At 40.0% G+C, this 72,089-nt stretch overlaps 1 protein-coding gene and 1 non-coding gene across 2 annotated transcripts; both read right to left on the reverse strand.

Annotated features, from left to right (window-relative positions):
* Positions 1 to 23,961: 23,961 nt before the first annotated feature.
* On the reverse strand, positions 23,962 to 24,068 carry LOC140876794 (small nucleolar RNA R71). Its single transcript, XR_012149027.1, has one exon. It is a non-coding gene; the product is annotated as a small nucleolar RNA R71 (small nucleolar RNA).
* Positions 24,069 to 51,738: 27,670 nt separating this feature from the next.
* Positions 51,739 to 53,616, reverse strand: LOC140874521 (uncharacterized). The gene is made up of 2 exons (XM_073277820.1): positions 52,543 to 53,616; positions 51,739 to 52,449 (listed from the first exon to the last, which is right to left on the reverse strand). The coding sequence occupies exons 1-2, from the start codon at positions 53,614 to 53,616 to the stop codon at positions 51,739 to 51,741; spliced, it is 1,785 nt and encodes a 594-aa protein (XP_073133921.1).
* Positions 53,617 to 72,089: the final 18,473 nt, after the last annotated feature.

Here is a 72,089-nt window from a genome sequence, read left to right on the forward strand (position 1 = left end):
GACTGATACTTATAGATGTTATGACGTAATGAAATCCAACCTCATGTCATCGGTCTCATCCAACACAACACTCTTAAGGCAGATATCACTCGATGCCATAAGAAACCTCTATGCGGTTGGGGAGTTGCTCCTAAAATTTGAGGGTCTTTATCCGAGATTCGAATCCAACATGAGCCCAAAACTTCTATTTCAGAGTAAACCTGAAACCAGACAAAGCGTGTTAGAAGGTGCCGAGAGGATATCTCTGCATAGTCCCCCTGACGCTCACGTAAAGAGATGAGCTAGGCATCCCTTAAAATAAAAGTAATAGTTTGCAAATGAAATGAGTAAACATGGTATTTATAGGGAGAGACGTAGGGGACCACGTGCATGTAACTCACACTCTCTTCATCCGAGGCTCGCCCTCATAAGGCGATTCAAGGTGTGGCCTCGCCTTTGAGTAGAGGCTTAAAGAAAGGGACCTCACCCTTGAGGCAAGGCTAAGGCTGAGGGCTCACCCACCTTGGGTAGGCTCTGCCCTAGCTACTCTTCTCCACCCTTTTCATCTTGAATTCTTTGGCTTATTTAGCACAACTCCAACTACAACATGTCTTTCCTCAACGGAAAAATCCTACGTATGGCCTCGCCCTTAAGGTGAGGCTGAAGTTAATGACCTTACCTTTGAGGCGAGGCTGAGGCTAAGGCTAAGGCTAAGGCTCGCCACCTCGGGCAAGCTCTAATGTAGCTACTCTTATCCTTCATCTTCATCCTCTTTCACTTCTTAGTTATTTAATTCAGCTCTCAAATCCTTGGCTCATGCTAGGGACCCTCATGGTTAGGGTCCAAATTGTTGAGGCTGAGCCTCATGCTTCGGGAAACTAGTGCATCTTCTCTCTACCACTTCTAACTCCAACTCCAACTACTTCTCCCATGAGCCTCAACATCACTCTTTGTCAAATATATTAACCTTAGCCTCTATCTCCCCTCTCATGGCTCGCACTTACTTAACCAACCTCTCTCCTTCCATCACCTAATATCATGGGATGACTTTACCACTTAGAGGTGGACCCTAGCCCTGATTCTTGGCTATGGGCTTGAACTAGACCTAAGAGTGTGATGTTATTCGCTAATATGTTATATACAAACTAATTTTTCATGTATTTTCATTATTAAAATCAAAAGTTTTAACATTTCTCTTCGAAAAATTATTTATTATAAACAATATATATTAGTTTTTGAATTAAATAACTCTTCAGTTTATGAAATAATCGGCTTGCATGCAAATGAGTTCAAAAATATTATTCGGAGAGAAAGATTGTATAATTTAACTGTAACTATAGTAACTCGGTTCTATTTTATACGAATTAATTTTCTAATCATGTTTAGATTAAATAAATCATGATTAAGGAATATATATATATATATATATACTATCAAACGGACCAAGAAATCAGATCCAGAACATCCAAAAGTGGTAAATGGCCTTATTTGGGCCTGGAAAAGTTCGAAAGATCCAAACTAGGATCAGAAGGTCCGAACAGATCAGAACAAGCGAAACAAGTACAAAAGCAACGGTACGATCGGAACGTCCGAAGAGGAATCGACACTTTCGATCTATGGTGTCCTATACGTGGCAATGATACTTGAGCACGTAGCTGCATGCAAGAGATTGGAGCTTCCGATCGTAGCCGTTCCGAACGTGGCATGCATGCAAGGATCGGAACTTCCGATCAGGAGATCGGAGCTTCCGATCATAATCTATAAATAGGGGCGTGAGGGGCTCATTTTGAAATGTTCAAAATCCTCTCCTCTCACATAATGACTCAATTTTAAGGGCTTTTAGACTTTTTATAAAGAGTTGGAGTAGGTAGTAGTATTTTTATAGATAGCGGACAATGTTCATATTAATAGCCAAGCAGCGGAGCTTTGGCGAGGTGTCCTAAGGTCGTAGCAGAGCTGTGCCCTAGATTTGGGGCATTCGACATCAGCGGGCTGACGACGGACGAAGTTATAGCTCTAGCTCCTTATAGAAAATATAGAGTATGATGTAGTTTTATTAAGGCTTTTAGAGCATGTTAGATTATGCATGGTTACTTTGCCTTGTAGTATTGCTTGGTAGGCTTGGAACCTATATGAGTGCTTCTAGGACTACCTTAGTAAGGTACGTAAGTACTGACTGAGATAGCCAGCGGGTTGCATGCTTATGTGTTGCATGCATAATATTTGACATGACATATATTACTTCTTTGAGTTATTATGCTACATGTGCATTTCATATTGAGCTTGGATCTCCTTCGAGATAAGCCAGTGTTATAGGGTTCTTAGCCCTTGTTAGGATATTTTGACACTGAAAGTCACTATGACCGACGGGTCTGTCGGAATCTAGTGATCTAAGTGACATCCTGGTCCACGTCCAGTTAGGAATGAGTGGTCGGACCCAGTAGTTTGATTCCCCGAGATAACAGCTCATGTCTTAGGCGTCATTCTGAGCAGATTGATACAGTATACCCAGATATGTTATCCACCCATTACATTACATGCATCATATTTGTATGTTTACCCATACTAGTGTACTGAGCTTTAGCATTCACGCCCAGTTATTTTCTGTTGTCTGGACACCTCATTCGATGGGGCAGTTGCAGGTAGTTCTTCCAGGGACTTGGATATTAGGTGGTGACCAAGATAGGATTGCAAGATTAGCTACTAAGTTCAATCTTACTGGCATTAAGTTATTTTAGTTTCCGCATTTACTCTAATTATGATCACTTATTGTTTAAATTGCATGCTTAAGTCTCTTATTAGTAGGTGATCTAGGATGAGGTCACTACATTTATGGTATCACAGCATGCAATAAGATTATTTGGGACATAATATTGATATTTGGGTTATACTTGTAGATTACAAGTTGGATACAATGACGATAGCAGTAACAGGAGTTGGAATATATAGCAGGGTACTTAGGCTTTTCCAAGATCGGCATTGCCAAGATTGGCATCGGAGATTTGCCTTATGTGGATCCCAACAATTTAGAGATGGAAGAGAAGATCCATATTTGCACTCCAGGTACTTATCGGGATCTATTGGAGCATGGGAAGATGTGAACGTCTAGATTCCCTGTAGTCCACAAATACCCCTGAAGACTCTCCACAAGTATTTGGAGAGATTGTCAGAAGATCCTGCCAAGAGAATGACTCATGAAGCTTTGGGCATCTCTAGTAGGATAAAATATTTTAGATCTTGGGAAGAAGAAGTCTGCTGACATGTTTGTATTGATGCTTTCATGTGTGTCGTAGACGAGAACACTTCACGTTCAAGATCAATAGTCAGGTTGTAATATTTTCGTTGTATTTGGGTTTTAAATACTGTATTAAGATTTTTTATAAACAGTATTTCAGTTGTAAGCATTTGAATCAAATGTATTAATGATTCCAGACATTTTGATGTATCAGTCATATCATTTTACATATTTTGGTGTGATGTAATACTTGACTATTTTGATTACATGGGATTGTAATAAAAAGATTGTTTAGAAGCTGGAGGCTACTTTAGCCTGGTGGTTCTAAAACAGTCACAGGGGTATTCTGTCAGTTGAGTACTTTTATAAGGAATAAGTATCGTCTGACTACATCAGATATATAATTTAAGATTTTATGTTGTCAGAATAAGTTTGGAATTGATATTCCTTGACAGGTGATCATTCTGAAACATATAGGATATGCATATTTCCAATTGATAAATTCTAGAATGATCTAATGAGTTGATTGACTTCGAGTAGTTCCAAGAATGACGTGTCCATCAGGGAACTTGGTAATACCATTTTATATTAAGATTGACTAGGCAGTTTTCTTAGACCAGTAGATGTTGACTTGAACTTGTTTAGTTATTGTCAAATGATGACGGATCTAATTAAGATATGATGGTGAGTTATACTGAGTGTTGTGGACTGTGTTGATATGTGTCTAGACGTTGAGGATGTGCGATCCCATGTCAGAATGTATTCTGGAAGCCTTTCGTGCTTCAGAAATGACTTACAAGAGAGGCAAAACTCAGTCTTGACATTTTATACAGTCACATAAGGAGTATAGTTACGCGACATGTGAAATTATTTTGTAAGAAATGGAATTTGATGAAGAGTATAAAGGAAATTAGTTATCGTCCGACTTCGTCAAAGATACAGAGTAAGATTTTCTGCTGTCAGGATAGTCTTGGTAAGAGTATTCCTTGACTAGTGATCATTATTAATAGATAGTTGATGCAGTCGGTATTGGAAGATATCACTAGATGGATTGATCTAGTAAGAGGGCAAATTATTTATTAACGATCATTGAATTATTGTCTAACTTCGTTAGAATTATGGAATAAGATCCTCTGGTAACGGAAATTGTTCAGAATAGAGAATGATCATTTGATTGAAATTGGTCCAAGGAGTATTTATTTTTGTATCTATGTTACCTGGACAAGAAACAGTTTTGTAGTAGATCAGGATTTGCGTCAGTGACTACCCTTGATTATCGCCTGACCTCATCAGAAATAAGGTAAGTAAAATTAGTATGGGAATTTGGTTATTCCATGTGTTTTGGGTTCAAATAATTTCTTGATAAGTAGAACCATAGAGGTCATAGTTGTTGATCTACAGAGTAAGATTCTAATAAATCGAGAATGGATGAGAAAATTGACTTAATTGATTGATCATTTCAGGCTTAAACTCAGAGGATCAGTATGAGCTGCAGTGGATCAAATATGATTGATACAGTCATTAAAGAATAATCAAAATTGATTTAAGTTATTAATGACAAAGAGGTAATTAAATCAGTACTGCTGTAAGCTTGCAGGCTTAAGAATTTAGTCTGAGAAATGTACTTAGAATTTCTCACATGATCGGAAATTTTTGTAAATGTATTAGTTCGGAATTTGGATATTCTTCTGTTATGAAGAACTGATAAGAAACAATACTTGTGACATTGAGAGCCAATTTAATATTATTTTTGAAATTGTTTGTGGTAGATATAGATGATGTAACCCAGTAATGGGGGAGCTGGAATGTCTTTTTTTTTATAGAAAAAAACAACTAAAATTTTTGGGTATTATTTGATGAATAGAAATCATTAACTAAATTTCCAAGACTGAATTAAGCTGTTATTTCTGATTAATCTTAGAATTATCAGTTTTGGAAAACTGATAAAACAGATACTATGTTCAGATATTTTCTATAATATTCTGAGGATGTCATCATCAGATTATGATCTAGCAAGCATTTGCATTTCAATGTGTACCAACAGGAAAGCATCAAGTGTTTATACGGAGAGAAAGGATGGCATCTGAGATCTATATTCATCAGGTCTAGCGGGATTGTTGTCACTAATTTCCATGGATGTATTTTAGATGCATGGGATCATTGATGTACTTGATTTGATATAATCAAGTCAAGAGTCAGCTAGATTATATTGGCTCGGAGACTTCGCAAATTTTGGGTGAACTATTTCCTGTTCATCTAAGTATAAGCAAGTTGGGATCGAGTAAAAACTTATTATTATCTGTGGCAGGATAACCAGTTTATTGTTATCTCAAGATATGAGATAGATCTCACCATTCGACTCAGATTATTAGTACAAGGGATACTACTAATTGACTTTAGAGTCAGCAGAATAATATTGGTTAACCAACATGAGAATCTGAAAGGTTCAAGAAAATAAGGAATTGTCGACAACGACGTTGTAGCGCCTAAAATATAATCTACTAAATCTTGCATTAAAGAAAATAAATTGTAATGCCCCAAATTTATCTTAATTGAGTTTATTTGAGTTAATCGGAGATTATAGAATTCGAGAGCCGATTTGATTTTGATCAGAGTCTATTTTCCACTTTTCCTAATTTTCAGGGTCTAGAATGCAAAATTGGAATTTGTTATAATATATTAACTTGGAAGTTGACTTGGTCATTCTTTCCTCTTTACTTCTTCTCCTCCAAGCCGCCTCCCCTCCATTGAAGAAGCCAACGTGAGCTCCAAGCTTTTGATCTTTGGTTTTCGGGCGATCCGTCCGGTAGAATTTAAATCCGAAGTTAGTTTTGCGATCCTGGCATCGAGAGCTTTGTTCTATCGTAAGTATTTCTCCTATCAGTTATATTTCATTTTTCGGATGTCGTTGGAATTCAATTCTTTTTTAGTATGATGTTCTTGAGCTAGATCTTATCGTTTATTCTCAGTCGGATCAGAAAAAGAACGTTGTTCGGAATTGCTATGATTTTTGAGGCATATTTCAAAAATGGGGATTTGGAGATTTGATGTTTTGAGTTGTTTTTGTTGTTATTGAGATCGTTAAGAGCTGGTTGAAATGTATTACTGATGTTTGTGATTTTCGGTTGATCAGAATATAGCCGTTATGCCGCCGGTTTGAGTTTTGGGTTATCGTTTGATTTGAATTGATTGAACCGTGTTAGTTTGGGGTTTTATTGTCGTTGTTGATCCTCTACTGCCTCCGTACAGATTGGTTTAAAGTTTGTTGAGCCCAGAGTTAACAAAAGTCGATCATCGAAGAGTTAGACGAAGAGCGGTAAAGAGTTTTACCTTGAGCGTTTGTTTTATTGGTTGTATAGATTTTGATATAATCTCTTATTGTAGCTTATCCGGACTTGGAGCTATTGAATCGAGAAAGGTACAAGCAGACATCATTTAAGCAGGATAGAACACTCAAGACAGATGGTTCTTGAAGTTCCCCTAATTCACATACTAGCATCAATACTTGTTCTAGAGTGGGGAACTTGTATTTTCTTGATTGAACTTTTGTTGTTATTTGAAATATAGTTTAATTCTTTGCGTTTTCTATATGCATTCATCTCGAGCCTAAATCTTTGATTTCAGCGGGCTGAACGACCCTTTTTTTTTATACGTTTTGGGGGCTATATTTGAGTGGCCTGGGTTGTAGAAGTTCACCTAGTGTCAACATACTCCTTATAGTCGCACCAAATTCTAAAGGATGGAGATACTTGACACCACCTCAATCGGGAGAGTCGGTGAGTTGTTACGTGATCTTATCCTCGGGATTCAAAAAGAATAGAAGAAATTCCTTGATTATCAGAGTTGATATCCCGGTTTTAAAGACATGCATTCCATTCGTATTAACATTGAATATGTTGTCTTTATATCATGTTATTGATATATTACTTGTTATTGCATGTTATGTTGCTTTTACTGGGAATATCATTCTCACCAAAGTTATCCGGTTGTTTCTTTGTTTTGTATGTGTACTTGGCAACAGGTGGGGCAGGATCGAGTCAGAGGAGACTTGGTTTGCATCAAGATCAAGAAATAGAAGTGGGACTCGATTTAGAAGTCAAACAACATGTCAATGTAGTTTATGTTTTGAAGCATGTTGAGAACTCGAACTTTGTTGATTTATGTTGTATCGATTATGCGAGTATTGAGATTTTTATGTTGTTGTTGCATGTATTTATACCTCATTATATATTGAATGGATTTATAGTTGAAGCATTGGATGAGTTTTTAAATTTCTGGTTCAGAGCAGTTCCCGCTCGAGTGGAGAATTATCAAGCGAGAGGCCTCTTTTTTTTTGAGGCAGAGTTTTGCTCGCTCAAGCGGGTGTGTTTCACCGCTCGAGCGAGAGATCTTCATGATGCGGACAGAGTTTTGCTCGCTCGAGCGGGCGATTTCCACCGCTCGAGCGAGGCACTGTTAAAATGAATTTTTTTTATTTTCTCTTTTTAAATCTTGGATCTTGTATGCTTATTGATTGTTTTATCCGAGAATAGATGTTTAGAATCGAGGTTTCCCATTAAGTGGTATCAGAGCGATAAGTTCATTGTTTTGAACTAGAAGTGAGCAGGTTAGATCGAGTCCGCTTGTATTGGCTTCTCGCATGTGATTGAGTTATTTATTGATTATTTGAATTCCATGCGAGCATGATTTATTATTGAGAATTATTGAATTACATGAGTATGTGTTTTAATTTATAAAGCATGAACTACTTGAGATATAACTGTATTTGTTTATCTACTTGAATCCAAATTCCTAAGAGGTTGAAGGGAACCGAATTGTAGAGATTGAGATATCTTGTGTCCTAACCATTTGATTAACATATGGGTCCTCTTCGAGTAATTAACAGAAACCCACTGCCAGTTACTCCTCCGAACGAACAGGCTAGTACCAAAACTGATCATATGGATGTCACAGCAATGCCTATGGAAACCTTACTAAAGTGGTTTCAGTCATTCAAACCGTCAACCTTGAAGGGTTCTGAGAATGCTATTGACTGTGAGAGTTGGCTGGAGGACATTGATCAGTTGTTCGATTCTCTTGACTATTCAGATGACCGCCGAATCAGGTTAGTAATTCATCAGCTGCAGGGTGTTGCTAAGAGCTGGTGGGTTTCGATGAAAAAGGCTCTTGAGAATCGAGGTACAGTTGTCACTTGGAGTTTTTTTAAGACTGAATTCGATAAGCGTTTCTTTCCAGTGTCTTATAGAAAGGACAAAGGTGCTGAATTTGCCACTCTGAAGCAAGGGAACATGAATATTGAGGAGTATGTGTCTATGTCTGATAGTTTGCTAAAGTTTGCACCGCACTTTGCCGATAACAAAGAAGCAAAAGCCGACCAGTTCATTAATGGCTTGAACCCCCACGTTGGTGAACACTACTAGGCCTGATAATTTTGCGGATGCTATGAATCATGCAAAGGGAGCTGAAGCCGGTTTGATGAGACAGAGAGGAGCTCAGCATGTGCCTCAGCAGCCGAGACAGTCTCAGAGTGAACCATCTCAGTATTAGAACCAACCGTCTCAATATCAGAACCAACCACCGAGGTATGAAGGAGGAAGCAGTAGCGGTAACAAAAGGGATCATTTTAGAACAAAGGGGAAACAGTTCAAGAAGTCAGAGAGCAGTTCTTCTAGCTCCAATGGCTCCAAGCAGTTCGGTTCAGGACAGAGTGCTGGGTTTTCATCTATGTTTTGAAACAAGTGTGGAGGTAGACACTCCCAAGAGCAGTGAAAAGGATTTTTCGGGAACTGCAATATCTGTCAGCAGCCAGGACACTTTTCTAAGCTGTCTTCTCAATGAGGTAATGAATGAGCTCATAGTAGGAGTTTTTCTAGACCTACAGCTCAGCCTGAGAGGCAGATTTATGTGGTTCACTCCTTCCATCCATAGCAACAGAATATACAGGGAGGTAACCCGAATACGAACTAGCCTCCGAGAAAGCAGGCATGAGTTTTTGCTCCGACTGAGGATCAGGCTTAGGCAGCACCTGACGATGTTATAGCAGGTAACTGTTCGATTTTTTTGGTTATTGTGCTCATCTATTGTAAGGCCCGGGATTATTTAATTTTAATCCGATAATATTTAATTTGGGAATATTTAGAGTTTAGAATTAAATTCTAATATTCTTAAATGAATAAGGATTGAAATTGAATTAAATTGCTTTTTCGGGGATTGAATTGCAAATAGCCAAAAGTTCAGGGACTAAACTGCAATTTGGCTAATATTTATCTACACTTATACCTTATTCAGACAATTTACACGTGAATGAGCAGAAAAGAAAAGGAAGAACGGCTAAAACCCCAAAACTCCATTTTTGGTCTCTTAAAAAGCTTCGATACCTCGCGCTCCGGTTGTCAGAAATTCCAGATAAATATATATCTGCGATCACCTCTCCGAGACCTTCGTTTTGGTACAAATTTTATTGAGTTTTCTTATACTTTATTTTTATGTTGAAGATGGGTTGATATTCTTTTTGACTATATTTGTGATGGAGCTAGTATCGGTTGTGAATTCGCAGACGGTTTGGAAAAAGACTATCGTTCGGATTTTATACGATTTTAGCAAGCAAAATTCGAACCCTATCATATCTGATTATGATGATTTTCGAGTTATGTGTGATGATATGTTAGAGATAATGAGTTATATGGATTTTTGATCGATTGTGATATTGTTTGGACTGCCGGTTTGTAGCAGTTACACCGCCGATTCGCCAATTGTCAAGACTTTGATATTATTGATTAAAAGGAGCATGGTTTGAGTTGCATCTGATCTTGTTAGTTCATTTGAAGATTGACGATTCGAGAATCCCGATTTGAACCGAGAAAGAGTTGAAGCAAGGTTTGCTAGCATTGTATTTGAAATGAAGTTGAGAAGCTGAGCAGATTTTGACATGTTGTTGTTGATTTTATTTACAGATTTGAAGTACTTTCAGACTCGACATCGAAAGGTATAAATGACAGCGAATCCAGATGGGATAGAACACTCTAAATAGCTATTGTTTCGAGTATTCCCTTGTTAATCACATACTTGGTTAATTATGTATTTTATGTGAGTAAATTCTTTGATTGCTTTACATGTTTATGTGATTAGTTGTTCAAGATGTTTTATAGCATTTAATGCATACAGAACATGTTGCATTCATCTTGAACTCCAGCCAGAAAAGCACAGAGGGTTGAAAATCCTAGAGTGCATATGACGTTTGGAGGGTTGTAGTTGAGTTGCACGGATTGTAGACTTACTTCCAGAGCCAGAAAACTCACTATAGTTGCACCAAAGTCAGAGGAAATAAGGTATTTAACTTCACCTCGATTGGGTGAGTTGGTGTTCGTTAAAGATTTTATTTCCTCGGGATCCCAAAAAACTTATATTCGATTGATATCAGCTTGATAGCCTCTTTTGCCATATGCATTGCATTCACGTTTATTATCTCATGTTTTATGTTGTTTATACTGGGATTTTATTCTCACCGGAGGTATCCGGCTATTGCTTTGTTTTGTATGTGTGCATGGCAATAGGTGGGGCAGGAGCTGGTCAAAAAAGACAGGGATAGCTCGAGATAGAGTCTTAGCATGTGAGGATACGGGTTGTAGCAGTAAGACATGTACTTTGAGTGGATAAACATGTTAGAAAAGAAATACAAGAATGTTGTATAAGTTGTTAACTACATGTGTAACTTGTGTAGGAAAGCTTATCAGATGTTATTAGATTGCATGTTTATTATTTTGGAGCTTGTATCAAATTATGTGGATGTATGTTTCAAGTTTGACAACAAAAATCTTTCCTGCATTTTCTGGAAAATGTAGCCCGCTCGATCGATAGAAGTTCGCCGATCGAGCGAGGCCCTTATTTTGCAAGGCAGAGAAATCGAGTTTTGTTGCCTGCTCGATCGGTAGAAATTCACCGATCGAGCGAGGCCAAGAATCCCTGGAACCGAGAGCTTTTAGTTTGAGCTCGCTCGATCGGGCAACTTTCGCCGATCGAGCGAGACACTGTAGCTTTAAAAAAAAAAAATTATTTTTTTTAGCTCTTGGTTCTTTATATCCTTTATGTACTTGATTAATTGTTAATTCTAATAAATTGCCCTAAAATAAAATTAGCAACCCGGGTCCCCACAACAGGTGGTATCAGAGCATAAGTTTCTGGATTTAGATAAAAGTTAATGAGCGGGGTAGATTGAGTCTGTCTGATTGTTTGATATCACATGAGATTACATGTTGTATCTGATTATGTGCACTATATGCTAGCATGCTTTATATTGCAAGATTTATAAGATTGCATGATTATGTGCTTTCATTGCTACTGCATGCTATATATGCAATTGTATTCCAGATTATCCTCAGTCAGAACCTGAATTCTCATGAGAATGCTTATCAGAGAAGGATGGAATAACTTGCTGCATATGATATTGTTTATGTACTAATCTGTTTGACAATCAGATATGCCTCCCCGTAAAGCACCGGCCATTAGACAGCCATTAGTGGTTCCTCCAGCTGAACCAGCACCAGTACCACCGCCAGTTGTTGAAACTCAGAATGCACAGGGTAGTACATCTGCTGACCCTATTGATCCTACTGCTACTCCAATGGAGACTTTGTTGAAGCGATTTCAGTCATTCAAACCGCCAAAATTGAAAGGAACAGAAAACTCAGTTGATTGTGAAAATTGGCTTGAAGATATAGAACAGTTGTTTGAATCACTCGACTATACCGATGATCTTCGTATCCGACTGGTAATACATCAACTTCATGATGTTGCCAAAAGTTGGTGGATTACTACAAAACGGGCATTGGAACAACGAGGTACGATTATCACCTGGACTGTCTTTAAAACTGAGTTCTATCAATGTTTCTTTCCAGTCTCCTACAGGAAGGATAAGGGTGCTGAATTTGCCAATCTAAGGCAAGGTAATTTGAATATTGAAGAGTATGTGGCCAAATTTTCAAGTCTTTTGAAGTTTGCACCACATATAGCAGCTACTCATGAAGCAATGACAGATCAGTTTATCAATGGCCTTAATCCCGATGTGTTTACTTTGGTGAATAGTGGAAGACCTAATACCTTTGCTGATGCTTTGAACAAAGCTAAAGGAGCAGAAGCCGATATATTACGACAACGAGGAAAACCGTTCATTCCCCAGCCATTTCCACAGCTTGTATCAGCATCAGTTCCACAGAATCTGCCACAGTTTCAGCAACCATCTCCCAGATTTGAGGGAGGAAGCAGTGGCAGAAAGGATTCTCGTTTCAAGCCTAAAGGGAAACAGTTTAAGCGGGCAGGTAGTAGTTCTTCCAGTTCTAGTGGATAGAGACTGTTTAGTACAGGTCAGAGAACTGGTGAATCAGGAGTGTTTTGTGGTAAGTGTGGTGGACGACATGCTATCGATCAGTGCAAAGGTGTGTCAGGTAATTGCAATATTTGTCGCCAACCAGGTCACTATGCCAAAGTATGTCCTCAACGAGCTATGGGTGAAAGTGCTTCTTGACTAGCACCGCAGGCAAAAAGGCAATCAGTGCATTCATTCCAGCCTCAGCAACATACCAGAGCAGGAGGAAGCCAGACTGTTACTCAACCTTCTAGACAATAGGCTCGAGTCTTTGCACTTACTGAGGAACAGGCTCAGGCAGCACCTGACGATGTCATAGCAGGTAACTGCTCTATTTATGGTTATCCTGCCTATGCTTTGATAGATACAGGTGCATCACATACATTCATCTCTGAAAAATTTGTTATGATGCATTCTTTATCGTCTGAGCCATTACCTACTGTTGTTTCTATTTCTTCACCTTTGGGTGAAGGTATTATCTTTGTTCGAATGATTCGAAATTGTGCATTGCAATATGACGGGAATGTGATTGATATAGATTGTATAGTACTTGGATTATCAGAGTTTTGATTGTATTGTTGGTATAGACATGTTAACCAAGTACAGGGCAACTATAGATTGTTTCCAGAAAGTGGTTCGATTTAGACCAGAAATGGCATGTGAATGGAAATTCTACGGTAAGGGTTCTCGAGCCAAGATCCCTTTTATATCTGTGTTATCTATGACCCATTTATTGCAGAGAGGGGCGGAAGTATTTCTGATTTATGTAGTCGATGTATTGAAATCCAGTCCAGCAGTAACAGATATTCCAGTTGTGCATGAATTTGCTGATGTATTTCCTGATGAAATTCCTGGTTTACCTCCAGTCCGAGAGATAGATTTCAGTATTGATTTAATGCCAGGTACGCAACCAATATCCAAAGCTCCTTACAGAATGACACCTATTGAATTGAAGGAGTTGAAGGTCAACTGGAAGATTTGTTGGCTAAGGGGTACATTAGGCCAAGCGTTTCACCTTGGGGCACTCCGGTACTGTTTGTACGAAAGAAAGATAGTTCCATGCGTTTATGCATTGATTATCGGCAATTGAACAAGGTAACCATCAAAAATAAATATCCATTGCCTAGAATAGATGATTTGTTTGACCAGCTACAGGGTTCAACTATCTATTCTAAGATTGATTTACGATCCGGATATCATCAACTGAGAGTACGAGATGAAGATATTCCTAAAACTGCTTTCAGAACAAGGTATGGACATTATGAATTTATTGTCATGCCTTTTGGTTTAACCAATGCTCCTGCAGTATTTATGGGATTGATGAATCGGGTATTTCATAAATACTTGGATGACTTTGTCATTATTTTTATCGATGATATCTTGATCTATTCCAAGAATGTACATGAGCATGCTGAATATCTCAGAATCATTTTACAGACGTTGAGAAATGAGAAATTATATGCCAAGTTATCGAAATGTGAATTTTGGTTGCAGAAAGTTGTGTTTCTAGGGCATATTATTTTAGGTGATGGGATTTCAGTGAATCCAAGCAAGGTTGAGGCTGTCTTGAATTGGCCTAGAACTACATCAGTGCCAGAAATACGGAGTTTTATGGGCTTGTAAGGTTATTATAGATGCTTTATCAGAGATTTTTCCAGCATTGCAAAGCCTATTACGCAATTGACTCAGAAAAATAAGCCGTATGTCTGGACTGAAGCCTGTGAAACTAGTTTCTTGGAATTAAAGAAGAGGCTTACAAGTGCACCTGTCTTGACGATTCCATCAGGTACGGGTGATTTTGTTGTATACTGTGATGCTTCTCACAAGGGTTTGGGTTGTGTGCTTATACAGCGAGGGCATGTTATTGCTTATGCTTCGAGACAGTTAAAGCCACACGAGACTCGATATCCTATCCATGATTTGGAGGTTGCCGCTATTGTCTTTGCATTGAAGATATGGCAACATTATTTATATGGTGAGAAGTTTGAAAACTTTTCGGATCACAAAAGTTTGAAATATCTGTTGATAGGAGTCGTTTTTGTGCGTTAATTTTGCTTGTTTTGTGTTTGTTTTGCATTAGTTTCGTTTTCGTTGTGTCTGTTTTTACCATTCTTGTTTCGTTTATTGTTTTAAAGTTTTTTTTGTAGTCACTCATCTGATTTATTTATTTTTATTGCAGGAAATCACCAAGAAATGCTGATACTTGGTGAGAAGGTGATGCACAATTGAGGCGGTGAGGATAGCGCAAGAAGAATAGCACATTTCTGGAAAAAGACGAGGTGCCCGCGCGGCAATTTTCTACTGCGCGGGCGCACTCATCATTTGTAAAACAGTAGCTGGCAGAAAGGCATGGCACCCGCATGGAAATTTTCTACCGCGCGGGCGCAACCACAAACTTGGGAAACAGGAGTAGCCAAATTTTCAGGCGCCCGCGCGGTAATTTTCTACCGCTCGGGCGTGATGCGCTGACGTGAAATTTTATTTTTTTTAGAGAGTTTATTTCGGGAAGGATTCTTGGGGACTTTAAATACAATTCTTTCCTTAGTTTTTGAGGGGAGAGACGGACGCACATTAGGAGGTAGACGACGGCTGAGCAATTCAAGATTTCTCTTCTTCATTGGGAGTTTTTCTTTTCTTCTCTTCTGAATTTTTATGTTAATCACTTTTGAGATTGAATTTTTGTAATGAATTTCAGTAGCTAAGTTTTTATTTTGTTGGAATCGAGGGGATCCTAACCCCGAAACACTGTAGTGTGATTGAATCACCGGACGTATTGAGATTTGATTTATGTTTATAATTGATTTTATCATGTTTTTCTTTCTATGTTGATGATTAGCTACCCTTAACATAGATTTGTAAATTGTGAATTGCTATCGAGAGATAGGTTCCTAATTAGGACGAATGATAGAATCCATGAACTTAAAATATGCATAGAGATATGGTATTTAGTACATGTTGATACCCATAGACCACCAGGTTGAAAGTTGTAGAATTCATAGAATGCAAAGCAATCAATCATGATAAATAATTAAAGAGATTTAATTATTTCACTGATTTGATTAGTTTGACATCACCTCGAGAGAGAGTGTCAATGTTACAGGAATTTTTGTCAAATTTATAAGAATAAATTAAATTCCAATCGTCCAGTTCAATTAGGGGAAAGGTGAACCGAAATTCCAACAAAATCATTTTGAATTGGTGTTCTTCAGTCTGAGAATTGATTGTTTGGTTGTGAAATCCACTTTTATTTACGTTGAGTTCTTAATTAATTTTAAATGTTAGATAATTCCAAAATCAAATTTGAGATACTTTGTGTAGTTGAAAATCAACGAGACAAATTTCTATTGTTAGTCCCTGAGGACGATACTTGTAGTGACCCTTACCCGGATCACCTACTAAACAGAACTTATGCATGCAATTAACTTAATTAAACAGATATCAGAATAAAACTGCGGAATCCAATAACATTATACAATCCCAAGTAAAGGAATCTGTAATTATCCAATATTATACAACCAAATCGAATAGCTGTATAAACCCAAAAAACAGTAATAAAACCTAAGCGAAGCTCCAGCTGGCCAACCACTGACTAGCTCCTCCTGGATCCACCCTCCTCGTCCAATCGCAAACCTGCCCCATGGAATAGGGTGTCCAGAAAATACAGAGTACGAGACGTGAGCGTAAAACGCTCAGTGCGAGAGTATGAGTATACATGCATGCAAAGTGAACTCCCTATAGACTCGAGGTCAAGGATCAGATAACAGAGACAGACCGGGCCCTGGTATGTAGCACGCTGTGCCGTCGCTTCAGGAGGTGGCTCCCATACCGAGATAACCGTGGAAACGCCGGACCCAAATCGATGGAAGTCCATCCACTAACAGGATAGGGTACAACCCTACTAACAGACATCTCGAAGGAGATACAGAAAGATGCAAATGAATGCAGCATAATATCATGGCATATAAATCATGCGGTCACATAATACATGCATACTCAGTCAGGATATCTCGAACAGTACTTTCGTACCTCAATACAGTGCAAGCTCTACCAACTCTAGGTCCACGCCTATAGTCTGCTCTACACTGCCAAATGATACTACTATAATTAAAGTGCTCTAAAAGCCTTAACTAAGCTATTGCATACTCCTAAATATTTATAGGAAGCAAAAGCTATACCTTCGTCCGTCGTTAGCCCTTTGATGTCGATGCCTCCAGAACTTGGGCACAACTCCGCTACGACTACCGAACGCCTCTCCGACCTCCGGACCAAGCCTAAGAAGACTAGAACAGCTCCAAAAGGACTAGAAAGGAAAGGAGAACTCGGAATTGGCAAATGAAAGTGAAGTCTCGGCCTTCTATTTATAGACAACGATCGGAACTTCCGATCCTTGATCGGAACGTCCGAACCTTGATCGGAACGTCCGATCCTGCCATCGGAGCTTCCGAAGATCCTGATCTGCCACGTGTCAAAATATCACTTGATGACTCCGGATAGGGGTGATCGAAGCTTCCGGTCCTGATCGGAGCTTCCGATCCAACCACACGTCATGCCTGACGTAATAACATCGGTGCCTCCGATCGCTCATCGGAGCTTCCGATCCTGTTCGGAGCTTCCGATCGTGCCTTCGGAGCTTTCGATCCGTCCAATACCCAATTCAATTAATTAGCATTAATCCTTTAATTACTCAATTAGGGCACGGGCTACTACATTCTCCCCCACTTAAGATATTTCGTCCTCGAAATCAGATCTTAAGTACCGAATGCAAATACAGAAATCAGAAACTTTCTTTATTCAAATCAAACGTTTACAGAGTTTGCAACTGAATACAACTTAAAGAATGAAATCAAAACAACTCAGGATGGTCTTTACGCATCCTGTCCTTAAGCTCCCAAGTAGCTTCCTCAGTGCCTCGGCGCTGCCACTGAACTAAAACCAAAGGAATGACTTTGTTCCGTAAAACCTTATCCTTATAATCAAGGATGCGAAGAGGTTTCTCAACATAAGTCAAATACTTGTCTACCTGAACCTCAGATCGCTGCAGAATATGAGATTCATCCGCCACATACCGTCGCAACAGAGATACGTGGAATACGTCGTGAATGCTGGATAGATGCGGTGGCAATGCTAGTCGATAAGCCAAATCGCCAATACTCTCCAAGATCTCAAACGGACCGATAAATCTGGGAGACAACTTGCCCTTAAGGCCAAATCTGAGAATCTTGCGGAAAGGTGACACTCTCAGAAACACTTTCTCCCCGACCTCGAACTGCAAAGGCCTACGCTTGATATTAGCATAACTGGCCTGACGATCCTGTGCAGTCTTAATCCGTTTCTTGATCTGATCAACAATGTCTATCGCCTGCTGGATAAACTCCGGTCCTTCAGCCTGTCTCTCCCCCACTTCTTCCCAGAAGAGTGGAGTACGACAACGTCGCCCATACAACGCTTCAAAAGGTGCCATCCCAATACTAGTGTGATAGCTGTTGTTGTAAGAGAACTCGATCAACGGCAAATGATCCTGCCAGGCTGAACCAAAATCCATGACGCATGCTCTAAGCATATCCTCTAACGTACGGATAGTGCGCTCTGACTGACCATCAGTCTCCGGATGATAGGCTGTACTCAAACTGAGAGTAGTACCCATCGCACGCTGAACATTCCCCCAGAATCTAGAAGTAAACCTGGGGTCCCGATCGCTGACAATGCTCACAGGCACTCCATGAAGTCGGACGATCTCCTGAATGTACATCCGTGTCATGCGATCCACAGAGTACTCTCGGCTATAGGCAATGAAATGCGCTGACTTGGTGAGTCGGTCCACCACCACCCAGATAGCATCACAGTTCCTCGGGGATACGGGCAAATGGGTCACAAAGTCCATAGTGATAAACTCCCATTTCCATTCAGGAATAGGCAGACTGTGAAGCAATCCTCCAGGTCGTCGGTGCTCTGCCTTGACCTGTTGACACACCAAACATCTCAAAACAAACTGATAAACACTGCGTTTCATTCCCTTCCACCAGAAACGAGTACGTAGATCCTTGTACATCTTGTTGCTCCCAGGATGAATACTCAACTTAGTGCGATGTGCCTGAGACAAAATCTCCTCTCGCAACTCTTCATCCTGTGGAATCACAAGCCTACCAGACAAACACAGAAAGCCATCTGACTGATAATGAAATCCAGACGAGCTACCCTCGTTAGCTAGACGAGCTAAACGCTGGGTCTTCGAATCAGACATCTGAGCATCTCGGATCCGCGAGTACAAAGCTGGCTCAGATAATATCGCAAACATCTGGATACTCTGCATACCTTTCTTATGCTTGAAGGTATAACCTGAAGTACAACAGTCACTGATCGCACTAGACATCGAACAAGTCTGAAGTGTGGATAGTCGCACCTTGCGACTCAAAGCATCAGCGGTGAGATTAGCAGCTCCCGGATGGTACTTAATCTCGCAATCATAGTCCTTAAGCAAATCCATCCAACGTCTCTGCCTCATGTTCAACTCCGCCTGCGTGAACAAATATTTATAGACTCTTATGGTCGGTGAAGATCTCAAATTTCTCGCCATACAGATAATGACGCCAGATCTTCAAAGCGAACACAATGGCTGCTAACTCCAAATCATGGACTGGGTAGTTGTCCTCGTGAAGCTTCAGTTGTCTAGAAGCGTATGCGATCACATGCCCATTCTGAGTCAGGACACAACCTAACCCCTGAAGAGAAGCATCCATGTAAACCACATACCCTCCAGATCCTGACGGTAATGCCAACACCGGCGCAGAAGTCAACCGCCGTCGAAGCTCACGGAAATTCTCCTCGCACTCGGAGGACCATTCGAAATCCACACCCTTGCGGGTAAGCTGCGTCAACGGTCGAGCTAACTGAGAGAAGTTCAGAATGAAGCGACGATAATACCCTGCTAGACCCAGAAAACTACGGATCTCAGCAACTGTCGTCGGACGCGACCAATTAAGTACCGCTTCAATCTTGCTTGGATCAACAGAAATCCCCTCCCTGGATATGATATGGCCAAGAAAAACCACTCTATCCATCCAGAACTCACACTTGCTTAGCTTGGCGTACAATTGCTCATCTCGAAGAGTCTGCAGTACCAACCGCAAGTGAGAAACATGCTCTTCTGTATTACGCGAATAAACCAGGATGTCGTCAATGAAGACCACGACAAACTTGTCCAAATACTCCATGAAGACACGGTTCATCAGATCCATGAATATAGCCGGCGCATTAGTCAAACCAAATGGCATCACTAGGAACTCTTAATGCCCATAGCGAGTACGGAATGCAGTCTTGGCTACGTCCTGATCACGGACTCTCAACTGATGATACCCACATCTCAAGTCAATCTTGGAGTAAATTGATGTGCCCTGCATCTGGTCAAACAAGTCATCAACACGAGGCAACGGATACTTGTTCTTCACAGTCACTCGATTCAGCTGCCGATAGTCAATGCACAGCCGCATCGACCCATCCTTCTTCTTCACGAAGAGAACAGGAGCTCCCCAAGGAGATACACTAGGACGAATATACCCCTTGTCCAAAAGATCCTGTAGCTGATTCTTTAACTCACGCATCTCTGATGGAGCCAGACGATACGGTGCTCTAGAAATAGGCGAAGTACCCGGCATCAACTCTATGCCAAACTCGACTTCCCTAGCAGGAGGAAAACCCGGAATCTCATCAGGAAACACATCTGAAAATTCATCCACAACAGGGATTCTCTCTATCCCAATACTCTCAGCGGACAAATCAACTGTATAGATAAGGTAGCCTTCCCCGCCAGACTCAGGAGCTCGACAGGCTCTCAAAGCTGATACCAAAGGCATCGGGGGTCGCGCTCCCTCACCATAGAAAAACCAACTCTCACTCCCTTCCGGATGAAAGCGTACTAATCTCTGATAGCAGTCCACTGAAGCATGATAGGTAGTCAACACATCTATTCCCAGAATGCAATCAAAGTCGTCCATCGCCAGGACCATGAGATTCGCTAACAGAATGTTCCCTTCGAACTCTAAAGGGCAACCCATCACTAGACGCTTAGCCAAAGCAGATTGGCCCGTCGGAGTAGAAACAGACATCACTACGTCTAGTGCAATGCATGGTAACTTATGCCTCTTAACAAAACGTGCAGAAATGAAGGAATGAGATGCACCAGTGTCAATAAGTACAAGAGCAGGTATACCATAAAGCATAAATGTACCTGCGATGACTTTCTCATTCTCTTCCACAGCCTGATCATGTCTCAGGGCAAACACCTGGCCAGAAGATCGTGGCCTCAAATGAGAACTCCCAGCAGACTGTCCCTGCGACCTCTGCTGTACGGTAGCCTGAGAACCCGATCCTGTACCAGAACCAGAACCACCTCCCCCAGACATTGGACAATCTCTCCGGATATGACCAGTCTCTCCACAACGGAAACAAGCTCCAGAAGCCCTACGACACTTGTCGGATGGATGGTTCTTCCCACATTGATCACACTTCTCCTTCTTACCATAACGGACAACACCTCCAGAACCAGAGGAAGAAGAAGATCCAGACTTCTTGAAAGTTTGGGCACGGGGACCCAAAGAACTAGCAGGCCTCGACTGAGGGAAAGACCTATTCCGCCGAATGTTGTCCTCCGCCTGGTGACAATGGCTCACCAAGCCCTCATAGGACATGTCGTCGCCAACCGCCACACGGTCATGGATCTCAGGGTTAAGGCCCTGAAGGAACAGATTATACTTCATCTCTGAGCTATCAGAAATCTCGGGGCAATAGGATAACAGATCAAAGAACCTCTGCTGATACTCATCGATAGACATGGCTCCCTGTCGCAGACTCAGTAGCTCGCCTGCCTTCGACTGACGGAGTGCAGGAGGAAAATACCGCTTTTGGAAAGCTGTGCGGAACTCGGCCCAGGTGGCCACTCCTCTCGCCGCAACAAAAGGTGTAGAAGTAAACCTCCACCACCTGCGCGCACGCCCATCCAGAAGATAGCCAAGGGTCTCCACCTTCTGCTCATCGGTGCATTGGAAAGTCTGAAAAGTCGTCTCCATGCGGTCTAACCAGTTCTCCGCATCCTCCGGAGACTCACCTCCAACTAAGGGCTTAGGACCCATAGCTAAGAATCGACGCACAGTGAAACGCTCGTCGTCATGGTGACGATGACGCCGTTCTCGACGAGGCTCCCGGTCGGCATCACCCCAACGCCCACCAACACTGCCATGAGAACTTTGGTCGTCACGATTTGACATCTACAAAAATACCTCAAGATGAGACTAAATCCCAAGAAATTTTTTGCATGCTCTGATACCATAAATGTAGTGACCCTTACCCGGATCACCTACTAAACAGAACTTATGCATGCAATTAACTTAATTAAACAGATATCAGAATAAAACTGCGGAATCCAATAACATTATAGAATCCCAAGTAAAGGAATCTGTAATTATCCAATATTATACAACCAAATCGAATAGCTGTATAAACCCAAACAACAGTAATAAAACCTAAGCGAAGCTCCAGCTGGCCAACCACTGACTAGCTCCTCCTGGATCCACCCTCCTCGTCCAATCGCAAACCTGCCCCATGGAATAGGGTGTCCAGAAAATACAGAGTACGAGACGTGAGCATAAAACGCTCAGTGCAAGAGTATGAGTATACATGCATGCAAAGTGAACTCCCTATAGACTCGAGGTCAAGGATCAGATAACAAAGACAGACCGGGCCCTGGTATGTAGCACGCTGTGCCGTCGCTTCAGGAGGTGGCTCCCATACCGAGATAACCGTGGAAACGCCGGACCCAAATCGATGGAAGTCCATCCACTAACAGGATAGGGTACAACCCTACTAACAGAAATCTCGAAGGAGATACAGCAAGATGCAAATGAATGCAGCATAATATCATGGCATATAAATCATGCGGTCACATAATACATGCATACTCAGTCAGGATATCTCGAACAGTACTTTCGTACCTCAATACAGTGCAAGCTCTACCAATTCTAGGTCCACGCCTATAGTCTGCTCTACACTGCCAAATGATACTACTATCATTAAAGTGCTCTAAAAGCCTTAACTAAGCTATTGCATACTCCTAAATATTTATAGGAAGCAAAAGCTATACCTTCGTCCGTCGTTAGCCCTTTGATGTCGATGCCTCCAGAACTTGGGCACAACTCCGCTACGACTACCGAACGCCTCTCCGACCTCCGGACCAAGCCTAAGAAGACTAGAACAGCTCCAAAAGGACTAGAAAGGAAAGGAGAACTCGGAATTGGCAAATGAAAGTGAAGTCTCGGCCTTCTATTTATAGACAACGATCGGAACTTCCGATCCTTGATCGGAACATCCGAACCTCGATCGGAACGTCCGATCCTGCCATCGGAGCTTCCGAAGATCCTGATCTGCCACGTGTCAAAATATCACTTGATGACTCCGGATAGGGGTGATCGGAGCTTCCGGTCCTGATCGGAGCTTCCGATCCAACCACACGTCATGCCTGACGTAATAACATCGGTGCCTCCGATCGCTCATCGGAGCTTCCGATCCTGTTCGGAGCTTCCGATCGTGCCTTCAGAGCTTCCGATCCGTCCAATACCCAATTCAATTAATTAGCATTAATCCTTTAATTACTCAATTAGGGCACGGGCTACTATAATACTCGTACTCAGTACATTTTATTATAACTTGAATCGTGCACTTGCGATTATTATCGACTGGATTGAGAGATTTTTAAAGAAAATTTAAGTGTTAGTATTCCGTCGATCAAGTTTTTGGCGCCGTTGTCGGGGAATAAATAGATTATAATTTGTTTTATTTGATTTTTCTCTATTACATTTTTAATCACTCATTTCCATCTGTGGATTGCAGGATTCTCTTGCAGTACATGCAACACTCACCTGAGGAACTATTGCCTTTTGATTCAGAAATCGAGAGAACTTTTCATAGGAGAAAAAGGCAACAACAACAACAAGAAATGGAAGAAGAACATGAACAGGAACAACCAGTTTACAGATCCATGATGGATCTTGCCTTGCCAAACATTGAAGGTGCTAGACCAAGCATCATCCGGCCAACTGTAGCAGCTAATCACTTTGAGATAAAGCCGGCCATTCTTCAAATGATTCAGAACACACTTCAATTTGGTGGGAGTGTCATTGATGAACCATATGTACACATCACAAATTTTCTGGAAATTTGTGATACATTCAAGATACAGGGAGTTTCTGATGACGCTATTCGGTTGCGTTTATTCCCTTTTTCACTGCGAGACAAGGCGAAAGCATGGCTAACGAATTTACCTGCAGGTTCCATCACAACTTGGGATGATTTGGCGATGTCTTTCCTCGCCAAATACTTTCCACCATCTAAGTCAATGAAGCTGAGAGATGATATCACAACTTTTTCCCAAGGAGAACAGGAAATGTTTTACGAAGCATGGGAGCGCTACAAGGATCTACTGCGGAGATGTCCACACCACCAATTACCAGAGGGTCTTGTGGTACAAACTTTTTATTATGGTCTTTCTCACTCAAATCGTACCATGTTAGATGCAGCTGCAGGTGGAAATCTTCTGCGAAAATCATCAGAGGATGTCTTTGAATTAATCGAGGAAATGGCATCTAGTAGCTATCATCCTCAATTTGAAAGGGGTGCAGCCCGGAAATCTACTGGAATTCATCAAATTGATGCATTCACATCAGTGGATGCTCAACTTGAAGTCATGAACAAAAGGATTGAGGAACTAAGAGTGGGAAACTCTGTGATGCGAGTACAAGAAGTGTGGTGTGAAAAATGTGGTGCAGAGCATTTCACGAAAGACTGTCAAACATTTTCTCAACCGGAGGGAGTTATGGCAAGTCACATGGGAAATCAAAATCGCCCAAGGAATGACCCATTTTCGAATTCATACAATCCAGGGTGGAGACAACATCCAAATTTCTCGTGGGCTGGACAGAATAATAAAGCATATGGGAATCAGAACTACAACAGGCAGCCTCAAGAGGAGAAATCAAGCTTGGAGCAGATGATGCAGAAGTTTATATCATCTACTGAAACCCGCATGCACAATCAAGATGCATCGATAAAGAATCAGGAGAATCAAATAGGGCAATTGGCCAAATCAATTTCCAGCAGAGATCAGGGTACTTTGCCAAGTGACACTGAGAAGAATCCGAAGGAACAGGTGAAAGCAATTGAATTAAGGAGCGGAAAGACGGTCGAGCCTGAACCAAAAAGCGAGAAAGAGCCAGAAACAGTTACATCAGAAAAAACTTCAGGCAAGTCGTCTATCTTAACACCCCCACCCACTTCACAATCAAAAATTGTTGTGCCACCACCTTTTCCTGCAGCTCTTAAGAAGGCCAAGCTAGACTCTCAGTTTGGTAAATTCTTAGAAGTGTTTAAGAAATTGAATATCAATATACCCTTCGCTGATGCACTGATGCAAATGCCAAGTTATGCGAAATTCTTGAAGGAGATCCTCTCTAACAAGAGGAAATTGGAGGAGCATGCGATGATAAGTCTGACGGAAAACTGCTCGGCACTGGTGCAGAATAAAATCCCACTAAAGCAAAAGGATCCAGGGAGTTTCTCTATACCTTGTGTAATTAATGATGTTCAATTTCATAAGGCTTTGTGTGATTTGGGTGCAAGTATAAATCTAATGCCTTACTCTGTGTTTAGGAAATTGAGCTTGGGAGAACCAAAGTCCACCAAAATGTCGTTACAACTGGCGGACAGGTCCATCAAATATCCACGGGGTATAATCGAGGACGTACTTGTAAAAGTGGACAAATTCATCTTCCCCGTGGACTTCGTAGTGTTAGATATGGAAGAGGATTTGGACATGCCACTCATTTTGGGTAGACCTTTCCTGGCGACAGGAAAGGCACTAATAGATGTCCAGAAGGAAGAGTTGCTTTTGACAGTGGGAGAAGAGAAAATTTCGTTTGATGTTTTTAATGCTTTAAAATTTTCTCAGAATAATGAAGAATGTTTTCAACTAGATGTAGTGGATTCACTGTTATTTGATTATGTGCAGGATACTTTTCAGGAAACATTAGAAACTGCATTTATATCTGAGCATGTGGACGATTTCAGTGATGAAATTGAAGGGATGACTGCATATTTGAATGACAACCAGTCATGGAGAAGAGGTGGAAAGCTTAGACTTGAAGATCTTGGCAACCGAAAGGATTTAGTCCTTCAGAAACCATGCATTGATGAACCACCCACTTTGGAATTGAAACCATTGCCTACCCATCTCAAATATGTATTTTTAGGTGAGAATGATAATTTACCTGTCATAATTTCTTCTTCTTTGACAGGTGAGATAGAGGCCAGACTAATGGATGTGCTCAAGAATCACAAGAGTGTATTTGCTTGGAAAGTGGCAGATATCAAAGGAATAAATCCGTCCATATGCATGCACAAGATCTTAATGGAAGAGAGCATCAACCCATTAGTCCAACCACAGAGGAGACTAAACCCGAAGATGCAGGAAGTTGTAAAAGCTGAGACGATCAAACTGTTGGACGCAGGTATCATTTATCCTATTTCTGATAGTCCATGGGTGAGTCCAGTGCAGTGTGTACCAAAGAAAGGGGGGATAACTGTCATAAACAATGAGAATAATGAATTAATACCTACTAGGATAGTTACAGGTTGGCGTGTGTGCATAGACTATAGAAAATTAAATGACACGACCTGTAAGGATCATTTTTCTCTCCCGTTCATTGATCAAATGCTAGAGAGATTGGCTGGGTATGAGTTTTACTGTTTTTTAGATGGGTACTCAGGATACAATCAAATACCGATTGCACCTGAAGACCAGGATAAAATGACTTTCACTTGCCCATATGGTACGTTTGCCTATAGACGTATGTCTTTCGGATTGTGTAACGCTCCTGCTACTTTTCAGAGATGCATGACTGCCATTTTTCATGATATGGTCGAAAATTTTTTAGAAATTTTCATGGATGATTTCTCTATTTTTGGTCAATCTTTTGATGCATGTCTGCATAACTTGAATTCTGTTTTAATGAGATGCGAGGAGACAAATTTGGTGCTGAACTGGGAGAAGTGTCATTTCATGGTAACAGAAGGTATAGTTTTGGGTCACCGAATTTCTGAACAGGGGATTGAGGTGGACAGGGCCAAGGTGCACGTTATTCAAAATTTTCCGCCACACACGACAGTCAAGGGAGTTAGAAGTTTCTTAGGACATGCTGGTTTTTATCGGTGATTTATTAAGGACTTTTTAAAAATTGCCAAACCTCTGTCTTCTTTGCTAATGAAAGATGCCCTTTTTGATTTTGATTCAAATTGTTTGCAGGCCTTTGAGGTGTTGAGAGAAATGAAAGAGTGGGTGCCCGGTGAGCCAACTTGTGGCTAAGGGCTTTGATGACTCTTTGTATGAAAATCTTTTGTTTAATATTATTTACACTTTTATTAATGGCAATGACTTTGTCTTTCTTCATATTGTGATATTGTGATATACTATTGTTGTTTTGATAAAGACCTTGAATATACTATAGTGTATGTAAGATGTGGTAGAACATGGAGATGTCTATCATGAAACACATCTTATAGTCACTGTATATTCTAAACTGTTCCTAGTCGATTGAGCCGTCCGATAATAAGGATAAGGATCGCTCGAGTTTGAGACTAGCATTTGCGATGCAGAGTACCACGTTTCATTGGTAAGGAACATAGAGATGTTCGAAGCATGCAAATGGATATTCATATGATGAATGATCGAACTACCCTATCCGGACTTTCCAAGTGGTTATCACTTATCGAGTGGATAAAGTCCGCGGTTTTGGTTGTACACCATTAGTCCTTACTACTTGAGACATCATTGAGACTCTATATGCTAGTACTGTGCTTTGACTCGTTTACCGACTCTATTGGGGTCATCAGGTGTCGGGATTGGGTACAGTTACAACACATATAGGAGTCGATGCTTTGTTGTCAAGGATTCACCACATACTTGCGAGTGTGGATATCCTATGCGATCTGAGGAGATATTAGTGTGACGAATCTCTGGCCAGAGTACATGATGTTATTTAAGAAATGGTTTCTTAGTAGCACATGCGATGTCACTATTTGATCTTCAAGATGTATTGCATAGTTATCGAATCTCGAGCGACTCTCGATATACCAATGGTTGTTGATTCGATCGGGATATTTGGATGAAGGGACCGTACTGTACGCTAACCAAAATCTACTGGTTCTTGTAGGCACTATCAGTGATACCTAGGGAATCATGGGGCGATGTTGCTAGGCGCTCATACCATGATTCGATGGGCAAGTCGGAAATTGTTGTTCCGAGTCACAAGGAGTTGTGAGCCCACGGCTAGCTGTATCCCTGAACCATTGAGGGTCACACAGTGTAATGGATTTTTAATCCCCGTTGAGATAGTTAAATTTAAAGAGTTAAATTTAATGAACGAAGAAGTTGGACTTCTTATTTAAGAGTAGAGGAGTAAGATTTCCTAAAATGACATAGGGATGGCCATTTTTGGAAATCACTGAATTCGGATTCAGAAAAATTTATCTTGACTTTAAAAGGTGCAGAAATGGTTTCTGTGCACATTGGTGAAATTGGTTTATCAATCGGAGTCACGATGAATTTTATATTAATTTCTGAACATGCGGGCTTTGCTTGTCGGGCTTGAACTTATGACTAATGGGCCCTAAGCTGTTAGTGGCCTACATTATAAATAAGTTATTGCAGTACAGAAATTACACACAACAAGGTCACAATTTTCGAAAACCCTAAGTATTTTTCAAAAAGGTGGCCGCCCCCTCCCTCTCTCTGTCAGAAAAAGCCTGTGATTTTGAATTACAGTCTGGTTTAACGGATCAAATTCGTTAATCTCTTCGTAGAAAACTTCTGATAGATTTTCTAGTGCAATCTATCAGAGGGATTAAATCTCTGTTCGTGGACCTGATTGAAGAACAGTTCGTCCATCAGTTCCAGGGATATACAACGAGAGCAGAGAAATCTGTAGGTGTCCAAAATCTCGATTCGAGATTAAAGGTAAAAATTTTATAATTGTTATTTAATTTTTACACACACAATTTAATCGTAAGGTTGATACCCAATATGGAATCGTTCCATACAAAATTTTAAACTTCGGCTGCACCGGGTATCAATCATAATTGATCGGATCGACGAGTTCTCCAACAGTGGTATCAAAGCCAGGTTGCTCAGATCAATCGATTGTACAAAATATATATATTTTTTTTTAGGCCTCGGTTTTTGAAACAAAATAAATATTTTAAAAATAAAAATATTTTTTCGGGCAAAAACCCGGGCAGCGATTGGATCGCTCCCCGGGGCAGGGGCAGCGATCGTCGCTGCCCTAGGGGCAGCCGGGCTGCCCGGCCCGAGCCCTACGGGGCGCGGGCAGCCCGGGAATGTCCCGGGCGGCCCGCGGGAAAAATTATTTTTAATTTTTTAAAATTAAATTTTAATATGTTAAAATTCTATTTTTGGTCCGATCGAAAATTGTTTTGATTGGTCCACGAGGCATCGGATCGAATTGTTCGAGTCCGAAAATTTTAAAATTGATTTTTGGATAAATTTGAATTTTTGGAAAATTTTAATATTTTATCCTTTAATTGAATTTTGAAATTAATTATTTTTGGTACAATTGATGATAAGATATGATCTTAAGGATATATTGAGTAAAATATGATTTTATGTATAAAATTGGATTTTATAGATAAAATATGATTTTATTTGATAAAAAGATAAAATATGATTTTGTATTAAAATAAGATTTTATGTATGAAATATGATTTTATCCTTTTAAATTTAAATTGCCATTGCATGTTATCCAATAAATTAATTTTGAATTAAATGTTATTGGATAAGGATGATCGATTGCCATGACCAATTTTGTAGGTGTATGTTAGGAATTTACATTTGTTTTTATTGTTGTTGGTTTTATTAATGGGCCTGGTTTATGGCCCAATATGAATGTCATATGTAATAAAAGTGGGCTTGGTTTATGGCCCGTTCCCACCCCTTAAAAATGTATCCCCTACTTGTCATTGTTATTTATTGTAAATACATTAGATTTAGTGGGAGATCAAGATTTGAAGATGGAGGTGGGCCCAGCAGACAATAAAGACAGAAGAAATGTAAATTGGAAGCAAATGTAATAGGATTGCATTGCATACTGCATATTACCTAGGATTGGACTAAGACTCGTGATTGGCAACCACAGGTCGATTAGAAATGGAATCGATCATCCTATATAATATGTGATATTATAGTTGTATGCATGTTTTAGACATAATTGTGTGAATCCGACAAGCATACAAAATTTTAAAAATGATGAGACAAATTTTTATAATTAAAAATCCCTCATTTTAAATATGATTTAAAATTGATATCAAGATAAATAAAGGAAATTTAAATTTGTTTAAATGTTCCTACCTTCCATCAACGATCAATGTATGAGATGCTACCCGCGGATATGGTCCGGCTCATATTATTGGGGGGGCCCGTTCGTCGGAAAGCTGTACATTGGATCGACACATGTTGTAAGTTGGGTGGAACTCCCATGGGATCGGCTCATATTATTGGGGGATCCACATGGCGACCGTCCATCACAACTTAATATTGATGGGTCATCTTGACATGTCACAATAATCGGCGTCATATTATTGGGCCCTTATTGGACATGAGGTAAAAACGTGGAGGTTGCTTTGGAAGCAATTGGGCTCTACCTTTTGAAAATTATGGTTGGCTGATATTATTCGGGACTATAAGTTTGTCAATTGGACTCCATGTTCTCACTAAGGAAAACAGTTTCCCGTTTTCACTAGAGGGTAGTGAAATCGTTAAAATAGTGGGAGTGAGATTCATAAAATAAATTTCGCCTATTTTATGTCTTAGTAAATTGCTTAAACAATCACTGATATTTGTCTGTTTCTTTTCAGTATTTCATACGATGAATTCGCGTAATCCACTTTTCTCGATCCTCGAACAAAATAAGTTGACTGGCGCAAACTATACGGAATGGTTCCGTAAGTTGAAGATTGTCTTGACTTCGGAGAAGATGCTCTACGTGTTAGAAAAATCTCCTCCGAAGGAAGCACCAGCTGACGTAAGTCCGGAGGAGTTAGCCAAGCTTGATACATGGTGGGACCATGATATCAAGACCAAATGCTATATGCAAGCCTCGATGTCTGATGAACTCCAGAGGCGATTTGAGGACACCGTGAATGTTGCTGACATTGACGTTCAACTCAAGGAACTTTTTGGGGCTCAATCGAGGGCTGAAAGGTTCGCTACTGTAAAGGAGCTAATGACGTGTTGCATGCGTGAAGGGACTTCGGTCCGTGATCATGGGGTACGAGTGATTTGGCTCATACAGAAGTTGGTAACCCTTGATTTGGTGTTGGAGCATGAACTCAACGTGGACTTACTACTTCTGTCTCTTCCTTCTTCGTTTGACGGATTTGTGGTAAATTTCAATATGAACAAGATAGAGGCCTCCCTTGAAGAGATCGTCAATATGCTTGTGACATATGAATCCACATTAAAGAAGGATAAACCGGCTTTCTTGGTGGGCTCCTCTTCTTCTGCTAAGAAGGGGCCAAGTACAAAGGGTAAGAAACGTTCTGCCCCACCCAAGAAAATCGAACCCGAGAAGAAGTACAAGACAAAGGCTTCAAACATGGAAAAATCCAAGGATGTTTGCCATTACTGCAAGAAGCCCGGTCATTGGAAGCGTAACTGCAAGGAATATCTAGAGCAGTTGCGAACTGCGAAGGGTATGTTCTATATTGAAATAAATGTTTCACTTAATACTACTTCTTGGGTATTGGATACCGGATGTGGATCTCACATTTGCAATGATTTGCAGGTGATGACAAGAAGTCGCAGGCTTAGGATGGGTGAAACCCAGCTGAGGCTCGGAAATTGTTCCAGAGTTGAAGCAAAAGCCGTGGGAGATGTTTATTTAATTTTGCAGAATGGTTTTAAGTTACTTTTAAGAGATGTTTTATTTGTTCCGGATTTGATTAAAAACATTATTTCTGTTTCTATACTTGATAGAGATGGTTATTCTTGCAATTTTGTGAATGGGATTTGCAATATTTACAAGAATGAATGTTTAATTGGAAATGGACAACTTGAAAACGATCTATACAACTTAAAACTAAAAGACGTTCCAATAAATTATGTTGATAAACCGGCAACAACAAACAAAAGGAAAATCGATAGCCAAAACCCGGCAAACCTTTGGCACGCTAGGCTAGGTCATATTTCCTCAAGGAGGATGAACAAGCTAGTGGGAGAGGGCATGTTTGATATGTCTGATATTAACTCTCTACCTACTTGTGAATCCTGCCTAAAAGGAAAAATGACTAAATCTCCTTTTAAGGGGAAACCTGAACGTAGTCAAAATCTGTTGGATTTGATCCATACAGATGTTTGTGGTCCATTTAGAGTTGGGACTCAATATGGCCACACCTACTTCATTACCTTTACTGATGATTATTCAAGGTATGGGTATTTATATTTAATGAAATATAAGTCTGAAGCATTTGAAAAGTTCAAAGAATTCAAGGCTGAAGTAGAAAACAAACTAGGTAAAAGTATTAAAGCACTTCGATCGGATCGAGGTGGAGAATACTTGAGTACCGAGTTTTTGGACTATCTAAAAGAGAATGGGATTCTCTCTCAGTGGACTCCTCCTATGACACCACAGCTTAATGGTTTATCGGAGCGTCGTAATCGAACTTTGTTGGACATGGTTCGGTCCATGATGAGCTTCACTGAGCTTCCACCTTCGTTTTGGGGCTATGCGCTTGAAACGGCGGTATTGTTGTTGAACAACATCCACACTAAAGCAGTGGACAAAACACCATACGAGTTATGGAATGGCAAAGCTCCTAAGTATTCGTACTTGAGGATTTGGGGATGTCCTGCTTACGTGAAGCGGACAGTGGGAGATAAGTTGGATAGTCGATCCAGCTTATGTTATTTTGTAGGGTATCCGAAGAATTCAATCGGATATTATTTCTATTATCCTGCTGAAACAAAAGTGTTTGTTTCAAGGAATGCCACCTTCTTGGAGAAGGAGTTCTTATTGGATAAGAAAGGCGAGATGATGGAACTCGAAGAAATTCGAGAAGAACCCAAAATACAAAATAACGATCCTACACCTCAGGAACCATTGCTGGACACGCCTATACCTAGAAGATCCGAGAGGACTTCTAGACCTCCTATTCGATATGGTCTTCTTCTTGAAGGGGATCAAGATGAACCCGATGTTGGATGTGATCCAAGAAACTTCAAGGAAGCAATTTCTGATGCGGATTCAAATTTATGGCTTGAAGCTATGCAGTCGGAAATAGATTCGATGCATACAAACCAAGTTTGGTCTCTAGTAGATCCTCCCGATGGAATTGTTCCAATAGGGTGTAAATGGATCTACAAGAGAAAGCTTGGGCCTGATGGTAAGGTATTGACCTACAAGGCGCGATTGGTGGCAAAAGGTTATACTCAAAGACAAGGAGTTGACTATGATGAAACCTTTTCACCAGTTGCAATGTTCAAGTCCATAAGAATCCTTATTGCCATAGCTGCATGGTATGACTATGAGATATGGCAAATGGATGTGAAGACTGCTTTTCTTAATGGAGACATTAAGGAAGAAATCTATATGAAGCAGCCTGAGGGGTACACATCCATGGGAAGCGAGCATAAGGTATGCAAGCTTCAGAGATTAATTTATGGTCTAAAACAAGCATCAAGAAGTTGGAACCAGAAATTTGATGAAACAATAAAAGATTTTGGTTTCATCAAGAACCCGGAGGAACCATGCGTGTACAAGAAAGTAGTTAAGGATGCTGTGACATTCTTAGTAATTTATGTTGATGACATCTTACTCATTGGGAATGATGTAGGGATGTTGCAGTCAACAAAGATATGGTTATCAGGTAGATTCTCGATGAAGGATTTGGGTGAGGCATCCTATATTATTGGGATACAGATCTATAGAGATAGATCTAAGAGAATGATAGGACTCACTCAGTCAACCTACATCGACACCATATTGAAACGGTTTTCAATGGATGGGTCCAAGAGAGGACATCTACCCATGTGTCATGGAGTTTCTCTATCCAAGTCTATGTGTCCCAAGACTGATGAAGAGATAGAGAAAATGACACATGTACCATATGCGTCAGCCATAGGTAGTATCATGTATGGGATGATATCTACCAGACCGGATGTAGCATTTGCTCTGAGTGTCACGAGCAGATATCAAGCTAATCCCGGTCAAATGCATTGGAAAGCCGTGAAGGACATTCTTAAGTACTTACGAAGGACTAAGAATATGTTCATGGTATATGGAGGAAGAGAACTAAAATTGGAAGGCTATACCGACTCTAGCTTCCAAAGTGACGTGGATGACTCGAAGTCAACCTCTGGATTTGTGTTCATGCTCAATGGCGGTGCTGTCTCTTGGAAGAGTTCCAAGCAGGACACCACAGCGGATTCCACCACTGAAGCAGAATACATTGCAGCATCAGCTGCTGCTAAAGAGGCTGTTTGGATGAGGAATTTCGTCCAAGAGTTGGGCGTCATTCCTGAAGTTGTTGGTCCAGTCCCGGTGTACTGTGACAACACGGGTGCCATTGCTCAGGCAAAGGAACCAAGGTCTCATCAAAGATCCAAACACGTACTGAGGAAATACCACATCATCCGGGAGATCGTGGAAAGAGGAGACATCACTGTCGAAAGAGTGGCCTCTGCAGACAATATCGCTGATCCACTTACTAAGCCCTTGCCAGGACCATTATTTGACAAACATCGCGAAGAAATGGGTCTACGTAGTATGACTAGTTGACTATAGGGCAAGTGGGAGATTGAAAGAGTGGGTGCCCGGTGAGCCAACTTGTGGCTAAGGGCTTTGATGACTCTTTGTATAAACAATCTTTTGTTTAATATTATTTACACTTTTATTAATGGCAATGACTTTGTCTTTCTTCATATTGTGATATTGTGATATACTATTATTGTTTTGATAAAGACCTTGAATATACTATAGTGTATGTAAGATGTGGTAGAACATAGAGATGTCTATCATGAAACACATCTTATAGTCACTGTATATTCTAAACTGTTCCTAGTCGATTGAGCCGTCCGATAATAAGGATAAGGATCGCTCGAGTTTGAGACTAGCATTTGCGATGCAGAGTACCACGTTTCATTGGTAAGGAACATAGAGATGTTCGAAGCATGCAAATGGATATTCATATGATGAATGATCGAACTACCCTATCCGGACTTTCCAAGTGGTTATCACTTATCGAGTGGATAAAGTCCGCGGTTTTGGTTGTACACCATTAGTCCTTACTACTTGAGACATCATTGAGACTCTATATGCTAGTACTGTTCTTTGACTCATTTACCGACTCTATTGGGGTCATCAGGTGTCGGGATTGGGTACAGTTACAACACATATAGGAGTCGATGCTTTGTTGTCAAGGATTCACCACATACTTGCGAGTGTGGATATCCTATGCGATCTGAGGAGATATTAGTGTGACGAATCTCTGGCCAGAGTACATGATGTGATTTAAGAAATGGTTTCTTAGTAGCACATGCGATGTCACTATTTGATCTTCAAGATGTATTGCATAGTTATCGAATCTCGAGCGACTCTCGATATACCAATGGTTGTTGATTTGATCGGGATATTTGGATGAAGGGACCGTACTGTACGCTAACCAAAATCTACTGGTTCTTGTAGGCACTATCAGTGATACCTAGGGAATCATGGGGCGATGTTGCTAGGCGCTCATACCATGATTCGATGGGCAAGTCGGAAATTGTTGTTCCGAGTCACAAGGAGTTGTGAGCCCACGGCTAGCTGTATCCCTGAACCATTGAGGGTCACACAGTGTAATGGATTTTTAATCCCCGTTGAGATAGTTAAATTTAAAGAGTTAAATTTAATGAACGAAGAAGTTGGACTTCTTATTTAAGAGTAGAGGAGTAAGATTTCCTAAAATGACATAGGGATGGCCATTTTTGGAAATCACTGAATTCGGATTCAGAAAAATTTATCTTGACTTTAAAAGGTGCAGAAATGGTTTCTGTGCACATTGGTGAAATCGGTTTATCAATCGGAGTCACGATGAATTTTATATTAATTTCTGAACATGCGGGCTTTGCTTGTCGGGCTTGAACTTATGACTAATGGGCCCTAAGCTGTTAGTGGCCTACATTATAAATAAGTTATTGCAGTACAGAAATTACACACAACAAGGTCACAATTTTCGAAAACCCTAAGTATTTTTCAAAAAGGTGGCCGCCCCCCTCCCTCTCTCTGTCAGAAAAAGCCTGTGATTTTGAATTACAGTCTGGTTTAACGGATCAAATTCGTTAATCTCTTCGTAGAAAACTTCTGATAGATTTTCTAGTGCAATCTATCAGAGGGATTAAATCTCTGTTCATGGACCTGATTGAAGAACAGTTCATCCATCAGTTCCAGGGATATACAACGAGAGCAGAGAAATCTGTTGGTGTCCAAAATCTCGATTCGAGATTAAAGGTAAAAATTTTATAATTGTTATTTAATTTTTACACACACAATTTAATCGTAAGGTTGATACCCAATATGGAATCGTTTCATACAAAATTTTAAACTTCCGCTGCACCGGGTATCAATCATAATTGATCTGATCGACGAGTTCTCCAACAAGAAAGACTGGTGACTGCGCCAGTACTGACATCGCCAAACTAGGATCTTCCATTTGAGGTAATGTGCAATGCCAGTGACTCTGCTTTTGGTGCGGTACTCGGCCAACGAATAGACAAGGTATTCCGAACTATCTACTATGCTAGTAAGACTCTTAATGAAGCTCAGCTAAATTATGCCACCACTAAAAAGGAGTTGTTAGCTGTAGTATTTGCACTGGAAAAATTTCATTCGTACCTTGTACTTTCAAAAATCACAGTTTACACAGATCACTCTGCTATTAAGCACTTGTTGGCAAAGAAAGATGCAAAACCTAGACTGATTAGGTGGATCTTACTTTTGCAAGAATTTGATTTAGAGATCAGGGATAAGAAAGGTGTTGAAAACGTAGTAGCTGATCATCTATCTAGATTAGAATGCATTCCTGATGATGCACAAAACGAATTAGAGGACATAGATGATTGGTTCCCTGATGAAAAACTTTTCACCATAGAGAGTTCACCATGGTATGCACATTTTTCTAATTTTCTGGCCACAAGCACACTCCCTCATAATCTATCTTTCCATCAGAAGAAGAAATTTTTATAGGATGTCAAGCACTACTTTTGGGAGGAACCATTTTTGTTTAAAATATGTGCTGACTCAATGATTCGGAGAGGTGTGGCGGAAGGAGAAATGCAAAGCATCCTCAGTCATTGTCATGATCATGAGGTAGGTGGCCATGCTGGGCCAATCAAGACTGCAGCAAAGGTACTTGAATGTGGGTTCTATTGGCCCAACCTTTTTAAGGATGCGCGCTTGTTTGTCTTAGCTTGTGATAGATATCAGCGGACAGGTAATATCTCTAACCGAAATGAAATGCCTTTACATAATATCATTGAGTGTGTGATATTTGATGTTTGGGGAATCGACTTTATTGGACCATTTCCACTTTTTTTGACAAAAAAATACATTTTGGTCGCAGTCGATTATGTTTCAAAATGGGTAGAGGTCGAAGCTTTTGCAACAAATGATGCACAGGTTGTACTGAAATTTTTGAAGAAAAACATTTTTAATCGGTTTGGTACACCCCGTGCAATAATTAGTGATGGTGGCACCCACTTTTGCAATAAAATTTTTGACAAACTCTTAAAGAAATATGGTGTCAAGCATAAAGTCTCTACCCCATATCATCTCCAGACCAGTGGCCAAGTGGAAGTATCAAATCGAGAGATCAAGCAGTTTTTGGAGAAAAGTGTGAGTACTAATCGGAAGGATTGGGCACTTCGACTTGATGATGCCTTATGGGCCTATAGGACAGTATTTAAAACACCTATAGGCACCTCCCCTTATAGATTGTTGTTTGGAAAGACATGCCATTTACCTGTTGAATTAGAGCATAGAGCATATTGGGCTATTAAGACTCTAAACTACGAATTTGCTGCTGCAGGTGAAAAAAGATTGCTAGAGCTTAATCAACTGGAGGAATTCCGCGATAGTGCATATGACATGGCGGTTTCGTACAAGGAACGAACCAAGAGAATACATGACAGGCGCATTCGACAGCGGGACATCAAGGAAGGAGATGTTGTGTTGCTGTTTAACTCTCGGTTAAGACTATTTCCCAAAAAACTGAAGTCTAGATGGTCTGGGCCCTATAAAATCACAAGGGTGTACCCATCGGGGGCCATAGAGATCAAAGATGCCCGTAACGAGTCGTTCATGGTCAATGCTCAAAGGTTAAAACACTATGTGGGGGGTGATGTGGATTCTATGCCAGTCATCACCACATTGACTAACCAAGACTAGTTTGGGGAGGATGAAAAGTCAAGCTCTCGACTTTAAATTGAGAACTACATTCTACTTTTTTTTTAATTTTATTTATATGCATTTTTGTTGATTTTAGTAAGTGTTAGAACTTTTTAAGTTAATTCCTTTTATTTCTCGAGTTTGAGTACTGTCTCTGAAAAATTTTCAAAACGAGGGGGTGAGCTCGCGCGGCAGTTTTCTGCCGCCCGCGCACCCAAAGCCACCCGCAAAATTTTTGAAAGAGGGGGTGCACTCGCGCGGCAGTTTTCTGACGCCCGCGCACCCAAACCCACTGTCTCAAAATTTTTAAAAAAAGGGGTGTGCGCCCGCGCGACACTTTCCTACTGCGCGGGCGCATCGCGCAGACTCAGATTTTAAATGCCCGATCCCCTTCTTTCTTTCTTTACTTCCCCTTCCCTTTTTCCTTCTAACCCTAATCCCTCCGGCCGCCATCTCTCTCTCTCATTCTATTACTATATTTCTTCTCTCAATTTCAGAGGTTCAGCACTCAATTTCTCATCTTTATTGACATGGCACCCAAGAAACAGAAGTTTGCTACCTCTAGGGCCAACCCATCCAAAATCATAGAGGAAAAATTTATTTCGGAAGAAGCCAGGGCGAGGTATGAGGAGGCCAAGGGTGCAAGGAATCCAATTGAAGAGAGGGGAATCGATCTCTCTGAAAGCCGCACCTCCTCCCTTAGCATCGTGGCTCGAGGATGGGCCAAGTTTTGCCGCCAAACTCTCGCGGCATTAGTCCCGCTGGTCCGTGAATTTTATGCCAACGCCGCCGAGCGTACCGATAGCACAGCTTTCGTGTGGGGTAAGATGGTTTCCTTTAGTCCCGCTGCTATTAATGAATTATTGAAAACTCCGGATGTAGATGATAGCCAATTTCAGGCATTTAAGGCTAACCCGGATTATAATGAAATCTCGAATGTCCTGTGCTATGATGGCAATGTGTGGAAGGATTCGGTAAAATTTATATCTTTTAAGGAAAAATATTTACGGCTGGAACCGGTCTTGTGGTATGCTTTTCTGACTCACAGGTTGATGCCGGTGTCCCACACCCATGTTGTCACAATGAGCAGGGCGGTGCTTCTTTATGCCCTGCACAAGCAATGGCCGCTTAATTTTGGATGAATTATCAACCGAGAGTTGTACACGTCCATTCGCACATCCAACATTTCAATTTTCTTTCCTACCATTGTTTCTTTACTGTGTGTGCAAGATGGTGTCCCATACAGGGACGACGAAGAATGGTTGCACCCAATGCAGGCAGTGGATAACACAATTTTGAAAGCAAAACATTCATTCCGCCTCCGAGAGTTTCAACCTCCTAGCCAGGCCAGCTCTGGACCCGGTCAATCATCAAGGAATGTGCTTAAGCCACCCCCTGCTCGCCGCACCACAAATGACACATTAAGCGAGATTTTGGCTTGGGTGCAACACATAGAAAAATGCCAAGAGGTGAACGCCGCCCACAATGAATCCACCAACGCCATGATGCGAGGACTGCTCGCAAATGCTGGGATGGACCCTGCCGCTTATCCAGTACCACCGCCATATCCTCCACCGTTCCAATTCCAATATGCTCCATTGATTCGGGATCTGCCCGAAGATCTTGATGAGGAAGAGTCTGATTAGTACCAGGGGAGTTTTTAGTGCTTTTTGTTTTTACTTTTCTTTTGTTTGTTTTTTAGGTGTGGTGGTGTTAAGTAGCATTGGGGACAATGACCGTCTTTAGTTTGGGGAGGTTGTGTTGTCTTTTGTGTTTTCATTTTGTGTTCTTATTTTTGTTCGTTCGAGTCATTTGTACTGTGGTTGCAAGTGTTGTGAATGAAAATCAAAAAAGCCAATGATGAAGAAAAAATTATATTACCGTTTTTTCCTTAAGTCCATGACTTTCTTCTTTGTTTGACAAATCGTCTTGAGCTAGTATAACCAAGTCGATGAATAGGTCTCAAAAAACTCTGTGAGGTGTACTTCAATCTGAATTCGAAACATACAAACTTGGATATGTTTGAGGCAATTTATTTGATCTTTGGGCTTAAATTTTTTTTTTTCGTGAATTACCCTAGATGCCAAGTTGAACCTTCACGTTTACATGAGCACGAAAGGTGCATGATCTTATTTTTGTTTTGATGTAATCATCACTTACCAGTGATGATTTTTCTGTGCTGCACTGATTGAGATCTGTTTGAGTTGACTGTGAATTGAAATGTGTCTAGAACAAGTTCAAACACCCCTCGAGGCGCAATACGGGTATACTGTGACTTAGGAGTGATATAGGCAATTCTTTCTGAATTTCGTTTGTGCCTTTCAAGCCACCCTTGATTTATTATGTCCCTAGTACCTAATTCGAGCTTAATAAAAAAAAAATGAATGGCATACGTGAAAACGTGTGGTAAACCCCATTCGACATTATTTAATATCCTACAACTACTACCCATAGCTTAAACACTCATTCCTACCTTGTAGGGAGTAAATTGAATGTAGATTATTTCTAAAGGTGCTCCAATTGCATAATGTGAAAAAGGAAATAGTGTGAATACTTACTCAAAACAAAAGGGTAGTTGAAAACAAGAAAGAAAAAATTGTGGTGAAAGAGAAAAAGTGTTGTTGGTAGAAGGCAAGTGAAGAAAATTTCTAGAGATCAATGAAGTGAAAAGAGATGATGAATGTGAATAGAAAGAAGTGGAATTGAGAAAATAGATCATCGATTACTCCCTCTTTGAATTCTTTTTCTTCATTTGGAGCCATTAACCTAGCCTGACATTATAAGTCAGATAAGACCTATTGACCGAGTCACAGTCGCCCAATATACTAGTGGAGAGGGGTTGTAAGAATTTTACTTATGGACTATTGATAGACATGGTTAATGAATATGGATTCTTGATTAAAACAAACACACACTATTTTTCATTGAGTTATACCAGTCAGTAGAGTGTGTATCATTGAATACTCCCAAAGTCTTGATCCTATTATAACTGAAAAAGTCCTTATGATCCTAGAATGTGTGAATTGAATTCGGAGTAGAGTATTGCAAAAACGGACTTGTGAGATTTTGAAGTTTGCAAGGTTTGCGAGTTAAATTTTTTTAGGTCAGCATATGTGGATATGATTGGACTGTTTTCTTTTGGAAGAAATTCTGAGGCTTGATGAGATTGATTTTACTTACTTGTTTTGTCGTTTTGTTGTGTCTACTTGTTAGTTGTCACCTATTTTGTTCGAGGGCGAACAAAAGGTTAGTTTGGGGAGGTTGATAGAACTCGTTTTTGTGCGTTATTTTTGCTTGTTTTGTGTTTGTTTTGCATTAGTTTAGTATTCGTTGTGTCTGTTTTTACCATTCTTATTTCGTTTATTGTTTTAAAGTTTTTTTGTAGTCACTCCTCTGGTTTATTTATTTTTATTGCAGGAAATCACCAAGAAATGCTGATACTTGGTGAGAAGGTGATGCACAATTGAGGCGGTGAGGATAGCGCAAGAAGAATAGCACATTTCTGGAAAAAGACGAGGTGCCCGCGCGGCAATTTTCTACTGCGCGGGCGCACTCATCATTTGTAAAACAGTAGCTGGCAGAAAGGCATGGCGCCCGCATGGCAATTTTCTACCGCGCGGGCGCAACCACAAACTTGGGAAACAGGAGTAGCCAAATTTTCAGGCGCCCGCGCAGTAATTTTCTACCGCTCGGGCGTGATGCGCTGACGTGAAATTTTATTTTTTTTAGAGAGTTTATTTCGGGAAGGATTCTTGGGGACTTTAAATACAATTCTTTCCTTAGTTTTTGAGGGGAGATACGGACGCACATCATGATGCAGATCGAGGCTGAGCAATTCAAGATTTCTCTTCTTCGTTGGGAGTTTTTCTTTTCTTCTCTTCTGAATTTTTATGTTAAACACTTTTGAGATTGAATTTTTGTAATGAATTCCAGTAGCTAATTTTTTATTTTGTTAGAATCGAGGGGATCCTAACCCCGAAACACTATAGTGTGATTGAATCACCGGACGTATTGAGATTTGATTTATGTTTATAATTGATTTTATCATATTTTTCTTTCTATGTTGATGATTAGCTACCCTTAACATAGATTCGTAAATTGTGAATTGCTATCGAGAGATAGGTTCCTAATTAGGACGAATGATAGAATCCATGGACTTAAAATATGCATAGAGATATGGTATTTAGTACATGTTGATAGCCATAGACCACCAGGTTGAAAGTTGTAGAATTCATAGAATGCAAAGCAATCAGTCATGATAAATAATTAAAGAGATTTAATTATTTCACTGATTTGATTAGTTTGACATCACCTCGAGAGAGAGTGTGAATGTTACAGGAATTTCTGTCAAATTTATAAGAATAAATTAAATTCCAATCGTCCAGTTCAATTAGGAGAAAGGTGAACCGAAATTCCAACAAAATCATTTAGAATTGGTGTTCTTCAGTCTGAGAATTGATTGTTTGGTTGTGAAATCCACTTTTATTTACGTTGAGTTCTTAATTAATTTTAAATGTTAGATAATTCCAAAATCAAATTTGAGATACTTTGTGTAGTTGAAAATCAACGAGACAAATTACTATTGTTAGTCTCTGAGGACGATACTCGTACTCAGTACATTTTATTATAACTTGAATCGTGCACTTGCGATTATTATCGACTGGATTTGAGAGATTTTTAAAGAAAATTTAAGTGTTAGTATTCCATCGATCATCTGTTTTCGCAATCAGAATTGAATATGAGACAACGTAGATGGCTTGATTTACTGAAAAATTTCGATTGCGAGATTAAATATTATCCAGGAAAATCTAATGCAGCTGCAGACGCCTTAAGTAGAAAGGTATGTTCTTTATCCTTGTCTACGATAGGTGTATCTCAATTGGTGGAAGATTGTTGTATTTCTGGATTAATATTTGAAACAGATATGCGACCTATTCGTGTTTGTGCTATAAGAGCTGAGCCTGAACTATTAATGAGAATCAAAGAAGCACATAAAGAGGATCAGAATATTCAGAAGTCTATTGCTATGGTCAGATCTGGTCATCAATCTGAATATCAGGTCAGTGCTGATGATGTTTTATATGTGAATAACAGACTTGTTGTTCTAGATGTTTCAGACTTGAAACAGCAGATATTGAAAGAGGCTCACAGCAGTCGATTCAGTATTCATCCTGGTGGCAGAAAAATGTATAATGATCTGAAAATGCAGTATTGGTGGAAACAGATGAAGTCAGATGTGACCGAATTTGTATCCAGATGTTTGAATTGCCAACAAGTAAAAGCAAAAAGAAAGAAACCAGGTGGTCTATTGTAGAGTCTATCAGTTTCAGAATGGAAATGGGATCACATTTCCATGGATTTTGTTACACAGCTACCACATTCATCCAGAGGGTGCGATGCCATTTGGGTGATTATTGATCGTTTGACGAAATTAGCATGTTTTATTTCGTACAGAATGACGTACAGACATGATCAGATGGCAGAAATCTACGTTAGAGAAGTGTTAAGATTACATGGTGTGCCTAAATCTATCGTTTCAGATCGAGACCCTAGATTTACATCACACTTTTCGCAAAGCTTGCAACAAGCTCTTGGTACTCAATTGCATCTGAGTACAGCTTATCATCCTCAAACAGACGGACAGTCAGAGCAGACTATCCAGACACTTGAGGATATGTTAAGAGCTGTAGTACTAGATTTTGGTACTAGTTGGAAAGATTCATTACCACTTGCAGAATTTTCTTATAATAATAGCTATCAGACGAGCATTGAGATGGCTCATTTTGAAGCACTGTACGGAAAGAAATGCAGATCACCATTGTATTGGGATGATATCTCAGACGTACCAGATGTTGGACCAGATATGATCCGAGAAATGACTGAAAAGGTGAAGCTTATTCAAAAAATAATGAAAATAGCTCAGGATAGACAAGAAAAGTATGCAAATATCAAACGACGACCTCTATCTTTTGATCAGGGAGACAGAGTTTTCTTGAAGATTTCTCCGTTTAGAGGTACAGTCAGATTTGGCAAGAGAGGAAATTTATCTCCACGTTTTATTGGTCCATATGAGATTATCGAGAAGATAGATGATCTTGCTTATCGACTCACTCTTCCTCCATCTTTGTCTGGTATTCATGACGTATTTCATGTCTCTATGCGGCGGAAGTATCAGCCTGATCCTTCCCATATTCTTCAGCCTGATGAAGCTGAACTTGACGAGACTCTCAGTTATTTTGAGCAGCCTATTCAGATTCTTGATCGCAAAGATAAATAGCTCAGAAACAAGACAATTCAACTAGTCAAAGTTCAGTGGAGTCGACATGGCACTGAAGAAGCGACTTGGGAGACTGAGTCAGACATGAGACAGAGATTTCCAGAGTTGTTTCATTGATGTGAGTTCTTATTCTGCTTTATGTTATTTCTTTCTCTTATGTGTATACAGATTGTCTATACAGCTTGCTTATGATTTCGAGGACGAACTCATGTCTTAGTGGGGGAGAAATGTAAGGCCCGGGATTATTTAATTTTAATCCGAGAATATTTAATTTGGGAATATTTAGAGTTTAGAATTAAATTCTAATATTCTTAAATGAATAAGGATTGAAATTGAATTAAATTGCTTTTCCGGGGACTGAATTGCAAATAGCCAAAAGTTCAGGGACTAAACTGCAATTTGGCTAATATTTATCTACACTTATACCTTATTCAGACAATTTAAACGTGAATGAGCAGAAAAGAAAAGGAAGAACGGCTGAAACCCCAAAACTCCATTTTTGGTCTCTTAAAAAGCTTCGATACCTCGCGCTCCGGTTGTCAGAAATTCCAGATAAATATATATCTGCGATCACCGCTCCGAGACCTTCATTTTGGTACAACTTTTATTGAGTGTTCTTATACTTTATTTTTATTTTGAAGATGGGTTGATATTCTTTTTGACTATATTTGTGATGGAGCTAGTATCGGTTGTGAATTCGCAGACGGTTTGGAAAAAGACTATCGTTCGGATTTTATACGATTTTAGCAAGCAAAATTCGAACCCTATCATATCTGATTATGATGATTTTCGAGTTATGTGTGATGATATGTTAGAGATAATGAGTTAAATGGATTGTTGATCGATTGTGATATTGTTTGGATTGCCGGTTTGTAGCAGTTACGCCGTCGATTCGCCAATTGTCAAGACTTTGATATTATTGATTAAAAGGAGCATGGTTTGAGTTGCATCTGATCTTGTTAGTTATTCGATATGTTATTTCTCAGCTTTCATTTGAAGATTGACGATTCGAGAATCCCGATTTGAACCGAGAAAGAGTTGAAGCAAGGTTTGCTAGCATTGTATTTGAAATGAAGTTGAGAAGCTGAGCAGATTTTGACATGTTGTTGTTGATTGTATTTACAGATTTGAAGTACTTTCAGACTCGACATCGAAAGGTATAAATGACAGCGAATCCAGATGGGATAGAACACTCGAAATAGCTATTGTTTCGAGTATTCCCTTGTTAATCACATACTTGGTTAATTATGTATTTTATGTGAGTAGATGCTTTGATTGCTTTACATGTTTATGTGATTAGTTGTTCTAGATGTTTTATAGCATTTAATGCATACAGAACATGTTGCATTCATCTTGAACTCCAGCCAGAAAAGCACAGAGGGTTGAAAAGCCTAGAGTGCATATGACGTTTGGAGGGCTGTAGTTGAGTGGCACGGATTGTAGACTTACTTTCAGAGCCAGAAGACTCACTATAGTTGCACCAAAGTTAGAGGAAATAAAGTATTTAACTTCACCTCGATTGGGTGAGTTGGTGTTCGTTAAAGATTTTATTTCCTCGAGATCCCAAAGAACTTATATTCGATTGATATCAGCTTGATAGCCTCTTTTGCCATATGCATTGCATTCATGTTTATTATCTCGCGTTTTATGTTGTTTATACTGGGATTTTATTCTCACCGGAGGTATCCGGCTATTGCTTTGTTTTGTATGTGTGCATGGCAATAGGTGGGGTAGGAGCTGGTCAGAAAAGACAGGGATAGCTCGAGATAGAGTCTTAGCATGTGAGGATACGGGTTGTAGCAGTAAGACATGTACTTTGAGTGGATAAACATGTTAGAAAATAATACAAGAATGTTGTATAAGTTGTTAACTACATGTGTAACTTGTGTAGGAAAGCTTATCAGATGTTATTAGATTGCATGTTTATTATTTTGGAGCTTGTATCAAAGTATGTGGATGTATGTTTCATGTTTGATAGCAAAAATCTTTCCTGCATTTTCTGGAAAATGTAGCCCGCTCGATCGGTAGAAGTTCACCGATCGAGCGAGACCCTTATTTTGCAAGGCAGAGAAATCGAGTTTTGTTGCCCGCTCGATCGGTAGAAATTCACCGATCGAGCGAGGCCAAGAATCCCTGGACCCGAGAGCTTCTAGTTTGAGCTCGCTCGATCGGGCAACTTTCGCCGATCGAGCGAGACACTGTAGCTTTTAAAAAAAAAAAAATTTTTTTTTTTAGCTCTTGGTTCTTTATATCCTTTATGTACTTGATTAATTGTTAATTCTAATAAATTTCCCTAAGATAAGATTAGCAACCCGGGTCCCCACATGTATTGATAGATACGGGTGCGTCTCACTCTTTTATATCTGAGAAATTTTTATTGATGCATGTCTTGCCTTATGAGCCTCTGCCTACTGTAGTAGCTATTACTTCACCTTTGGGTGGGGGAATTGTTTCCGTAAGATTGGTTTGGAAATGTGAACTTCATTTCGAAGGTAATGTGATTATGTTCGATTTTATTATGCTTGGGTTGTCAGATTTTGACTGTATTATCAATATAGATGCTTTGACCAAGTACAGGGCTACCACTGACTGTTTTTAAAAAGTAGTCTGTTTTAGACCGGAGATGGCAGAGGAGTGGAAATTTTTTGGTAAGGGTTCTCGATCCAGAATTCCTTTAATATATGTTTTGTCGATAACTCATTTGTTACAGAAAAAAGCAAAGAGATTCTTGATCTATGCAGTGGATGTCCTGAAATCTAGCCCAGAATTGGTTGATATACCAGTGTTTAGAGAGTTTGTTGTCGTCTTTCCAGATGAGATTCCTGGATTGCCGCCTATTCGTGAGATCGAATTCAGTATTGATTTATTGTCAGGTACTCAATCAATTTCTAAAGCTCCTTATCGTATGGCACCAATCGAATTGAGAGAATTAAAAGAACAACTCGAGGATTTGATTGCCAAGAGATACATCAGACCTAGTGTGTCGCCTTGGGGTTCTCATGTTCTCTTTGTGTGGAAGAAGGATAGATCTATGCGGCTCTGTATTGATTACCGTCAACTGAATCAAGCGACGGTAAAGAACATGTATACTTTACTGGTAGCGCTTATCGTGTACGCCCAAATTACCCGACTCAATCAGATAAACAAATAATGCAGTAGTGTGAGTAGGGATCGTTCCCACGAGAAAAGGTAAATTTAAAAGTGTTCTTTGAAAAATACTAAAATAGTAAAAAGGGGGGTTTGGGAGTTGAGATTAACTACTGAAGCTTGTAAGCAATTAAAATTTACTAACATGCAAAATTAAATAAAAGACTGAAGAAATCAATAAGAAATAAGACTTGGTATCGGTTGACTACACCCTTGATATTATTTATTCAATCATTGATCATCTAAAAATAATTAATCCTATCAAATATTCATCATCGGAAATTTAATTCCTGTTTCACCTTAATTTTAGTTAACTAGACACAAGCGTTCTAAGTTAACCCTTACCCCATAGACTAACCCAATACCAGCGATCAGATTTAAATCCACGGTAGCATTCAAACTAGTAAAACTGATAAAGCTAGACAACCCATACACAAGAGGATGAATTTAGCCTAGTCAATTATTATTCCCACGATTTAGCGAATTCAACAGCAGAAAATATTAATCGTAGTTGCTTCGCAAATTAGAGGTTTCAAACAATTACGGATTTGAATTCTAATTTAGCTTTTGTTTGTATAATGAAATTCTAAGATGGCCAATCTAAAAATCTCATACACAAGCATATCAATCAATTCAGAATAATTCTTGATACTTGATAGAAATCAAACATTGGAAATCAAAATCTAATGAATAAACTAAATCAAGGGTCTTGTCTTCCTCAACCAAGTATTAAAGTTTAGCCAACAATACCCATGAATTCTCTACAAAAATTCATGAGAGAAAATAAAAAATAAGAAAAGAAGGGAGAAAACCTAGCCGTCCAGAGGGAGTTCTTCGCGTTCTAAGCGTGTAGAATAATCTGATAATCTCCCTCAAAAACGAATTAATTGTCTAATAAAAGTCTAGAGCCTTAATTAAAAGAATTTCCCAAAATTACAAATTTTTCCCGCATCAGACCCGCGCGCTCGATCCCAACAATTCCCAGGATCGAGCGCATGGTAAATATTCAACTCTCTGCCTTTAAACTTCCTTGAGCTCGCTCGATCCGGGATTTTCACCCGATCGAGCGAGAGATCTTGAGCATCCTACTGCCTTCAGAATTTCATGACCGCGCTCGATCCCAAGAATTTCCAGGATCGAGCGCATGCATCCCTGATGAAAAATTCTGCTCTGCTGTTTTCTTTGGACGCATGGACGCACTTCGATTTCTTCGATCAACAAAATAGCAATTCCTACACAATGAATAAAAACTAAGTTAAGAAGCTCAATGCATGACATAAAGTAAAACTAGAATAAAACACAAACAATGACACAAAATGCATGCAAAACACTAATCAAAACGACACTAAAAATGCAAACAAAACACTACTATCAAATACCCCCACACTTAAACCTTGCTCGCCCTCGAGCAAGTTATGCAAAACAAAATATAAACACAATGAAAACATAAGAAAGGACGAATCACGCATACCATAGCCTCAGAGAAAACCACTTTCATCTGACAAATAAGTTCATAGCGACTCTCAATCATCAATGATACACCTTCAGTCGAATGAGAACGTGTGTGTGTGCCATGTTACCCCAATTACATGCAACTTCAAAAGACAAAGTTTCAAGACTGTTCGCCGACCTTTTAAACAATTCAGTGTAAGCTACACCATCAAGAACTCTCCTCTCAACAATCATTCAACACAACACAACTTTCTTGAGAATAATTACGCACCTCCGAATTTTGCACCCGGTATTGCAATAGCCCCAATAATTACCCGCAAACTTAGCTACAACTAAGACAAGATTAGAATTTCAATCCCCTCGTCTATAGCCCGGATGGAGCATCAACCCCATTTTATCCGCATACTTAGCCTTGATCTTGCTCTTTTAGGATTTAAATCCTGTCAAGGCCCGAATAGAGTTGTAAATTATTTTTTTTTTTTTTTTAGGTACGCCCAAGATCGTAGGTGTCACATAAAAAAATCATCAAGTTTCAAGAAACTATCAAGTTTCATAGACACCTATTGCCGTGTAATGGTCCAACAGATATCCACGATATCTAATACATCGCTACACTTCACTGGTTAAACATGCGTGCTTAAGAATATTCAACAAACAACCTACAGTTTCTCATATCCAACTAAGAGCTAAAATTTTTTTTCAAAAATTAACATTTTTCAACTATCTCATCATAGGCTAGAAATCATCCTTTACTTATACACAACAAAACCTCATGACACAATTTATGAACTATATGCAAATACGCAACAAACATAATGCAAAACAAACAACAAAACACTGAATGCACCCCCCCCACACTTAAACGAAGCATTGACCTCAATGCTCGAGAACTAAACTAAACAACTAACAACACAAAAGAAAAAAATGAAATGCAAATAAAAAAATAAAAAGAAAACTCCCCAGGTTTATGGATTGGCGTCCGCCCCGTCCTCATCATGCTTTGGCGGTGGCACTGGGTCGACCCATGGGAACTCAAAAGATGGCGGAAAAGGAACAGCTGGTGGGAGTGTGGTGGGATCAATCCCTAGTCGCTCGGAGATGCCACGAGTGATATAATCTAGCACCTGAAAATTTGCAGCAGTGGCTGAATTGAACATGTTCTGGTGCTGCGTGAAAGCGGCCATCTCTTGAACAGTAACTGCAGTCGAACGGCGTGGAGGTGTAATAGGATGCACCTGCTCATTCACTGCCACAAATTGGTCATCCACCAGAAATAGGCTCCGCCTATAAGCCCTTTTTGCATCAACGACGGCTTGATCAATGGGTCGCATTGGTTGCAACCATTCCTCGTCTGCTCTAGCTTGCACACCAGCTCGCAAGCATAGCTGTGTAATGATCATAGGAAAGAAAAGACCGGATGTCCTAGAAGCAACCGACTGTCGTATCTGAACATGAATAACTCGACCCACATTGACCGGAATTCCGACATCGAGAGCATAGAGCAATACAGCACGCTCCACATGTACCTCACTTGTGTGTGAGATTGGCATTAGACGGCGGTAGAGGAATGCGTACCAGGTGGCCGGATTCACAAAAAGATATTTCTCTTTGAAGCACTTGTAAGTAATCGGATCCAACCAAGCAGCCCGGTAAAGCATAGCTGAGCAAGGATCTCGTGAACATCCGGGTAAAGGGCAGCGCTTTGGAATAAACTGTCATCGACATCTGGTGTCTCGAGCATGGCATTCAGCTCAGAGGCTGCGTATGAAACCAAAGTGCCCCGGACAAAGGCCTTGCCATCCGTACGCTCCGCAGCATTAGCATAGAATTCCCTAACAAGAGGGACAATGACTGGAGTGGGTTGCTTACAGAACGTTCTCCACCCACGTGCCAATACTTGAGCCGCCACTTCGTTTACAGTCACATCGAGATCAAAACCCCTCTCAGTAATAGGGGATCGATGGTTCTTGGCGTGGTCGTAGCGATCACGAGCCGCTTGATTGACAAAGCGCCCGGCTAAGTTGAAGGATGCGGTTGTAGCTCGTGTGCCTTGGCGAGAAGATTCGCCTCTCTCAGTAGTATGCCTTGGATCCATGAGCACTCAAAAATTTGCAAGGATTAGTTATATTGGCAATTCGTCGAACACCTTGCGTGCACCAACAATTCCGGCTTTTCTAGCAAAATATGGCCTTGGAGGAGTAGAGAGTAGGAAAAAGATGAAGATTCCAAGCCCTTGAATGATCCTGTAATAGATTGATAACAATTCGTGAACAATGGTGAAATGTCAAAAATTTAGAGAAAAATGAAGCTAAGGGCCGAGGGGAATTTGTAGGGAGAGTGGGGAAAAAAGAAGGAAAAACGCCTAGTTAAAAAGCCAAAGTGGCGCGCGCTCGATCTGGGTAAATTTCAGGATCGAGCGCGCCTATATAAAACGCGAGGCAAAGAGCTTGTGAAATCGGCGCGCTCGATCCGGGAAAAATACCCGATCGAGCGTGCCCAAAAAATAAATGAGGCAGTAAGCTTTTTCAATATGCGCACTCGATCCCAAGAATTTCTAGGATCGAGCATGCCTCGAAAAAATTTTTTTTACGAAAATGAAATAAAAACAAAATTGAACGAAACAAAAAATTTTAAAATAAAATTAAAAAAAAATAAAAAAAATAAAAGAAAAAACTAAAAAAATTAGAAATACTGGGTTGCCTCCCAGTCAGCGCCTTTGTTTACGGTCGTTGGCTCGACTGAATGTTGTAGTTTCTCAGGGTGGTTTAAATTTGGTTCCTTTGTCCACCTTCACCCATTTAAAACATTTTCCAAAAAATTTTGTCCCAAGCATTTGCTGCGTCAATTTCTTGAAGGTGCTAGCTCCTTGACCCCGTTTCTCTTTTCTCATGGGCATCCTTTTCGCGTTATCAGGAGGACATTTTGTCGCAGTTTTTAGTGCCTGCATATCAGAGAAAAATTTTTCAGCAGTAGAAATTTCAGCAGGTGTTACAAGAATATTAACAACACTTTCACGGGCAGGAATTTTCAGGGTATCAAAAATATCAAATTTAGCAATTTTTCCATCGAATTCCATCGTGAGATTACCGTTATCAACATCTATGATAGACTTAGAAGTTTTCAAAAATGGTCTTCCTAACAAAATAGGACTATTCAATTCATTACTTTTCATGTCAAGAACATAGAAATCAGCAGGAAAGACCAAGTCACCAACTTCTACTAAAACATCTTCTAACAAACCCCTTGGAAAAATAGTAGATCGATCAGCCATTTGGATAACAATATCAGTTTCATTCAAAGGCCCAAGATTTAAGGAAGCATAAACAGAGTATGGCATGACGTTAATAGATGCTCCTAAATTTAGCATGGTCGTATCAAGCTGAACACCTCCTATTTGACATGGAATCGAGAACATACCTGGGTCCTTGAATTTTGTAGTTACCTTTCTTTGAATAACGGCAGAAACCTGTTCTCCCAATTCAACTTTCTTACAACCCTTCAAATTTTGTTTTCTTTTCGCAGTACATAATTCTTTCAAAAATTTAGCATAGCGAGGTACTTGCTTAATAGCATCTAACATTGGAATGTTTACCTCGCGTCTACGAAAAGTTTCATAGAGCTCCTTTATCCCCTCATTTTTCCTAGAGTCCTTTAAAGCTAAGGGAAAAGGGGCTACAGGTTTATACTCAGACAAAGGAAGAAACTTACCTCTCGGTGCTTCTTTAGGAATGGGCTCACGCTCCTTCACCTTAGATTCTTTTTCCCTTTCAGTCTCTACCGTTTCTTTGACCAATTTGTCTTGAATCTGCAGCTCCTTTCCACTCCTCAAAGTGATAGCACTCACGTTCTCCTTCGGATTCACCACTGTTTGTGAAGGCAAACGGCTGGAATTTTGTGCTTCCAACTTGCTAATTGCTGCAACGAGCTGCCCCATTTGGGTATTTAAGTTTTGGATGCTCGTCCTGGTGTCCTGTTGAAAAGACATGGTATTAGTGGCAAGATTCTGAACTATGTTTTCAAGAGACTCACCTGGCGTAGGAATCGGAGGACGCTGTGGTGGAGGGTTCGGCGGCCTATAAGCTTGATTTGCTGGAGGATTGCCATATCTGAGGTTTGGATGATCCCTCCAACCTGGATTGTATGTGTTAGAGTAAGGATCATACTTCTGCTGAGGTGGCCCTGGAAATCCTCCTGCTGCATTGACTTGCTCCGCAGATCCCTCTTGAAGAGTGGGACACATGTTAGTTGCATGTCCCACTTGAGTGCAAATTCCACATACCCTTGCAATCTGTCCATTCCCTACAGTCATATGTCGCACAAGAGACGTCAGTTTGCTCAGTTTTTGTTCAAGGGAAGAAACGTTTACCTCGTTACTCTTCCTTGGTGTAGGATCACTTCTGTTGGTGCCAAATTGCTGAGAATTGGCAGCCATATTTTCTATTAAGTTCCTCGCTTGCACCGGAGTTTTGTCCACAAAAACTCCTCCACTATTCGCATCCAGCATACTCCTGTCATGAGACAACAACCCTTCATAACAGTATTGAATTAGTAAGTTTTCACTTATCTGGTGTTGTGGGCATCTGGCACAAAGTTTCTTGAAGCACTCCCAATACTCGTGCAGTGACTCTCCCATATGCTGTTTGCACCCATAAATTTCTTTCCGGATGTTTGCTGCTCTAGAAGCTGGAAAGTACTTTTCTAAAAATATTCTCTTCATCTCAGTCTAGGTGGTGATGGATCCAGAAGGTAGGTAGTACAGCCAATCCTTAGCAGAACTCTTTAAAGAGAAAGGAAAGGCTCTGAGCTGAATCTGCTCCTCTGTAACTCCATGCGGTTTCATGCTTGAACACACCACGTGGAATTCCATCAGATGTTTGTGCGGATCCTCAACTGCAAGACCATGAAAAGCAGGCAGTAAGTGTATCAGTCCAGATTTCAATTCAAAATTAGCATTATTTTCTAGAGTAGGGAAAGTAATGCATAAGGGCTGTTGGTTTGGATCAGGAGTGCCCAATTGTTTCAAACTCAGATTAGCGTTAACAGCCATCTCTTCTTCTGGGAATGCAGCTCGAGCAGCTTCCTCTTGTTGTTTCCTACGAAGTTCTCTCCTTCGCGCAAGCAAGGTTCTTTCTATATCTGGGTTGTATTGAAATTCTTCTTCTTCTGAAGATTCACCTGAAAGCATGAAAAAACCAGAGTAGCACTACGAGGAATAAATAAAAAAAAATTAAAATTAAAAATAAAAATAAAAAGAACACAATAAATTAACACCGTTCCCCGGCAACAGCGCCAAAATTTGGTAGCACTTATCGTGTACGCCCAAATTACCCGACTCAATCAGATAAACAAATAATGCAGTAGTGTGAGTAGGGATCGTTCCCACGAGGAAAGATAAATTTAAAAGTGTTCTTTGAAAAATACTAAAATAGTAAAAAGGGGGGTTTGGGAGTTGAGATTAACTACTGAAGCTTGTAAGCAATTAAAATTTACTAACATGCAAAATTAAATAAAAGACTGAAGAAATCAATAAGAAATAAGACTTGGTATCGGTCGACTACACCCTTGATATTATTTATTCAATCATTGATCATCTAAAAATAATTAATCCTATCAAATATTCATCATCGGAAATTTAATTCCTGTTTCACCTTAATTTTAGTTAACTAGACACAAGAGTTCTAAGTTAACCCTTATCCCATAGACTAACCCAATACCAGCGATCAGATTTAAATCCACGGTAGCATTCAAACTAGTAAAACTGATAAAGCTAGACAACCCATACACAAGCGGATGAATTTAGCCTAGTCAATTATTATTCCCACGATTTAGCGAATTCAACAGCAGAAAATATTAATCGCAGTTGCTTCGCAAATTAGAGGTTTCAAACAATTACGGATTTGAATTCTAATTTAGCTTTTGTTTGTATAATGAAATTCTAAGATGGTCAATCTAAAAATCTCATACACAAGCATATCAATCAATTCAGAATAATTCTTGATACTTGATAGAAATTAAACATTGGAAATCAAAATCTCATGAATAAACTAAATCAAGGGTCTTGTCTTCCTCAACCAAGTATTAAAGTTTAGCCAACAATACCCATGAATTCTCTACAAAAATTCATGAGAGAAAATAAAAAATAAGAAAAGAAGGGAGAAAACCTAGCCGTCCACAGGTAGTTCTTCGCGTTCTAAGCGTGTAGAATAATATGATAATCTCCCTCAAAAACGAATTAATTGTCTAATAAAAGTCTAGAGCCTTAATTAAAAGAATTTTTCAAAATTACAAATTTTTCCCTCATCAGACCCGCGCGCTCGATCCCAATAATTCCCATGATCGAGCGCATGCTAAATATTCAACTCTCTGCCTTTAAACTTCCTTGCGCTCGCTCGATCTGGGATTTTCACCCGATCGAGCGAGAGATCTTGAGCATCCTACTGCCTTCAAAATTTCATGACCGCGCTCGATCCCAAGAATTTCCAGGATCGAGCGCATGCATCCCTGATGAAAAATTCTGCTCTGCTGTTTTCTTTGGACGCATGGACGCACTTCGATTTCTTCGATCAACAAAATAGAATAAAACACAAACAATGACACAAAATGCATGCAAAACACTAATCAAAACGACACTAAAAATGAAAACAAAACACTACTATCATTTACCTCAAATAGATGACCTTTTTGATCAACTTCAGGGTTCTTCTGTCTATTTGAAGATTGATCAGAGGTCGAGTTATCATCAGCTGAGAGTGTGAGAGGAAGATATTCCTAAAACCGCATTAAAAACGAGGTACGGTCATTTCGAGTTTATAGTCATGCCGTTTGGTTTGACTAACTCTCCAGTAGTTGGGTCTTATGAACCGTATCTTTCAGCGTTATTTGGATGAGTTTGTGATTATTTTCATCGATGATATTCTTATCTATTCAAAGAGTCATACTGACCGTGCAGATCATTTGAGGATCGTCTTGCAGATTTTGAGGGATGAACAGTTGTTTGTCAAGCTGTCTAAGTGTGAGTTCTGGTTGGATCGAGTTATTTTCCTCGGTCACATTATTTCTGGAGATGGAATTTCTGTCAATCCCAGCAAGATTGAAGCGGTTATGAATTGGCCTAGACCGACATCTGTGCCTGAGATTCAAAGTTTTATGGGTTTAGCGGGTTACTATCGCAGATTTATCAAGGGATTCTCATCTATTGCAAAGCCGATTACCCAGATGACATAGAAGAATGCGCCTTTTGTCTGGACTGAAGAGTGTGAGGCCAGTTTTGTTGATCTGAAGAAGAGACTGACAAGTGCTCCAATTTTATCTATTCCATCAGGTACTGAAGGTTTTACCGTTTATTGCGATGCTTCTCACCAAGGTTTGGGATGTATTCTTATGCAGAGGAAGCATGTGATAGCTTATGCATCGAGGCAGCTAAAGCCGCATGAGACTCGATATCCGGTTCATGTCTTGAACTTGCCGTGATCGTATTTGCTTTGAATATCTGGCGTCACTATCTTTATGGTGAGTTGTTTGAGATCTTTTCTGATCATAAGAGTTTGAAATATTTGTTTTCGCAGTCAGAACTGAACATGAGACGGAGGAGATGGTTAGATTTGTTGAAGGATTTCGACTGTGAAATCAAATACTATCCGGGAAAGTCGAATGCAGCTGCAGATGCCTTGAGCCAAAAGCTTTGTTCTTTATATCTTTCTACTATCGGTGTTTCTCAATTGATCGATGATTGTTGCACTTATGGTTTAGAGTTTGAAACAGATAGGAGGTCTATCAGATTTTTGCTATTCAAGCCGAATCAGAGTTATTTATGAAGGTCAGAGAGGCAATGAAATCCGATTCGAGTATTCGGATTTCAGTAGAGAAATCCAGAGCTGGACATCAGTCTGAATTCCAGGTTAGAGATGATACTTTGTTTGTGAATAATCGTATTGTTCTGCCCGATGTTTCTGAGTTGAGACAGCGAATCCTACGAGAGGCAAATTGCAGTAAATTTAGCATTCATCCTGAAGGTCGAAAGATGTATAATGATTTGAGAAATCAGTTCTGGTGGAAGAAGATGACAAGCGATGTTACAAGATTTTTATTTCGATGTTTGAACTGTCAACAAGTGAAAGCAGAGAGGAAGCGACCGGGTGATCTGTTGCAAAGTTTATCTGTTCCTGAATTGAAGTGGGATCACATTTCGATGGATTTCATCACGAAGCTACCGCGATCTGTTCGAGGATGCGATGTTATTTGGGTAGTGATCGATAGATTGACAAAGTCTGCTTGCTTTATTCCGTACAGGATGACGTATCGTCACGATCAGATGACTGAGTTGTATGTTAGCAACGTTGTGAGATTTCATGGTGTGCCGAAGTAGATATTTTAAACCGAGACCATAGATTCACTTCACACTTTTGGCACAGTCTTCAAGAGGCACTTGGTACTCGATTGCATCTGAGTACAGCATATCATCCTCAGACCGACGGACAGTCAGAGCGGACTATCCAGACCTTAGAGGATATGCTACGAGCCTTAGAGCTAGATTTTGGCACTACTTGGCAAGATTTGTTGCCTCTTGTCGAGTTTTCTTACAACAACAGTTTTCAAGAGAGTATCGGTATTGAACCTTTTGAGGCTTTGTACGGTAAGAAGTGCCGATCTCCTTTGTTTTGGGACGATGTGTCCGAGTCACCTAATTTGGGACCGGATATGCTTCGAGACATGGCAGAGAAAGTAGAGATCATTCAGATGAGAATGAAGTCATCTCAGGATAGACAGACGAAGTATGCAAATATCAGACATAGACCTCTGAGTTTCGATCAGGGAGACCGAGTATTCTTGAAGATTTCTCCTTTCAGAGGCACTGTTAGATTTGGAAAGAGAGGGAAGTTATCAACGAGATTCATTGGACCGTATGAGATTCTCGAGAAGTTAAGCGATATTGCCTACACACTTGCACTTCCTCCATCTTTATCTTGTATTCACGACATTTTTCACGTCTCTATGTTGCGGAAATATCATCCAGATCCTTCTCATATCCTTCACCCTGATGAAGCCGAGCTGGATGAGACTCTGAGCTACTTTGAGCGACCGATTCAGATCTTTTTTTTTTTTTTTAAAAAAAAAACACCGCCGGAAGCGGGGGGTTAGGCAGACCCCTACCTGTATATAAACATAAAAAGCGATACAAATAAAACCTAACGGAGGAGGGGGACTAGGCCAAGACCTCCCCAAAAGGCTATACAAAGGTAATAAGAACATCAGAAAAGCTATGGTATCGAAAAATATACAACCAAAGAATCCCTAGGAAATAAGTATAAACAAATAACATCAAAGATAGCTAACTAAGTCAACGTCAGCAGTCATCCTGAGCAGCAAAAGCTAGAAGAGAACCACAGCTCAGCCCAGCAAAATCAAAAACGGACATTGAGGAGCGAAGAGTGGCTGGTATCAACCTGTGCAGTAAAACCTTGAGGAGATCCACAACTCCAGGCCAGCAAAATCAAATCCAACACTAAAGCGCGAAAAGAGGCTGGCACCATCTAGAGCTGAACAACAGATCAAAGCTATGCAAGAAATATGTCTAAAAGTCATGATCAGCTGGGAAGTCACTATACATAGTCCGCGAGGAAAAAGAGGAGCGACCGCAGACCAGCAGACCCAGAGCAAAAAAGCAGGAAAATGGCGAAGGAAACTCAAGCCATAACCTAACTCCCAAGAAGATTGGAAGTCCAAAAAGCAAGGGGCACGAGAGACCGCCCCAAAACATCCAAACAACAGCAAGAACCAGGCAAGGAGAAGCACAGAGAACGCCTGGTGATCCATCACCCTGAAGAAGCAAAGCAAGCAACAGGGGAACAGACTAAATCCAAAAACTCCGGAAAAGGGCCGGAGAGCTGTACCTGCAAAGAAAAATAAATAGCTACATAAATCTAAATCTAGGATGACCTAGACCAAAAAGGAGAGCAAACAAAGAAAAAGAAATCCCAAGAGAAACGACTATAAGTGAGCGTGAGGCTCTAAGAAAACCTAGATCTAAGGTAAGGAATCCCGGAAGAGTCAGAACGGGCCAATGCAGCGATGGGACTGGTTAAAGGAACACCAATCTCCAACAAACACTGCCTATGATCATGAGCCTGCCGCGCCAACGCATCCGCAACCGAATTCCCTTCCCGATAGATATGCGAGAAATGAACCGGCCTATTCCGCACCAAAACACGCGTCCTCAAAACAATATGGTCCAAATCCCAACGGCACCTCCGAGATCTAATAATCTGAATAGCAATCTGGGAATCAGTCTCAATCCAAAGGGAAAAAAGGCTAAGGTCAGAACAGAGAAGAATATCCCTCCAAATCGACCAGAGTTCTGCACGGACATTGGACCCCAAACCAATGAACTCACTAAAAAAACGCCAAGACCCTACCAGAAGAATCCCGGACAACCCACCCCCCCCCCCCACAGACGACTCACCCGGGTTACCTCTCGAGCTCCCATCCACATTGAGCTTGAAGGACCCAGGTGGAGGCCTCAACCAACGGACGATCGCAGTCTTGTGAATCCGTTGGAGGCCGACTGAAATGCCCATCTTCCTTGCAGCCTGCAAAGCCCCCAGCCAAAGACGGGGCTTGATAACAGTTGCGGAATGAGCAAGTCTCAAATAAGACAAAATTTGGAACTTAACCTTCTCCGCAGAGTAGGGTAAGTGACGGTGCTTAGTATCATTGCGTGCAGTCCAGAGGAACCAAAGCACGACAAAAGGAATGAATTCCCTCACATTACCCCCCGGAGACCACTCACGACCCCTTTTCCAAGAACTGAGAAACAGACTGAAGTTCTCAGTGGCAGGGATGAGAACTCTAAAGATAGCCCCAAAGAAATGCCACACAGAGCGGGCGATGGGACCGTCGATGAAAATGTGAGTGAATGTCTCCGACATCTCACAGCACTCGCACTTGGACACAAGGGAGAAACCCCACTGCTGGAGCACCTCATCCACAGGCAACCACCGATGCCAAAACGTCCACAGAAAGAAGGGCATGGTGGGCCTCATCCAGCGTCCCCAACAGGGAGTAAAGATATCCGAGACCGAGCCTCTCGGTCTGACCTGCTCCCAAGTAGATCTCACAGAAAAGGCACCATCAGTGCTGTGGATCCAGATATTCGCATCCGGCTCATCCACCAAAACAAGAATCTGAACGATCTCCTCCGCCACCGAGGGAGCGATGACAGCGCAAAGGAGATCAAAATCCCAGTCTCCCTCCAAAAGGAAGCTGAAAACATGCACACACCAATCCCCTCTGACATTACACCTGCTCGACAAAGGGGCATCACCCAACCAAGTATCATCCCAAAAAGAGACATCCCCAAGACCAATCCTCCAACGGATACCAGGCTCCACACGAGGTCTAATCTGGAGCAAGCGCCTCCAAGTGGGGGAAATGGCTCCACGAGAAGGAGCACAAATAGGGCTGACAGTCCGGCAATACTTCCTCGAAAGGAATCTCGCCCAGAGAGAGGAACCCTGCCAGAATCTGAACCATAGCTTCATGGAAAAGCTGTCAACAATGTCCTTGAGCCTGCGAAAACCCAGGCCTCCTTCTTTCACAGGGAGACAGGCGCGAGACCATCGGGCCCAGAGCCACTTCTTCTCTAAGGGTCTGGAGCCCCAAAGAAAAGCATTGAAAATACGCTCCAATTTCTCCAAAATAGCCAAAGGAGGCTGGATCACCTGGCAGAGATAGATCGGGATCGAAAGGAGCATACTGCGGATCAGCGTCATCCTACTCCCAGGAGTAAGGGAACGGGACTCCCAGCCCTCCAGATTTTTTCGGACCGACTGCAGAAGAGGCTCAAAGAGAAAGCACTTGCGGTTCCCACAGAAAAGCGGAGCTCCAAGGTATTTCAAAGGCAGCTGCCCCTCCGCAAATCCAGTGATTTGCAGCAAACGAGAGCGGCGACGAGCGGTCCAGCCCGGAGGAAAGATCATAGCACTCTTGGCCACATTAACGAGCTGGCCCGAGCAATTTTCATAGTGAGCCAGAAAATATTTGAGACGCTGAAGACCACGGGATCCCCCATTGGCAAAAATAATGACATCGTCAGCATAGGCCAAATGGAAAATCTTCGTTCTATCGTAATTATTTCTTCGATCAGTTATATTTCATTTTTCAGATTTCGTTAGAATTCAATTCTTTTTGAGTATGATGTTCTTGTGCTAGCTCATATCTTTTATTCTCAGTAGGATCAGAAAAAAAATGTCGTTCGGAATTGTTATGATTTTTTAGGCATATTTTGAAAATGGGGATTTTAAGATTTGATGTTTTGAATTGTTTTTGTTGTTATTGAGATCGTTAAGAGCTGGTTGAATTGCATTACTGCTATCTGTGATTTTCGGTTGATCAGGATATAGTCGTTATGCCACCGGTTTGAGTTTTGGGTTATCGTTTGATTTGAATTGATTGAACCGTGTTAGTTCGGGGTTTGATTGTCGTTGTTGATCCTTTATTGCCTCCGTACAAATTGGTTTGAAGTTTGTTGAGCCCATAGTTAGCAGAAGTCGATCCTCGAAGAGTTAGACGAAGAGCGGTAAAGAGTTTTACCTTGAGGGTTTGTTATATTAGTTGTTCAGATTTTGATATAAGCTCTTATTGTAGCTTATCCAAAGGTGGAGCTATTGAATCGAGAAAGGTACAAGCAGACATCGTTTAAGCGGGATAGAACACTCAAGACAGATGGTTCTTGAGTTTCACCTAATTCACATACTAGCATCAATATTTGTTCTAGAGTGGGAAACTTGTATTTTGTTGATTGAACTTTCGTTGTTATTTGAATTATGGTTTAATGCTTTGCTTTTTCTATATGCATTCATCTCGAGTCTAAATCTTTGATTTCAGCGGGCTGAACGACCCTTTTTGTTTAGACGTTTTGGGGGCTATATTCTAGTGGCCTGGGTTGTAGAAGTTCACCTAGTCTCAGCATACTCCTTATAGTCGCACCAAAGTCTAGAGGATGGAGGTACGTGACACCACCTCGATCGGGAGAGTCGGTGAGTTGTTACGTGATCTCATCCTCGGGATCCCAAAAGAATAGCAGAAATTCCTTGATTATCAGAGTTGATATCTCGATTTTAAAGACATGCATTCCATTCGTATTAACATTGAATATGTTGTCTTTATATCATGTTATTGATATATTACTTGTTATTGCATGTTATGTTGCTTTTGCTGGGAATATCATTCTCATCAGAGTTATTCAGCTGTTGCTTTGTTTTGTATGTGTACTTGGCGACATGTGGGGCAGGATCGAGTCAGAGGAGATTTGGTTAGAATAGAGATCAAGGAATAGAATTGGGACTCGATTTAGAAGTCGAACAACATGTCAATCTAGTTTATGTTTTGAAGCATGTTGAGAACTCGAACTTTGTTGATTTATGTTGTATCGATTATGCGAGTATTGAGGTTTGTATGCTGTTGCCGCATGTATTTATACCTCATTATGTATTGAATGGATTTATAGTTGAAGCATTGAATGAGTTTAAATTCCAGTTTCTAGTTCAGAGCAGGTCCCGCTCGAGCAGAGTGTTATGCTCGCTCGAGCGAGGGGCCTTTTTTTTTTTTTTTTGAGGCAGAGTTTTGCTCGCTCGAGCGGGTGTGTTTCACCGCTCGAGCGAGAGATCTTCAGGATGCAGACAGAGTTTTGCTCGCTCGAGCAGGCGATTTCCACCGCTCGAGCGAGGCACTGTTCAAATGAATTTTTTTTTATTTTCTGTATTTCAATCTTGGATCTTGTATGCTTATTGATTGTTTTATCCGAGAATAGATGTTTAGAATCGAGGTCTCACATAATTATTATGATTATTATTTTTAAGATTAATTGATTTAAATTATTTATTTGAATTATGTGTTAATAAAATATTAATTATTTATTCAAATAATTTTATTGTACTAACTATTTAATTAATGCTTTTAATTTGATAAGTTTATTTATTTATTGTGCAACTTAATTATTTTAAAGATTTTAAAGGTATAAGCTTGCTTATTTAAATGATTTTAATTTTCCAACTTATTTATTAAAAATAACTTAAGTTTAATGGTTAGTTATTTAAATTATTTTAAATGCCTAGCTTATTTATTTAAATGCTTTTAATTGTTCAATTGGATTTAAAGGTTTTTATTCCGTTTATGTATTTATTTAAATGAATTTTAAACGTTCATCTAGCTAGTTTATTTAATTCATTTTAATCGCCCCGTTTATTATTTAAACATTTTAATTATCAATGTGACCTCAAAATATTAAGTATTGATTTTAAAAGAATTCTTGATATGAGGGATTGTAACGTCGAGTATTCCATAATTTGGATTACATGACTAAATTTCATTTTAATATTTATAATTTTAATTTATAAGATTTAATTGATTTAAATTCATTTGAAGTTTATGTTACTCAAATATTTAAGTTAATTATTTTTGAGATGCTTGAATTCAGTGACTTTCGGTTCCGACATGAGGTAATGGTGGATTTTGGCGGTAAATTCTTAGATTTCATTTCAAGAGTTAATATTAGTGAGGAATGGAGGAAAATAGATAAAATTATGGTTTTTATATTTTCCGAGTAAACAAAATCGCTTTTATTGCACCCTTGAACTTATTTTTAAACTTTTTCAAAAATTAGAATTTTCATACCTGGACTAGTAAAATTTCAATTTAATATTTTAATTTTGGGATTTTTTAACTTCGGAATTTTAAAGGTTTAAAGTTAAGTAGGGCCAAAGTTGTAACAAATAGAGTAGCACTTTTAACCACCCCCCCCCCCCCCACACACACACACATACTTATATATACATACACATATACATATACACTTATATTACTAAACTTAAAACACAAAAAAAAAAATTAAAACCCAAGCCCCAAATCCCTTCAAACCTGCTGCCCCTTTCTCCCAAATCCCTCAACCCGTCGGCTAATCTTCCTTGCACCATTTCCGACCAACGCCGCCACCTTCCACCACCCACACTGGCCAAAGCTCGAGCCCAAGGAGTTCTAGAAGCTGTTGCTTCTATTTTCCAGCGGGTTTTCATCTCATTTTCTTGAGTTTTTGAGGATAGGCAAGTATAAATCATCCCTTGGTCACCAAGTGAAGATATTTATGTTGTGTGCATTATTTACTTTAAGCATGTGGTGTTTTGTGAATTTTTGAATTGAGGTTTCGAGATTTTCATCAAATTTCAGTAGGTTTCATGCAATAGTTTTGTGTAAATTCAAAATGCTCTTGAGGTAATATGTTAATATTGAGTTATATATTGAGCCTAGTATTGATTATCATTTGTTGAGCTTGGGTTTGAAAGTTTGAGGCCATTTTGTGGCAATTTTATTGAAAATTTAGAAATTTTTGTAATGATGGTATATGGGCTGCCCTAGCTATTAGTTTGAATTGTTTTTGGGTGTGTTTTATTGGTGTATGGATGGTGGGTAAGGTGGCTTTGAGGGTCTGGTCGCAAGGATAGATGGTACGTGGGATGTTGGACTTGAATTGTTGGTTTGAGTTAGGATGGAAAGGAGATCCATTGGCCTAGGCTGGATTGGGGGCTGGAGACGAGCCAAATGTGTTCCCATGGTTCTGTGTTGGATGAGACAAGCTGAAAGGAAAGGTTTGATAGGAGGGGTAGATGATAAGCTGAAGTCGTGCATAATTTCGGAGCAATGTGTAGAGATTTTGGAGTGTTAGATTAAACTGGATGGTTTGGGAAACTACGGCTGGGTGTGGTCTGGTCCTAGTAAAGTTTATGATGTAGTGGTCGTTAAGGTTCAAATTGTGAGAGATTCGGGTTAGTTATGGTCGAGTTAAGGGCGATTTAAGTTAGGATGGTTGGTGCAGATTTTTGGAGAGACTATGGGCTGCCCAGAAATCCGTTTTGTTTGGGTTGCTCGGGTTTACTTCGGGGGCTATAACCTGGTCCTTGGGTTATTTAGGGTGTATAGAAGGTGTCGGTTCAAGTTAAAGTCAAATTGGTTATGGAATGGTTAAGTTATGGATTTTACGGTTTGAACGCTCGGGGCGAGTCTTGGTTGATTAGTCTAGCTTAGGGGCATCCACTTAACCATCATGTTTTCCTTGATTTAAAATCATGATTTCATCCTTTGTGTTGGGGATCGGTAGCGTGTGTAGAGAATACACACTCTAAAATTCTTTGCAAATACTAAAGAGATTAAGTAAATGTTAGTCTTCTTAATCGGTTTTTCTTAGCTTCCTAAATGAAAGAGAACTACTGTAATAGTGCGGAAATAGCTCTGTAACAGTTAGGTGATAATGTTGGAAGTATGATGCAATGCAATAAAGAGATCAGAGTTTGTTTATGGATGTTCGGAGCACAATCTCCTACGTCACCCCTTCTTCCTCACGGGAAGGATACACTAGAAGACTTTGGCTATTATAACGTCTGCAATAAACTCGATCCAATTTAGGACTTATCACTGCCTAAAGTGGAACTCCTAGATTTACACAGATAAGATTCTAAGCTCTTATCAAGCTACTTTGGCTGATGATGATTGTGGCTAAGCTATTTAAATCTTAGATGCTCAGATCCTTGAAGTGAACTAAGTTTCCTTTGAACACCGGTTTGTGTTTGAGTAACCCTTGAAGGATCTCTTAAAGATCAGATAGACTTATGCTTTAGCGAAGAGTTGTATGAGCAGTCGAGTATTCAGAGAATTTGTGTGCTAAAGATACTTAGATAATGTGTTGGTTTTTGCTCTTCGTATTTTCTCTGAATAAGCTCTTGATATTTATATCTTCAATTGCAACGTCTCTATTGCTTCGTTAAGAGCACCTTTCAAGATGGTAGCCTGAAGAGTCTTATCATGTAGATATATGACAAACTGGTTTCCTCTTTAGATGGAGCGAAATTTGCTAGCATTTTGAATATCTGTTCTGCAGTTGCTTTAATGTCCATTCAATGTGTCTTCACATTAAATGCCATTTATGGATATCGAAGCTTTATCGGCTAGCTTCTTAAATGCTTGTCCTTTCGCATTTATTTTTTCTTGTCAAGTGTACGTTAGATACTGTTTTAATATCGATCTTGTACTTTGGTTGTCATATATTCTGATACAAGAGATCGGTTGATGTTTGAAGATCAGCTGATATGTGTAGATATGTGAACGCCAGTTGCTAGCTGATATCTGCCAGTTGGTTGACATCTGTCGGTAGATGTTGTTCCTGTTTTACATAGAAAAGGTGGCTATACTATAACAATGATATATATTTTTGTTATCATTAAAAGTCAGGATTCAACAATCTCCCCATTTTTGGTGAAGACAAAACCTAAGCCCTAAAAATCATAGCAAACGACAAGAGGAAATGAATTCTTTGCGAAGATGAATTGCATTGATACATAAATGTTAAAAGCAATCTTAAAAACGCAACAAAATCCTATTACACCTACATTTCTAAGATAGGAAAATTTTACTTGTTTCACCGATTATTGCCTTTGCTGTTGTGCTTCTTGCTTCTGTCGTTCTGTATCAACCAGCTGATTTTCTGGATCCTTCTCCCTTTTTGACATCACCACAATTGAGATGAAAAATAATTTCTCCAAGTTGAGCACCTATAGTGGCTTGAAATGAGTCAATGCGGGAGTCAATGTGAGCGATTAGATCAACTTGCAGAACCAAAATATTTTCAGTGGTATGCTCATTTGTATGTCGAACAGTTTGTGAGACTTTGTCTGCAACTATTTCCATAGCATGGAGATTTTTTTCTTCGTAGTTCCTTAATTCAGTGATGCATCGGCTGATCTTATAGGATAGTCCATTTAGGCGAGACATAATAGCAGATATAGAACTGCCAATGCCAGTATCTTGTCCTTGAATACGGTTTATAAGGCTCTGCATTGTAGAGCGAAGATTCTCAATGATACTTTCCAGATCATAGTAAGGAGATTCCATTGCAACAAGAGAAATTGAAGCAGGTTTGGCGGTGAGGCTGATGTTTTCAGCGTCTGAGGCTTTGATTGTAACTGTTTGAAAATCAGCAAGGGTTCTAACAGGTGATGTAATGATGTTCTCAGCAGCTGGTGTTATCAGAGTGATGTTGAATGTCCTGTCTTCCAAATTAGAGGGATCGATAGGACCGGTAAAAGGAACGTTTTCAATAGTTGTTCTAGGTGATGAGTCAGCAGATTGGGTCTCATGAGGAGAGGATGTGGGCTGAGCTACTTCAAAATCGGATAGGGACTTCAAGACTTCTGAAACAGAAGTGAGTGGAATCTCAGGTAGGGAGTCATCAGTAGCAGCTGTGGTGGTTGTATGCATTAGTTCGTGATAGATTTATATCTATTTTGTGTGAATTCATATTGTTTTTATGTGTTTTAATGCATTCTTGTGTATTTCACTCTTCGGGTTAATTTTGTAGAAAAATGAATTCCTGAAGAATGAATTATGGAGCAGCCTTGGTCAAAAATTCAAATTTACTTTTAGAGAGACCCAAATCTGATCTCAAGCATTCAAAATAAAGTTCAAGATGTTATAAAGGTGCTGTCAAAATTTCAGGTCGATCCAACAGCTATAACTTAAAATATGAATTTTTCAAAATCGTCACGCGGAGCAAAAAAATCCACTCGCTCAAGCGAGAGTCTATGCTCGCTCGAGCGAGCGGAGCGTGCATAATTTGTATTTTTGGAAACTCTTGCTCGGATTGGATGCTATCTTTTGAAGACCCTTGGGCAGATAAATACAAATCTAATCATCAGATTAAAGAGTTCCAACACGCAGAGAACACAGACAAGAGGCGAAAGGCAGCTAGGCTTGGAGATTGGAGATTTGCTCCATCGTCATCAGAGTTTTTCTTTCTTTATTTTTTTTGTTTGAATTCTAGTTTCGATTATTGAGTAGTTTGTTTTCAACCAAGACGGCGTGATTGGGCCGAACAAATTCATGTAGAAACTTGGATGCTTGTTTGGGATTTTTCAGATTTGATTTGATTTTATTGATTGTCATATTTATATTTGTCTTGTGAATAGTCTGATCAACTGTTTGCTTGCATGTTAATCGATTCCAATTCGACAGAGGGGGTATTGATTTCGATCACTTTGATAATCAACATATTGTAAAACCTACTAGAAATAAAATTCGGTTTTAGTGTGCGGTTTTGGTGTAAACTGAATTTTCACAAATATTTAATGCATTCAAATTTGATTAGAATTATGAAAGATTAATCCGTCAATATTTGAGTAGGTTTGATTGTTCTAGAAATAGACATTTGAACAAGTTAGGAGAATTCCCGTAATCTAAGATTAAATCTGAGTCCTGAATCGGCTACATGTTACATGATTTGTTCGGTACCTACGTGTGTCTTGGTTGTCTCGTTTTAATTAAATTTTCTTTTCAACTATTTTAATTCTTATTTCTTTAGAAGTTTTTATTATAAATTCTTATTTATTTAAATCAAATTTCTTTTTATGATTTTGTCTAGATTAAGCTAAATAATTAATTCTTGAGAATTGACTGCAGTCCCTGTGTGATCGATACTTGGACTCTCTGTCCACTTTACTATTACTTGACCTTATACGCTTGCCAGTAGATTTATATCACACCGATTTAGCCGGTCAAGTTTTTGGCGCCGTTGCCGGGGAATGTTTAGTTAATATTAAGATAGATTATTTGTTTGAGACTAGACAATTTTTTTATTCTTATTTATTTATTAATTTTTATTAATTTTATTTTTTCTTTGCTTTTGAGGTACTTGGAGATGGATCATCAACGGGTATTCACAATATTTGGCCAACAATACTCAGAGCCATTCTATGCTGTTTGGGGGAGATTCAATTAATTGGCGAACAATTTTCGATGTCATCAGCTTTCGAGCTACACCCTAAATCAGATTTTTTATGGTGGTTTGGATGAGATAACAAGACGTTGGGTAGATGATGAAGATTTTGCAACTGGCAGTCTCTTGTTCAACGGAGATGAATACAGTGCGATGCACTTGTTAAATGATATGGCAGATTTCGACTACCATTGGCATTGTGATCCTTCACTGCTGGGTTGGAGTCACCAATATCCTCCAGATATCAACTCTTAAAATTTTGCGAACCAACCACCTGAGCATCAAGAAGAGTGTATAGGGCATTCTGAGGATCATGTGGCTCAGTTGGAGAACATTGTGCGACAACAGACAAAGATAAATCAGTTCTTCGGAAGCCGCATCAAACCTTTGAGTATTTTGGATGAACAAATTGCGCTTCTTAGAGAACCTATTTCTGAAATCTGCCAAGAGAATGAAGAAATTGAGCCAGATCAAGAAGAACTATCAATTGAGGAATCATCTTGTGATGATGAGCCAACAGTAAAATTGGAGGAGGAAGACACATACAAGGCTATAGATTTTACCTCGTCAATGGTCATTCCATGTCCACCATTAGAAGATACGTTCTTGCCATTGATGCAAACTCCACAATATTGCATCCTCTATGAGCTTCAGCCTAGATTCGAAGTCTCCTTACAAAAGAAAAAATTCATGCCGAGTATTGCTGGACCGACGAGCTTCCCATATCAATATCACGCCATGCTAGAGGGCGTAGGAAATCAAGACCCATACGTAGAGTTGTATGATTATTACTATGGGCGGCAGCCTCTCTTTGATGGTTGCTTCTGCATAGTCGGGTTGTACACTATAAACTTAGCGCTGACTGGGAGGCAACCTAGTGTTCTTTCCCTTGCTTTTTATTTTATTTTTGGTTTTAGTTTTTTTTTTCTTCTTTTCCATCCCAGTCTGCAGTGCCTGCCGCTATACCGAGCCTACTGTTATTGGTCCAACTTATACTGTCGAAAAGAAAGCGGACGAATCTATAACCAAGGGAGTGTTGTTTTTGTTTTTCTTTGTGTATTTGTTTTGCATTTTGTTCATTGTTTCCAGAGCATTGAAGAAAATGCTTTGGATAAGAATTGGGGGGGGGGGGGGGGGGAGATTAGTTTTGTTTGTTTTGTTGTTTTGCATTCATATGGTTTAGTTTATTGCATATAGTTCGTAATCATCCATATCATTGTGTTGTTGTTTTTCTTATGTGAATAAGTAGAATGATGATTGTTGGCCTATGATGGTAGAGTTATTAAAAGTGTTTTTGGAAAATGTTGCTTTTAATTGAACATGAGAAACTGTTGGTTGAATCGTGAATCTTTTTAAGCACGCATGTTAGACTAGTGTAGTGTAGCGATGTAAATGATGAAGTTCGTGTTTTCTTGACCATTGCACGACAATAGATGTTTGTTGATCATGATAGTGTTTTTGGATTCTCGATGATTGTTAGACATTTCATGTATGATCTTGGGCGTACCGATAAAATTTTTGAAAAACTTTTGTTGAAAATTAAGTTAACTCCATCCGGGTTATGAGCAGAGATTGAAATCCTAATCTCTTGTTCTTGACTAAGTATGCGGATTCCATGGGGTTAATAATTTTGAAATTTTAAAATAACAATTTCATCCGGGCTTGGAAATTGATTGAAATTCTATTCAATTTTCCTTAGCTAAGTTTGCGGGTTAAATGAGATTGATGCTCCATCCGGGCTGTAGACGAGGGGATTAAAATCCAAATCCTATCTTAGTTATAGCTAAGTTTGAGAGTAATTATTGGGGCTTATAAAAAAATACCAGGTGCAAAATCCGGAGGTACGTAATTAATCTCAAGAAAGTACATGTTTTTGTTTGGGATTGTTGAGATGACGGAGTGCTGAATTGTGATACTGTAGTGACCCTTACCCGGATCACCAACTAAACAGAACTTAGACATGCAATTAATTTAATTAAACAGAAATCAAAATATTGCGGAAACCATAACATTTATACAATCCCAAGAAAAGGAATCTGTAAATATCCAAAAATATACAACCAAATCGAATAGCTGTATAAACCCAAAACAACAGAATAAAAACCTAAACGAAGCTCCAGCTGATCAACCACTGCCTAGCCCATCTTGGATCCACCCGCCTCGTCCAAACGCAAACCTGCCCCATGGAATAGGGTGTCCAGAAACACAGAGTACGAGACGTGAGCATAAAACGCTCAGCACAAGAGTATGAGTATACATGCATGCAAACTGAACTCCCTATAAACTGGAACAGTACTTTCGTACCTCAAATACTAGGCAAGTGCTCTCAGCCCTAGGTCCACGCCTATAATCCGCGCTACACTGCCAAATGATACTACTATCATTATAGCGCTCTAAAAGCCTTAACTAAGCTAAAGCATACTCCTAAATATTTTTAGGAAGCAAAAGCTATACCTTCGTCCGTCGTTAGCCCTTTGCTGTCGAATGTCTCAAAACTAGGCCACAGCTTCGCTACAACGCCTGGACTGCTATGCCACTTCCGGATTCCCAACGGTACGACTAGAATTCCCTAGATCTGAGCTGCAATACTAAGGAATCGAGAGAGGAGAGAGGAATTGGTGCACTCAAATGTGAGCTCGGCACCCCCTATTTATAGACGAAGTTCGAATCGTCCGAACTGGACTTCGGAGCCTCCGAACATGTTTGGATCGTCCGAACTGGACTTCGGATCGTCCGAACCCAATATTACATCATTTCTTACGTCAGCATAATGACGTCATCCATGACGAGTGTCGGCAGCACGTTCGAAGCATCCGAACCACTCTTCGGATCGTCCGAACCCTGACTTCGGGCCGTCCGAACTCACCAATGGAGCCTCCGAACCCGACGACCCGCTAACCATTAATGAGCATTCTGAATCCATTTCCGAACTTTGTTAATCCATCTGGAACTCCCTTAATCATGTTTTATTACATCTAAACATGATCGGATTATTAATTACTTGTAAATCGTTAATTGTGGATACGGGTTACTACATTCTCCCCCACTTAAGATAATTCGCCCTCGAAATCCGATCTTAAGTACCGAATGTAAAACAACAATCCAAAAAATTCTTTATTCAACTAAACGATTACAGAGTTCACAACTGATTAAAACTCAAAATGAAATCAAAACAACTCAGGATGTTCTTTACGCATCCTACTTTCGAGCTCCCAAGTAGCTTCCTCAACGCCTCGGTGCTGCCACTGTACTAAAACCAAAGGAATGACCTTGTTCCGCAAGACCTTATCCTT

Source organism: Henckelia pumila, chromosome 1 (assembly GCF_033568475.1).
Source record: "Henckelia pumila isolate YLH828 chromosome 1, ASM3356847v2, whole genome shotgun sequence".
Classification (NCBI taxonomy): Eukaryota; Viridiplantae; Streptophyta; class Magnoliopsida; order Lamiales; family Gesneriaceae; genus Henckelia; species Henckelia pumila.

Coding starts and splice junctions, on each gene's coding strand:
- LOC140874521 (XM_073277820.1), bottom strand. CDS start 53,616: ATGGGAGAGTCACTGCACGAGTATTGGGAGTGCTTCAAGAAACTTTGT. Junction 52,450..52,542: donor TGTTAGATGCTATTAAGCAA/GTACCTCGCTAT, acceptor TTGGGAGAACAG/GTTTCTGCCGTTATTCAAAG.